This window comes from Ochotona curzoniae, unplaced genomic scaffold (genome assembly GCF_017591425.1).
Source record: "Ochotona curzoniae isolate NIBS_2020 unplaced genomic scaffold, NIBS_Ocur_1.0 contig_3520, whole genome shotgun sequence".
Taxonomy (NCBI): Eukaryota; Metazoa; Chordata; class Mammalia; order Lagomorpha; family Ochotonidae; genus Ochotona; species Ochotona curzoniae.
The window spans coordinates 4,273,537-4,342,993 of record NW_024465894.1 but is presented as its reverse complement, the minus strand read 5'-3'; the positions used below and the strand labels follow the sequence as shown (position 1 = coordinate 4,342,993).

Here is a 69,457-nt window from a genome sequence, read left to right as displayed (position 1 = left end):
TGCTAATCACTTCCAGACTGGCCGGGTCAGGGCCAGGGCCGCCGCCGCCTGGCTCCATAAACAGGCCGTTGCTCCAGATGGCGGCTGGCTCCAGTCAGGCGAGCAGGTTCACCAGGGACTCAGGGTGGGGGGTGGCAGCAGGTGGAAGACCCCCCTCTCTGCATCTACATCACCCTGGGTTGGGGGTGTTGGACCAGAAGGGTCCTGTACATGGCTAGCCCAGTGCTCAGAGGCAAGAAACAGGCTCAGCAAGGACGAGCTTGGTTGAAGTGAGTACTCAGGGAGAGGGGGCCTCTCCTAGTTTAGTGCATGCACACAGGGGGAGGATTTTGCACCTGCTGAGCCCTGTGGATGGATCAGGAAGCAGAGGACCTACACTAGGAACAACTTAAGCCAGGTGTATGCCCCTGGACCACTATTCAAGGTCATGCAGAACTGACCCAGTGTCCGGGGGCCAGGCTGCTTCTGGCTAACTCATCAACCCCACAGAGCTGGTACAGGGGATCTGCCTGTTTCCACGCTGGCCATGGCTGGGCAACGGTGTCCCCCTCAGGGCAGTTGGCTGTGGAGGGTGGGAAGTGGAAAGGAAGAGGTCTGTCCCCTCTTTTCCCAGCAGCCTCCCGAGCCCCGATTTCCCCATTGTAACCCTCATGCCTGCCACACAGAGGCCTTAGTGGCCTTTTGTCAACTGGGGGCTCAGGTTCAGTTTTCTCCCTGGGAGAGACTAGTACCTTCAATATTCATATATCCCCGGGGCGGGGGTTGCTGTGGGAGCCAGGGTTGCAAGGAAGGGCCAGGACTCATAGCCAGGCCTTCCAGCTGCACAGCAGCATAGCGCCAGCCAGAGCTGTGAATGGCAAGCCCCGGACGTGGCAGTGATGGTGGCATGACCCACGAAAGGCGCTCCTGCTCCACGCCGGCTTCTCCCCTACCAGCAGCGCCTGGATTCAGATTTCGGCCCAGTCTTGAGGTCAGTGGCCCGTTCTGCCCTGTGCCTGGGAGGAATGTTCACAGTGGCCTCGGCCCAGGGTCCGAGAAGAAAGGCAGCCTTGTGGGCGAAAGGTGAGCTGTTGGGTGGGCGCGGGTGTGTTTACCCAGTGCCGGGCGTGTGGCTCAGGGTGGCGCCGCTGCCCCGGGCCTGTGCTGGCCTCCAGATGTGCTCCGGCTCCAGTCAGCCGGGCCCCTCCCAGCACAGGGGGCTTTATCAAAAGCGGCTGTGAGGGGCCCTGGAGGCTGCCAGGCTCCAGCCTGCGGAAACCCAATGAGTGAACACGGTGAGGCCAGGCACACTCGGCCTGGTCTCAGGGTCACCTGCCTGGCAGCGAAGTGCTGTGGGTGGGGGTGGTGCCCTGTGGGGAGAGAAGACCCCAAAGGGAGCCACATGGTAGGGAGTGCTGAGTGAGCAGAGAAGGGATGAGTCGGGCTGGGTGGTGCTGGCAGTGGTCCCCGGGAGGGGTGCCAGGACACTATTCTCACAGTGAGTGGGCGTGGGCACCGTGGGTAAGCCGAAAGCCAGGAAGCCAGAATTAGAGGGCCTGGATTTTTGAGTTTGGGATTCAGCTTCCTGCTCATGTGCACCCTGGGAGGCAGCAGGCGGGAGCTAAGGTGCCACCCATGTGGTTGGCCTGTATGGAGTGTCAGGCTCCTGGTTTGGGCCTGGCCCATACCTGGATGTTGTGGCCATTTAAGGAATGAATAGTGGATTGGGAAGATCTCTCTTTACCTTCTTTTTCTTTTTAATTTATTTAATTTTTATTACAAAGTCAGATAAACAGAGAGGAGGGTGACAGAGGAAGATTTTCCATCCGATGATTCACTCCCCAAGTGAACACAACAGCCGGTGTTGCACCGATCCGAAACCAGGAGCCAGGAACCTCCTCCAGGTCTCCCAAGAGGATGCAGGGTCCCAAGGTTTTGGGCCATCCTCAACTGCTTCCTCAGGCTACAAGCAAGGAGCTGGATGGGAAGTGGGGCTGCCAGGACTAGAACCGGTGCCCATATGGGATCCTGGTGCAATCAAAGCGAGGATTTTAGCCGCTAGGCCATCACGCTGGACCCTCTCTCTACCATTCTTGCTAATAAATAAAAATTTAAATAACAGCAATGGCTTTGATACTTCCCAGAGAGAGAGTCCATAGTTAAGGCACACATGCTTTTTTCTGTTTTTTAAAGAATGTTGGACCCAACACGATAGCTCAGTTGGTTAATCCTCCCCTCTTGCAAGTGCTGGCATCCCATATAAGCACAGGTTGGTGTTCTGGCTGCTCCACCTCCCTTCTAGCCCCATGTTTGTGGTCTGGAAAATCAGTAGAGGATTGTCCAAAGCCTTGGGATCCTGCACTCACGTGGGAGACTCAGAACCCCCTAACACCTGGTTTGGGATCAACCCAGCTCCAGCTGTTGTGACCATTTGGGGAGTGACCCAGTGGATGGAAGATCTGTCGCTCCTTCTTGCTGTAAAATCTATCCTCCTTTCCAATAAACATAGATAAGCAAGGGTTTCTTCTGGCCTTGAACATGCCTGTGTCTGACCAGGCTGTCCAGAGAGCAGAGGGGCACAGAAGAGGGGGTGGGGGAAATGATGTGCCCTGCCCCCACTGAGCCCCCTCTGTAGCCACTGGAGCACTTGCTATGTGATGGGGGAAAGAGGGAGGGGAGGGGGAGACGCTGTCTGCTGGCCCCAGAACTGACAGCTTCTCCACAGACGCCCTTAGACGACCCACGTGGGGTTAGCGTCACTGCCACGTCACACATGGGACTATGAGGGCTGAGGGGCTGGGGCCCAGGCAATCTGCCCAGAGCCTATGTTTTACACACATGGGTGCCCTTATACACACACAGACACGCAGTTGCAGCTGCTCCCCCAGACCCAAGGCCCCTGTCTGGCCCCTGTCTGCAAAGCCCCTGAGAGCTGGGTGGCGGCAGCTGCATCTGGCTGACAGTCAGGTTAGCAGCAGGGCCTGTGCACTTGCTGCCCTGCCCAGCCCCTGGCCGCAGCCTGCCAGCTGTGTATCCTGGAGTGTCAGAGCTTGTGTCAGGGCTATGGGGCTCTTGTGCTAGCCTAGCCAGGGCTTCTGTGTCCAGGCAGGGTCAGCAGGGGTGGCCTCAGCACATACAGATTTCCTGGGTGCTGATAGAACGAACCTGAGTTTGAATCCCGGCTCTGGTGGGTCTCCCCCATCCCCGCAACCAGTGCCTTAGCCTACCAGCTTTAGTGTTGTCTGAAATGGGGCAGGCAGCAAAGTGAGGTGCCGGTCCCAGGCTGGGTGGGAGATGAGGATGGGTGGGGTGGGGCACTGGCTGGAGGTCATGCTGTACGGAACTGTGGCCTGCTTTGTGCCTCAGGGCTCTGTGTCTTGGGCAAGTCCTCTGCCTCTTGGGGCCTTAGCTTCAGTGTCCATACTGGATAAGCCTGGGGCTGCCCAGCAAGGGGCCGAATGGGGTCTGGGGTCTGGTTTGGCCTGCTTGGCACATGGCTGCCTCATGAAAACAGGTGCCAAGCCCTAGGGACTGTGCCCACCAGAAGAGTGAGGCTACTTAAGTGCAGTGAAGGTCTCCCAGCCACACCCTCCTAGGATGGCCACTCTGTCTAGCTTCTGCTGTCCCCTCTGCCTAATACCCACCCAGCCCTGGGCATCACCTCCCTGTCACCTCCTCCCCAGCCTTCTCAGGGATAGGAAATGGCAGCTCAGGCTTTGGGAATCTCCTGCCAGGGACCCTCAAGCTCTCACCCCACAACCACTCCAGCAGCAAGGCCCTGGACCCCCAGAGTACAATCCCCTTACATCCTCCAGGGGCTCAAGGCCATGGCCACATTTCAGTGTCCAGGCAGTGCTGTGTCCCATCTCTAGCCACTGCTGTCCCCTCTCCTGGGAACATGTGGGTTGGCCCTGTCCTCTGTACTTTCCCTCCCCCCCACCATTTCCAGCTTTGCCCTGTGGTCTAGTCTTGGCAGGAAGCCAGAGGGGTTTGATGAGAACCTGGGCCACGGTCTGCCCCGTCCTGCCGCAGCTGCTGTCTCACCCTGCGGTCCCTTCACCCCAGCCCACCACCTGCTCTGTCCCTGGAATATGTCCCTGCTTGCAGAAGCTCCTGCTTGCTCTATGTCCTGCTGTACCCGAGGCCAGCCTGCAGTGGCTGCTCACCGAGCAGGGGCAGTGTGGCAGTGTGGCAGTGTGGCTACCGACAACCTTGGGATTCCGACTGAATTACCATGCAAGCAGCAGGGTGTGAGGCGCCTGTACCACAGCAACGTCAGCAGCCAGTGTGTTTTGACTGGAGTCTGTGGAGTGGGTGGCCCAGGGTCCTGGGGGCTTATGTATGGTCAGGGTCCCAGAGTGCATGTTAGGGGGCCAGGACTGGATGGGGAGGCTTCTGCTGTGCCAAGTATTGGGGAGGCAGCAAGGGCTGTGGTCAGAAGTGGCTGGTCCAGGCTTGGGGCAAGAAAAGGATCAGATTTCAAGGAACGCAGGACAGGCGCAGTGAGGGGCAGCCAGAGGTGGCCCTAGCTAAGGCCCAGAATATGCAAGTCACTGGGCCAGGGTTACCCAGGAAGGCTGGACTAGCCCAGGAGTGGTTTCCCTCCTATTGTGAGTGGCAGGAGCTGGTGGATGAAGGCAGAGCCCTTTTAGGGGCAGGGGTCAGTGCAGGAAGCTCCCGGGGGTGGGAGGAGGGTGGGAGCATGTTGCAGCCCTCAGAGCTCAGCTCAGCCAGCAGAGGGCGCTGCTGAGGCTCCCGGTTCGCCCCTTGTCAGCTCCTCCGTTTGGTTCCCAGTGCCTGGTGACCCTGGCGCTGAGACCTCATAGTGATGAGGTGACAAACGTCTTCCCACCTTAGGCTTTGCTCCTGTGCCTTCTCCTTGTGCTGTCTATTCATCAGGTTCGGGGTGGGGGTGGGGCTCCTGCTCGGGAGGTCTCCTGCCGGCCCCACCCCCACCCTGGGCTCCCGGCAGGTGCATTCAGCTGAGCCCCTCCCCTTCCACCCGCAGGCCACCAAGGCCGGCTTTGTTCTCTTGTCATTCTTGGGTCCCTAGCACAGGGCTGGGCACACAGCATGCAATCAAGGTTTTTGTGAAACAATGCAATAGCAGCAGGCTGTACCGGTGAGGGATCGGGTCCTAACACATGCGGAGAACAGTAGCCCCATGAAGCTCTCCATGCAGTTCTGGGGCCGGTGGCTGGGAGGCCTCCATTCAATGCCCTCACAGCCGGGGCCTGTCTCTCAGGGTCAATGCTGGCTTCTCCCTGGAGAAATGGAGCAGTTTGGCCTTCTGAGTCGTTATTCCAGCCCCCGGTTCCCATCAGGCCCTTGAGAAGTTTGGGGTTACCTGCCCGCCTGCCTGTGACCCTACCAGCTGCTTCTTGAGTTTCAGCTGGTGATCCCCAGTGACAGATGGGCTGATGGTGCGGCCGTGGTGTTGGCGGTGGGTCTCCAGTAGGTAAGCTCTCTCTGTGTCCGCCCAGCGGCCACATCTGTCCCCTCCTCCAGCGCAGCCCTAGGACCCACGTGCGAGCTGCCGCATGGCTAGGGCCGGTCTGCGCTGTGCGGGCACCCTCTGCTGGCCTCCAGTGGGCACGCAGGGCCGACCAAGAAGCAGGGAACCAGCAACCATGAGGGTAAGAACGGGGTGGGGGTGAGTCTTCCTGTCAGATAAGGGGACCTAAGGGACACTTGCCCCACAGAGAATTCCAGATGACCCACCGAACAATTCGAGGAAGTGGATGCAGAAGGCACAAAGAGGCTAAAGAACCTCTAGGTTCTAAAAAACCAGGGTCACACAGCCTAGTGGGCAATTTAAAGCTGGCATCCCACAGTAGCTCTGGGAGCCAGCAGGGTGATGAGCTTACCTGAAGATCTGCTTCACCTCCACTCATTCACCTCCCATCCACTCACCCAGTCACCTCCCATCCACTCACCCAGTCACCTCCCATCCACTCACCCAGTCACCTCCCATCCACTCACCCAGTCACCAAGCGCTCGTTGAGCACATACTGCGTATGCCAGGTGCTGAGAGAACATGGCAGGGGGCACACCTGACCAGGCGTCTTAGAGATGAAACTTTGGGGAGGGGACAGACAGCTATGTCAATAAGTCATGCTCAGCTGTGATAACAAAGGAGCCAGGCACGCACTCCTACCTGGCTTGCTGCACCGGAGCCCACCTGCCCTGCAGCTCGCTCGGCCTTGGCCCCTGTCCTCTGTGGCCGCTGGCTTGGCCTTCCAGCTTCTGCTGAGCTCTGAGAGGTGGAAGCCGGGGCCACCTCTGCCCACCTCACCCCATGACTGGTGGCGTGCTGCCTGCTCCTGCCCCAGGCCCAGGGCAAACTTCTCCCTGGCATCAACCCTGTTTGTCCCTCCTCCCTGTCACCCAGAGAGTTTAGTGAGCAGTGACAGCAGGAGCCCCCGCCCCCACCACTTCCTCCAGGACCATGGAGACCCTGTCCTTGTCAGGCCTGCCTGGAGAGAGAGGAATCCATGGCTTCAGGTGACATTCCAGCACGAGCTAGCACTGCAGTCAGGACTGGGTCCCAGGTGTTGTGTGAGCCAGAGGCGGCGCTCACTGTAGCGCTGGAACAGGAGCAGGTGGGCCACGCAATTACGCTGTTGTGGGATCACCATGGCCACACCAGCTCTGAGATGCGGCTTTAGAGCATCTGCTGACAGCCCCTACCCCTTGGCACCAGGCCGGCATTGAGGAGGGGCCGTTGGCCACATCCTGGTATGTACTATTGGCACAGCTACAAGGCCCAGGCTTCACCAGCCCTGCCAGGCATGTCCCCAGCGGGCCACAGGGACAAGGTCTTTTCTGTCTGAGCTACACATCTGCACCTAGAACCCCCCACGCTTCTCCAGCCAGCATCCCGAGGCACACAGGAGCCATGCAGAGCCAGATGGTGGCGAGTGCTACTTTCCTTGCCTCACACATGCATGGCCAGACATGCCCAAGCCAGGCTGGAGCTGGCTTCTCTTCCACAGGAGGCCGCCTCGCACAGAAACATACAGGAGCATCAGGAATCAGGAGCTACTCTGAGCCGGCAGGTGCTACAGTGTGTACTAGGGCAATGTGGGTCAGGGAGGGTCTATGGATGCCCTCCAGGTGGGTGACCTGAGCAGGTTTCCACGAAGAATGTCAATGCTGGGGCAGGTGCCTGGCAGCAACGATGCTCATTACAGAGAGGGACGGTGAGAGGGTGTCCTGCTTGTTCACTCTCAATGGCTGATGCAGTCAGGGTTGGGCCAGGCGGAGGCCAGGAACCAGGAACTCCCATCTGGGATTCAGACACATGGGCCATCCTCTGGGGCTTTCCCAGACACACCAGCAGGGAGCTGAATGGGAAGTGGAGCCGCTGGAGCCCGAGCCAGTGCCAGGGCCATAGCTTCACCTGTGGTGGCACAATGTCAGCCTGTTGGCAACAAGTTCTCTCCAAGATATGCCAAGTGTGGTGATCCACCTCAAGAAAACTGTGGATCCAGTGCCCACAGATCGGGTCTACACGCGTGTGGCCATGCAGGCTCAGCTGGACAGCACTTCCAGGGTCACACCTCCCAGGGGCAAAGGATGAGGGGGCAGCTGATGACCAACTGTCTCTCACAGAGGCACAAGTGGGTCATGACCTGGTACGTGTCTACTCTTTCACAGGAGAAAGGAAGAATCTAAATCCAGTACCTGCATCTTCCTTTGCCAAGCCAGAACACTCTAGAATCCCCTGGGCCTGTGCCCCACTCAGCTGTGATCCACGTGCCTGGATCCCACATACGGGGTCAGTCGTAGCGACAGTGGGGGTGACGCTGCCTCTAGCACCAAGACCTCCCTCCCGCAGGGCCACTCCATCTGTAAGGACAGCGCCGAGCACACACACCCTTCTGGCCAGTCTGCGGGTCTGCTGTCCCCTCCGCAGCTCCAAGCCAGCCACACACAGTTGGTGCCACATTTTCGCTTGCCAACTGCAAAGCCTACAGGCAGCTTCATGCTGCCCCAGTCCTCCTGTAGTTCATTCCTCCATTTAGGGGTGACTTGGATGAGGGAGGGTGGGCATGACAGGTGGCTGGGAGGTTCGCCCTGTTTCAACAGAGCTCACACCATTGTTCATCATGGCTGAGGCAGTAGTATGGTCAAGGTGCCCCTGTCCAAGGGGCTGGGAACTTTCTAGAGCTGGTCAGAGGTCACAGCGCAAGAGCTATCCACTGCTGGCTCACTGGGTGTCTGCCAGGAGGGCTGCTTTGAGCACCCAATGCCTCCCCTCCCTCTTTCCCCACAAGTAACGGGACGGATTTCCCACTGGCTCAGCCGGAGCAGGGCAGAGGTCAGACTGCTATCCCGGAAAGGCAGTGGATGGAACCTCCGCTGAGCACCATGTGCTGGATTGTAGCCTGCACCCTGTACACACTCACCATCAGACACTGGGAAGAGCCGTCACGGGCGGTGGGACCCGGGGTGCTATGTCTCCAGGGCAGTCCCTGCTGGTCTGCTGGGAGCCGACAAATGCCTGCTCTAGGCTCCTGGGAATTCTGGAGCTGCCACCGTCAGGGTGAGCCTCTTTGGCTTGTTCCCTGGAGCACTGGGAAAGACTCTGGAGTCTTCCATCCGGCTCTCTTCCCTGGGCAGAGCAGGTGAAGGTGTGTTCGGCCCTGCCTGCTGTCAGGGATGAAGGGCTTTCAGGGGAACCCCTGGGCCCACACCTCGCCCCCAAGAGCAGGAAGGGCAGTGCTTGCTGGGGATGTGCAATGGCACGTCCAAACCATGGGCGGAGTCAGCCCGACACACGTGCACTTATCCACGCAGGCGTGGGTCTTCCTCGCAGGAGACACTGGTCTCCAGCACGTGGCTTCCAAGGCACTGCTAGCAGACAGCATCCCACGCAGCTGCTTCAACAAAGTTCTTTTTTTTTTTCCCCTTCTAAAGGTTTATTTATTTATTAAAGATTTATTCATTTTTATTACAAAGCCAGATATACAGAGGAAGACCTTCTGTCCAATGATTCACTCCCCAAGTGACCGCAACAGCCGGTACTACACCAATCCAAAGCCAGGAACCAGGAACTTCTTCCGGGTATCCCACACAGGTGCAGGGTCCCAAGGCTTTGGGCTGTCCTGCTTTCCCAGGCCACAAGCAGGAAGCTGGATGGGAAGTGGAGCTGCTGGGACTAGAACCAGCGCCCATATGGGATCCCGGCGCGTTTAAGGTGAGGATTTTAGCCGCTAGGCCACTCCGCCGGGCCCGGGTTTATTTATTTTTATTGGAAAGTCAGATACACACAGTGGAGACAGAAAGATCTTCCATCCACTAGCTCACTCCCCAGGTAGCTGCAATGGCCAGAGCTGAGCAGAACCAAAGCCAGGAACCAGGAGTTTCTTCTGGGTCTCCCACGGCTTTGGGCCATCCTCGACTGCTTTCCCAGGCCACAAGCTGGGAGCTAGATGGGAAGTGCGGCTGCTGATACACATATGGGATCCCAGTACATGCAAGGAGAGAATGTTAGCCATTAGGCTACCATGCTGGGCCCAAGACTATGATTTTAAAAAAGGATTCTTGGGATTGGCATGGTAGCTTAGTGGCTAAAGTCCTTACCTTGCACATGCCAGGATCGCATATGGGCGCTGGTTCTAATCCTGACAAGCCCCCACTTCCCATCCAGCACCCTGCTTGTGGCCTGGGAAAGCAGTTGAGGATGGCCCAAAGCCTTGGGACCCTGCACCCACGTGGGAGACCAGGAGAGGCTCTGTTTGTTGCAGCCACTTGGGGTCAATCAGTGGATGGAAGATCTTCCTATCTCTCTGCATACATGACTTTCCAGAAAAGTTAAAAAAAAAATCTGATGGCTGTTTAAATAAACAAAACCATAACCTTGGGACTGGCATTGTGGTATAATAGACCACTTGCAATGCTTGGCACCTGTCACGGGTGCCAGTTCAAGTCTGGCTGTTCTACTTCCAGCCCAGCTCCTGGGAAAGCAGCAGCAGATGGCCCAAGCGCTTGTCTCTCCATGGGGGAGATTGACAAGAAGCTCCCAGGGCCCTGGGCTGCCGTGGCCTGAGCACTGGACGGCTTACAGACCTCTGTTTTTCCTCCTCTGTAACTTTTTAAATAAAAACACCCCTCCAGGGAAAAAAGGTTAAACCTCTGAATGTTACCGACAAATAGCTGTGTGCGCCCCCTTCTCATGTCCTGTGACACGTCCTTGAGGACTGGCCGGCCCCATGGCATCCCAGTCATGGGTGCTGTCCCTGGACCGCTATGCCAAGAGCAAGAAGAGCAAGGCTTGTGAAATACGAACGCACACTTTATTATATTAAAACCAGGCAATGGTCTGACAAGAAAAAGGCTGCGTATGGAATACTGTTAGGTTAGACGGAAGCCCAGGACAGGACCTCCTTAGAACCCCAACCCCCAGGGAATGGTGGCTGCTTCAAAAGGAAGTTTTTCACTTAAATACTAAATTAAAAGAAAAAAACAAAACAAAAAACCCTGGAGGACACCATAACTTGCTTTTATTTCAGTATCATCCATGCTTCAGCTTCGAGTGGTCCTGGGGGGCGATGGGGAACTCTGCTGGGTGCCAGGGGCCGGGCTGCCCGCATCGGGGCCCTGCCGTATGCGCCGACTTCCACCTCCATGCCCGCGCCAGCCCAGCCCCGCAGCATGGCTCCGAGGTTCTCTCTGTTCCAGTTGTCTGATTCCAAATTTGACCCAAGGGACCGCGGATGCCCCAAGCAACAGCCCTGTCTGCAACGTCTTCCATGTTGAAAAGCAGAAGCAACTGTGCGAGAGGACGATGCAGAGGCTCCTGGTGTGGATGGGTCTCCAGGCAGCCTGTGCCCACGCCGAAGCACCAAGGCCTCCGAGAGCTGGCAGGTCTGGGTTATCACCACCCTCTCAGAATCCGAGCTGGGAGAGCTCCTCCATGGCTGCCGACCCGGGCACAGGGCGGGAGCCCCGGGACTCACTTGCGGGCCTGGTGTCGGGTGGCTGTGGTTCCCCAGCTCCAGGAGGCCTCCCTGCAGAAGTGTCAGGAGTGAGGGGTGATGGAGCACAAAGGGCCTGAGGGAGAGGGGAGCACACACCCCTCCATGGAGTGTGGGAGCAAGGCGTGGGCGAGCCCTGGAGTCCGCCCTGAAGGCCAATTTCAGAGGGGGGGGTGAAGGGTTACAATCTATGCTTCGGCCATTGGTGGGGGAGGGAGGCAGGGGACATGATGGAGAGGGTACCAATTAAGACTCAAGAAAGAAACCAGGGGGAGACGCACCCCCACACCCCTGCACTAGTCCCACGGCTGCCCCCTGAAACCTTCACCTCTCCTCTAGGGAGCCACCTCAAGCTGCAGGGAGGCAGGGGCGGGGCAGGAGGGTGGGGAAGGAGGCAGAGGCCCAGGCCAGGTGAGCAGCAGCAAGGTGACTGTGTGACGTGTCTTTTCACAGTTGAGTTAGCTGTGTCCCACCAGTGAGGGTGGGAATTGATTTAAATAGGCTTTCTTGATCCCGGAAGTTCAACTACGTGGACAGTGGTTACACTTGACAGGATGGTGTTATAGCACAACTTATATATTTCAAATGGACAAAAAATTAGTATCATTTACAGTATCCTTAGATAAATTGCCTTTGAATGGGAGCTTCCTTTCCAGTACTTGGAGGCCTACAAGATGAACCTAGAAAATGGACTACTGCGGAGCAGGCGGCCTGCTGGTGGCCGGCAGCGTCCTGCGGCCTAGTTGCTGTAGCACTGTCCTTCGGGCGGCTGCGGGAGCTTCAGGTTCTCTTTTGCCATCATCAGGCGCCGCAGCTCCTGCAGCACGACTTTGATGCTGTACGAGTTCTGCCACTTGGCCAGCACCGAGATGGCCCGAGGGTCCACCTACAGAGGCAGACAGACACACATCAGGGGGCTGCTCAGAAGCCCAGCTTGTCATACCCTCCCTGGGGCAGGTCTACTCCCCACTTCACCAGAGAGGTGGCAGTGGTGACGCTGACACTGGAGACCCACTCGGGTCTCAGTAATGTGTCCCAGGCTGGCTGCACTGCTCTGCCCGCCTGCTGCGCCCCTCGGCCACTGCGCAGAGCCATGAAGGCAACCTCGGCAATGGCAGCCAGGGCCTGGAGCCCAGGTCACTTAGTGCGGTGCGTCCCACAGCACAGGCTGGTCCTGGGGCAGGAGTTTCAGTGGAATTCAAGTGCAGCTTGACACACTGGGCACACGGCTCCAAAGCCCGTCTCCTGTGTGTGTGAGGGCAGTGACAAGAGCAAACCCACCGCCCTGGGACACAGGTCTCTCACACTCATAGCCTCTGGCGAGTAGCAGGCAGTGTGGGAGGGCACTGCCAGTCCCCGTTGCCATCACTGCCTTCCGCGGTGAGCGAGGCTGCTGCTTCATGGAGGTGCCTGGGGCGAGGTGCAGCTCACTAGGCACCCCAGATGACCCAGCTCCCTGATGGGGCCTGAAGCAGCCCTGCTTGCTGTGGGCATTTGGGGCGTGGACCAGCAGATGGAAGACCTTTCTCTTTTTTAAGCAAGTAAATAAATCTTAAAAAGAAAATGCAGTACAGGTTGAGCATCCCCTATTTGAACTGCAAGTGCTTCAGATTTGAGGTTGCTGGACTTTAGGACACTGGCAGACACCTTATAAATAATATCCTAATACGAAATGTCCAACAACTGAAACATTTTTCTATTTGAAAGGCAGAGATATGCAGGAGAGATCCTCCAGCTGCCAGCTCACTTCTCTAATGCCTACAACAGCTGGGGCTCAGGCAGGGCTGGGCTGGGCTGGGCTGAGGCCTGCCACTTCCCCCAGGGCTCCCCTAGGGCAGCAGCAAAGCGTGTGCCGCCTCCCAGGGTGCACAGTGGCAGGGGGCTGCAGCAGAAGCAGAGGGGGCATCTTGACCTCAGCTGGGAATCCCAAGGAGCAGTTAACCCTCACCACAACCCCCAGCTACCACGCCCACCCACACACCGGAGACCCTTTGACCAAGTGTCATGCTGGCATGCAGAAACATTGAGGCGATGGACTGGGAACTCAACCTGTAAAATAAGTTTACAAAGCTGAGCCATTAAGGAACCCAATAGTTCCTACTGGTGGTTAAGGGCCAGGAGGGAAAGGCATGGTTACAAGGCCTGAGCGTGCTCCTGCTGAAGGTCACAGCCACAGAACCAGTGCAGGTGAGTGTGTCAGAGCACTGGGGACAAGGAGTGGAGAGAGTGCCCCGGCCTGCACACACCAGGTGAGCCAGGGGCAGGCGGCTGGTGGGGCAGGCGGCTGGTGCAGCCAGAATGGCCCTGGTGGTAAACAGGGCCTGTGCCGACCCTGGGCAGGAAGGGTTGGGGAGGCTGGAAAACTTACCACTCCGTTAGAACTATTAATTCCATTCATGTTAATTTTTGTTACAAATCGTACAAAGGGGGGAGCTTCTGGGTATTTGGGTCCACATTCTATTTTAAGGCTGTATATTCGGTTTTCATAAATTGTCTGGAAAGAAAGAGTAGAAATGTGTCAGGCGATTAGGAACAACGAATTTGCACAGGACAGCACCCACAAGCCCGCACTAACACCCACTCACAGGAGCGCAGCCCCTAGCTGGCAGGCAGCTCGACCGACTCTCCCACCAGCTTGCCCGAGGGGCACAGACAGACCTTGAACCTGTAAGCCAGCACCCTGATGTTACACTTAGCGTGAAGGCCAGCAAGAAGACTGTCCAGGCTCGCTCCCTGGCTCGCCCCCTGGCCCTGGTCTCTGGACTCAAAGGATGCTCTGGGCAATGGTGTGTGAGGGGGCCCTGTCACACTCGTGTTCACTCCCACCAGGCCAACGCGTGAGGCGCCCCGCCTGCTCCCTTGAATGTTTTACGGTTGTCTGATCCAAGAGCTCAGTGGCACTTAGTGCGTGAAAAGTCAACCGTGCCTGTTGAAAAGCAAGGAAAAGGACAGCCCTCGTGGCAGCGCCTTCTCCCCCAGGGTCCACCCACCAGGCATCCCTCTCCCTGCAGTGCCCAGCCTCCCAGCTCCTAAGCTGCGCTCCACTGTGAAGTCACACAGTGAACACCTGCGGCTCCACAGAGCACACGGAGTCCCTCCCGAGTTCCCCTGCCTAGGAACACACGCGTGGCGACATCTAGTGGTCACACAGGGGAACAACCATGGCAGACGTGCTTTAAAGCCACCCATCCAGGACAGCACCGCCACTCCGTCACCAGTCACTGCATACCCTCGGGAAACTATCTCATACACAAACTCCCCAACCAGGAAGCAGCCTTGCTTCTCCTTCCCTGTCACAACATGGTCCCCTCCCTTCCCCCTCCAAAGGTGACCCCACAGCTGTCCACTTTCCTGCACCTGTGAAAGCCCAGCTGCAGCCTCGCTCTGACATGCTTGCATGCAGGAAAGCAGCTCCTCCTGCTGGCTCAACTCTTAGGCGGAGCTTGTGACCCCAGGCTTCCGGACTCCGTGGTGCCTCTTCATTCCTCCTCCACGGGTCACTCGGGCTCCTGGGGACCCCGTGCCAATGCTGCTCCAAGCTCTCCCGGGGCCTGTTGGCACTTGGGCTACTGATCCAGGGAAGCCTGCGCAGCACCCACAGCACTGAAGCTGGGTGTCTGCTGAACGCACGAGGGTGGCCCCTGAAGACACCCAACTCCCGCACACACGGCCGAGCAGCAAGCCAGCCAGCCGGGGGCACTGACACGGATTTATAGGTCAGCATCAGCACGCTGCACACTCAGGAAGCGCCTGTTGACAGGATCGACAGCAAATCCCACTCCCGGCTTTGTGATTCTTGCACGGAATTCAGAATTTCTATTTAAAAATCTACTTTAGGTGCCACGGGCTTGTGCTAATAACCAAAAATCACAAAAATCTCATAAAAATTATTTTTAAAAAAAGATTTGAAAAATAGAGTGATTTGGGTGGGGGAGATCTTCTACCTGCTGGTTCTCCCCCAACTCCAAAAAAAAACATGACAGCCAGGGTTGGGCTAGGTCGAAGCCACGAGCAAGGAAACGGACTTGGGGTAGCAGGGACCCAAGGACGTGGGCCATCGTGGCCTTCCTAGGCATATTAGCGGAAGCTGGGTAGGAGGCAGAGCAGCTGGGCCTTGAACCAGTGCTGATAGGGGATGCTGGTACTGTAGTGGTAGCTGAACCCACTGTGGCATGTTTAAGATCAGCCTTCCCAAGTAATTTTTTCTCTTAAAAATTTTTTTTTTAATTGGAAAGTTAGATATACAGAGAGGAAAATCTTCTGTCCGTTGATCCATCCTCAAGTGGCCCCAACAGCGGGAGGTGCGCTGCTCCGAAGCCAGAAGCCAGGAGTCTCTTCTGGGTCTCCCACACAGGTATAGGGTCCCAAAGCTTTGGGCCGTCCTCGACTGCTTTCCCAGGCCACAAGCAGGGAGCTGGCTGGGAAGTGGAGCAGCCAGGACATGAACTGGCAGCGTCCATACTGAATCCTGGCGTGTGCAAGGCAAGGACTTTGGCCGCTAGGATACTGCACTGGGTCCATCCCCTCAAGTTTTTGATAACACATTTTAAAGGCTCTAATACATATTCTGTGCCTTTATCAAAATGATAAAATTCTGCATACTGATAACAGTGCATCAAAACAAATAAGAAGGTGAGCAGTCTAGAACAGGCCCAATGAAGTCACCTGAACACACACAGGGATTACTACACGGAGTAAGTCTCAACGTTACTCTGTTCACCATGAAGATAAATTTTAATATCACTGATTTCTTAGCAAAAGAAACTACCCAAGTGTGAAGCACTGAGGTCGCACTGACATCTTCCTGGGATGTGGCCACAGCGTACCTGGAGGTCATTCGGAAGCCCAGGCAGGCGGTCCTTTCCAAGGGGGCAGGTGTGCGTCTGAGCACAAAGCACTGTCTGCCACAGCAAAAGCAACCACAAGTGACATATGCACCTGCAAGGGGCTTGAAGGAAACGTGGCACCCTCCTGCAGCGGGCACCTGGCAGCCGTTCAACTGCATGGCAGCCTGGGACGAAGACAGGAGTTGCAGAAGGCTCCCCCAGCTCCCGGGCCACGTCTGTGCTCACAGGTCTAGGCCCTGGCAGTCACACTGCTCCTGGGCCTAGAGATGCACCGATGTGTAGGAGAGAATCAAAACACGGTGCCAGAGAGACATTCGGCAAAGCAGCTGGCAGGGCAGACTGGTAAGTTCACCAATAGCATAAAAGCTGTTGAGAAGCTCAGCCACGAGCATCCCTGTCCTGAGGCCCACGGGGCCACCTGGGCTGGCACCAGGACAGGAAACAGCCAGAAAACCTCAACAGGCTAAGTGCAGTCCAGACTCCAGCTCACAGTCAACACGGCCTCCCCCTCCGGGCGCCCCAGGCCTTGTGTGTAGACAATATTCATGAACCACCAAATAACATGGCACGTGCCCCTTCTGCCTTGCTCTCAGCACTGCCCCGGCCAAGCCCTTCATTCTGGCGGCAAGAATCTGGGCTCCTGAGTTTTCACAATTTCCCCCACAGGAGCCAGTAGCAGCCAAGGGCATGGCAGGGCACTCGCTCAGACCCGCCCGGCGTCCTCCCCTGGCCAAGCTGCAGGGTGCGCTCCTGTGCTCTGCATTCCAGGTGAGACCCGCAGTGACTTTCTTTGCTTTTCAAGCAGAGCACCTATTTGATCAACTTTTTAGACCACACCACTGGGGCTAAAACACCCAGTATGGGCATCTATCCAAAGGAAAGGCAAGCAGGGCTTGGTCCAAGAGCATCCACACCGACACACTCACTGAGGCGTTATTCACAAGAGCCGGACTGGGAAACAACCCACGTGTCCACCAGTGGGTGAACGGAGGAAGAAAGCAAGCTGGACACACACAGGGGACTCTAACTCCCTCTGGGACAACATGACTATCAGACCAAGTGGAAACAGACCAGACACAGAAGGCAAACACACCGGGAGCTCCAAGTGCAACCCATGAAGACAGAGACTGCTGGGGGTAGGGGTGAAGTGGGGAGACTGGGAGACCAAAGCACACAGCTTCAGTTCTATGATCATGGGGCCAGAGCTGGGGTACAGTGGGTGAACCACCACCTTCGATCCTGGAGGGCCACTCCTGTTTCTGATCCAGCTTCCTGCACCTGAGCCTGGAAAGGCAACGAAGTTGGCCCAAGTACTTGGCTCCTTGCCACTGAAGACCTCGACAAAGTTCTTGGTTCTTGGCTTTGCTCTGGCCTGACTATGGCTCTTGTTATTTCAGGAGTGGACCAGCAGATGAAAGATCTGTCAGCCTGCCTTTCAAGTAATTAAAATATTTTAAAAAGAAAAAAATTGGGGACCAGCACGGTAGCCTAGTGGCTAAAGTCTTCGCCTTGCACGTGCCAGGATCCCATATGGATGTCGGTTTGTATCCCAGTGGCCCCACTTCCCATCCAGCTCTGGTGGTCTGGGAAGGCAGTTGAGGACAGCCCAAAATCCTTGGGACCATGCCCCGCGTGAGAGACCTGGAAGAGATACAGCTCTGGCTGTTGTAGCCACTTAGGGAGCGAATTAACAAATGGAAGATCTTCCTCTCTCTCTCCTTCTCTCTGTATATCTGACTTTTCAATTAAAATGAATAAATCTTTAAAAAAAGAGAAAAAAATGATAGTTTTGGGATCTAACATGTAGTGACTACTCTAACACTAGTACTGGACTGTTTACTTGGAATTTTGTAAATAATTAAGATAATTCTTTTTATTTAAAAGGCATATTTACAGAGAGAGAATCTTCCATCTGCTAGTTCGCTCCCCAAATGGCCACAACAGCCAGAACTGGGCCAGCTAGAACTGGGAAGTCAGGAGCTTCCGCCAGGTCTTCCACACAGGTGCAGGGCCCCAAAGACTTGATCCATCCTCTGCTGCTTTCCCAAGTCACAAGCAGGAAACTGGATCAGAAGTGGAGCAGTCAGGACATGAACCCATGCCACAGGGTCTGGGATAAGCAGGCGCACACATTCCTGAACACCAGAGGCATGACAATGTGTCAAAGATGAAGTCTGCCCCTGGGGGGGGATTAAGTACTGTGTGGACAGCTGCCACAGCTGGAGCAGGATGACCCGCATCAGCAGCGAGGCCGGGAGGTTGGTAAACACCTGTAACACACAAGGTGGTTCCAGCAGAGGAAAGCCCAGGCCAGCCTGCCAGTCAGAGGAGCTGCGACAGCTGGCTTTGCAATCCGACACCCTCCAGTGCTTGTGTAGCGAGGGGGCGTGGTCCACGCTGGGGCCTGTGGACAGCACTAAGGGCTAGAATCACATGAGGAACACGTGGCCAGGAAGCTTTGCTTTTCCACATACACACGCGCCCCTTGCGGAGGGAAGAGGGACAGAGGACTCAGAGGTTCCAGATTCCAGGGGAGACACAGGGAAACTGCTCCCCCTGCCACGCTGGCCTCAAGGTCTCCTCGATGCACGCACAGAGGCACCTGCCGTGTCGTCCTCATCCTCTTCCTTTTTTTTTATATTAATTTTTTAAAAATTGGAAACACAGATACACAGAGAGGAAGACAGAGCGAAAGATCTTCTGCCTGTTGATTCACTCCCCAAGCAGCCGCAATGGCCGTAGCACAGCTAATCAGGAGCCAGGAGCCAGGAGCTTCTTCCCGGTTCCCACATGGGTGCAGGGTCCCAAAGCTTTGGGCCGTGCTCGACTGCTTTTCCAGGCCACAAACAGGAAGCTGGCTGGCAAATGAGGCTGCTGTGACTAGAACCGTTGCCCACATGGGATCCTGGCACATGTAAGGGGAGGACTTTAGCCACTAGGCTACCGTGCCAGGCCCTTCCCTCTCTTTTTGCACCCTGAGTGGCAGCTTTCTTTGTCTACTGCTTTGTAACTTAGTTTCTTACTTCTGTATTAGTGGGATCATTGCAAAACACGGAAGTCAGCACCACACTCTTCAACCACTGAACATCACATGACACGGTCTATTAAAGAATGCTACCCTGGACAATGCTGCAGGATGCAATTTTTTTAAAAAAACATTTTAAAGAAACATATGATCCAGCTATTCCGCTCCTAGGAATATACCCAAAGGAAATGAAAACTGCATATGAGCAGGGCATCTGTAATCCAATATTTACAGCAGCACAATCTACAACAGCAACGACATGGAAACAACCCAGATGCCCATCCAAAGAGGAGCGATTAGAGAAACTGTGGTACATCTACTCTGCGGAATATTACTCAGTCATTAAAAAGAATGAAATTACACCATTTGCAACTAGATGGTCCCAACTAGAGAGCATTATGCTCAGTGAAATAAGTCAATCTCCAGAAGACGAATGCCACATGTTCTAACATAAGGAAACGATGACACAAACTGAAACGTGCAGTGATGGAGTAATGGCGACTGCCACCTCCGGACTGAACGTGTTGGACATAACCAGACACTGGGATGCTGGACTGACACTGTACCAGCAATGCTGGGGCACACTCAAAGAGCAGACTGAGTTAACATCATTTGGAGAGGGGGGGAATCGGAGGGGGGAAATCCCAGACTGTACACAACTGTACCATAAAATTAAAAAAAAAAATCATTTTATTGATTCAAGAGGCAGCATTACAGAGGGAAGAGAGGAAGGAACAGGGAGAAAAGTAATCTTCCATGTGCTGCTTCACTTGGGGGCCGGGCCAGGCAGAGTGCACCTGGGCCTGCACTGTTTTCCTAGGAGACTGTGGGGAACGGGGTGAGCAGCAGGACTCACAGCACTAATGTGGATCTGCTGTGCCACAGCAGCACCCGAGGGAGGAATTCTTCAAGAACAAGAGAGAGCAAAGTACTGCCTTTTAAAATCTGATGCCAAGGGCCCAGCGTGGTGGCACAAGTGGTTAAGGTCCTCGCCTTGCATGCCCGGGATCCCATATGGGCGCCGGTTCTAATCCTGGCAGCCCCACTTCCCTTCCAGCTCCCTGCCTGTGGCCCGGGAAAGCAGTCGAGGACGGCCCAAAGCTTTGGGACCCTGTACCCGCGTGGGAGACCCGGAAGAGGCTCCTGGCTTCGGATCGACATAGCATTGGCCGTTGCGCTCACTTGGGGAGTGAATCATCGGACGGAAGATCTTCCTCTCTGTATATCCGCCTTTCCAATAAAAACATAATAAAAATAAATCTTTAAAAAAAAATCTGATGCCAAGACTTTTTTCTTTTTTAGTGAAACAGTAATAAAGATACAATAGGGAGATGAGCTCTATTTAGATCCTTTTTATGACTATATTCCTACTAATTCCATTTCAGTTCTATAGCATTGATTTTTTAAAGATTTCTTTCTTTTTATCAGAAAGTCAGATATACACAGAGAAGGAGACAGAAGAAGATCTTTCATCTGCTGGTTTACTCCCCAAGTGGCCGCAACGGCTGAGCTGAGTTGATTCGAAGTCAGGAGTCTCTTCTGGGTCTCCCATGCGGGTGCAGGGTCCCACGGCTTTTGGCTGTCCCTGACCATTTTCCTAGGCCACAAGCAGGGAGCTGGATGGGAAGTGGAGCAGCCAGGACATGAACTAGCATCCATGTAGAACCCTGTCACATGCAAGGCAAGGATTTTAGTCACTAGACTATTGCGCTGGGCCCAAAGGTTTATTTTCATCTACTTGAAAGGCATATCGAGAGAGAGAGAGAGAGAGAGACGTATGTCTACCTTACATTTGTAAGTTCAATTCTCTAATGCCTGCCACAGCCAGGGTTGGGCCCGAGGGAGGACAGGAGCCTAGAATTCCATTTGGGTGTCCCATGTGACACTTCTGCTGTTTTCCCAGATGCATTAGGAATTTGGGACGAGACTGGAAACAGAGTATCCAGGACTTGAACTTGTATTATGATATGGATGCAGTTATCACCAGCAATTATTTAACCTCCTATGACACACCACCCTAGCATACATCTGAGATGCAAACCACAAACAGGTTGTGACACAGCCCCCGGAGCAGGCGCAGATGCTCCTCAACCTACCAGGCGGTTCTATCCCGACAAGCTCAGGAGTGGAGAGCCTCGAGTCACAGAATGTGCGGTGCCCTAACCCAGAGGGTACCACACTTGGTCCAGCCACCCTTCAGAAAGGCCTACAGCTGGGCAATCTCATGTAAAACAGTCTCTTCCATGAAGAGGTTAGGAAGGTCTTGGGTAACTTTAGTAAATGCTGTGCTCAAAGTAAAAGCAGAAGGGCTGTAATGGTTCAAAAACCACCAATTCCGACCACCATAACGCTCGAATCGAGTAAGCCTCCTTCACGTCTCTGTACCCTTGGGGAGTGGAGAGTCAGAACTGTGGGGGCAGAGACAGTAACAAGTGCTGGTGACGGTGGGGAGGGGGGGGTGACCTCACGGCCTGCTGCTGGGACTGTAAAACAGTGCAGCCGCTCTAGGAAGGTCTGCCACTTACCCCAGGATCCTGCAATTTCACCCTCAAGCAAACAAGCCTACACAAAAACTCCACACAACCTGGCAGCATCATTCCTAATGGCCAAAAACGCAGAAACAACTCAAATGTTTATCAACTAACGATGGGCACACAGAATATGGTTATGTCCATACATCGCATTAGCACGCAGTCACAAAACTGAACGAAACACCAACAGATACTACTATTACTACGATGACTCTTCTAAGTACAGAAGTACGTACTCCTTCACCCCATTCGTATGCAATGTCTAGAAGAAGCAAATTCACAGCACCGGGGGTAGACCAGCAACTGCCAAGGGCAGGAAGTGGAAGGTGGGCAGAAGGTGGGGAGTGGCTGCCAACAGGGATGGGAGTTTTTTGTTAGTTCGAAGCCTGAACGTCACCGTGTGCACTGTGCGGAGTTGTGAGGTCACCCCTGGATCTCCAGCTGCGGGGCTCATGTGAGAGGTCACAAGGACGCGGTGCACTGTGTCCCCAGGGAAACCCCGACAATGGTATTGGCTCACCAAGACCTCAAACTGGCTGTACAGGTGAGAGCAGTGGGCTGCACCCCAGTTCCTCTTCTCTGTCCTTGGACGAGCTATTAGGACTTCTGATAAGCAATTCTGAGAAGTCAGGTGTGGTCTGTTACCTGCCAGCCACATGTGGTGAACATGACCTGCGGCATACCTGCCAGCTGTGCATGTTGGATGTGATCTATGACATGACCGGAAGAGCCAGAGACACAAATGCGCCTTCTAGCCAATTAGAGTGCCACTGCTGGGTGGGTGGGAGGACTGCTGGGAGACGGCCTCTGGCTTCCTGCTTTCTTAGCCTATATAAGTTTGTGTTTGCTTTACAATAAACGGACATGCTCAATCAAACTGTCTCAGTGGTCCTTTTTTTTTTAAAGATTTATTTTTATTGGAAAGATATACAGAGAGGAGGAGACAGAGGGAAAGATCTTCGTCTGCTGATTTACTCCCCAAGTGGTCACAAAGGCTGGAGCTGAGCTGATCGGAAGTCAGGAGCTTCCTCTAGGTCTCCCTCGTGGGTGCAGGGTCCCAAGGCTTCGGGCTGTCCTTGACTGCCTTTCCAGGCCACAAGCAGGGAGCTGGATGGGAAGCAGGGCTGCCGGGATTAGAAGTTGCACCCAAATGGGACCCCAGCGCGTGCAAGGAGAGGACTTTAGCCGCTAGGCTGTTACTCCAGGCCCCTCGGTGGTACTTGTAGCTGCTGAGGAACACTGCCCGCCTTACCCTGCTTATTGCAGGGCCTGCTGGCCAGAAAAGCCCCGAGACAAAATAAGCATAAGGGAAGTGCCCGACACACTGCAGCTACTCATTAAAACAGCCCATTTTGAAGGCAGAGAAGCTCAAAGTCAGGGTGACATAAATTGTTTTAACTGGAATCGAGTGATCATGGCCTGTATTTTTTTGTTAAGTGTATAATTCAGTGGTATTCAGTACCATCCACAATGTCACGTACTAGCTCATTCTGAATTTGTCAGACATTGTAAGTCAGCTGAGCCACAAAGCTGTCCCTCGCCGAGTAAAGGTGGCGGAAGGAAGACTGAGTTTCTCACCCTTAGGAGCCCACACTCCCATTCGGCGTTCGGGGTCACATCCCAACTGCTTCCCACTAAGGGGCCAGGGCGGCAGCAGCTAATGGCTGCAGGACCTGATTCCCTGCCACCCACCTGGGTGGCCAGGATGGAGGTCCTTGTTCCCAGCCTTAGCCAGGCTCCTGTAGGCACTTAGGGAGGGAAAAGCTGGATGGAAGACATCTCTTTCACTCTGCCTTTCAAATCAATGAAAATAAAAAGGGCCCTGTGTGATAGCCTAGTGGCTAAAATCCTTGCCTTGCATGCACTGGGATCCCATATGGGCTCTGGTTTGTGTCCCAGCTGCTCCACTTCTCATCCAGCTCCCTGCTGTGGCCTGGGAAGGCAGTGGACGACAGCCCAAAGCCTTGGGACCCTGTACCAACGAGGGAGACCTGGAAGAAGCTCCTGGCTCCGTATTGGCTTAGTTCTGGCCATTGTGGCCACTAGGGGAGTCAATCAGAGGATGGAAGCGTTTTCTGTAAGTCAGACTTCCCAATACAAATAAAGTAAAAGTAAAGAAAGAAAGAGAAAGAAAAATAAACCAAAACAACTTTTAGGAAGAAACCCAAGAAAGCAGCCAGGGGTACAGAGCGCCCTTTCAGAGCGCAGGGGGACAATCTGCACAGGGAGGCACAACTCCCAGCCTGGCCTCCTGCTGTCTAACAGATCCAACAAATTAACCCAGGGTGTCACAGCAAAAATGATAAAGAAACCACAAGTAGACTGAACCACACTGAATTGCAAGGTCTAAAAATGACCCCTGTGGCAACGTCTCCCAGCAAAGCTGCTCACTTTGGTGGCTTTGGCTGCTGGCCAGGCTGACACCAGAGCGTCGTGACCTGTGCTGAGCACTGCCCTCCGCCTGCTCAGTGGGCTGTGCCCCGGCTGTCTCTCTCCCAACAGCGCAAAGCCTCGCCTCCACGGCAGGAACGAGCAGTGCCATGCTCAGGCACAGGCTGACCTGGGCCAGTGGTGATGAGGGCAGTCACAGCCCCTCCAGCTGATGGCAAGCGGGCACCCCCCAGCATGGGGGTCTCCTTCCTGACCCCACAGCCAGTCACTGCTGCATGCCTGCAGAACTCTGGAACGGAACCAAACACACACTCAAATGTATTGAGGGGACACTGCTGGGACGGGTCAGAGCACAGGTCGGGGTGTGCCACAGACCTGCTCCGGGACTATCAGCCGTGTGGCCCTGGACAGGTGACAGCATTCCCGAGTCTGCATCCCCATATGCTGATCTGGATGCAGGCATACCCGCTACCTGGTCCTGGAAGGTTGACCACGTACCCTCAAAACAAGGAGGGCTGACATCGAAAAGACCAGGGACTGTCAGCAAATCACCACGCTTGCGGTCACGTCCCATCCCCACCATGTGGCTCTTTTGTGCAAAGGCCTCTGGGTGGGCTCAGCAGCGCCTGGAACAGACCAGGGCTGTTAAGGGCCAGTGAGCTAGGACACAGGCGCACAGCCTACCTGGGGAAGTGACCCACCACTGCCAGGGCTTTCTCAGCTTGGAAACAGGCCGCAGGCACGCCAGTCAGCCTGGTACCTGGAACCTGGTACCCAACAAGCTCCGAAGTTGGTTCTAATCTACATTTGAGGGTCTACATGGCCACATAAATTCACGCAGGTTTTTGCTTACCATTCAGAGGGATTAAACTGCACCAGAGGAGGTTCAAATATCTAAACTGAAACTGGTCAAAAAAGAATAGCCACATGAGAAAATATACCATTGGTGAGGTTTTTTTTTTTCCATGATAAGGCTAGTTTTGTTTTAAAAAGGAGGCACAGTGAATTTAAGACATTGACATTTATAGCCGCAGCTCGACGCTTACTCTTGGAGGCCCAATTATCATCCCTGTCCATCTTGTAAGTGTCATGTCTTCGTCATCTTCTAGACCCCAGCTAACTGTGCCATCTCCTACTCCTTTCTGGCCTTCTTCGAGTTCTTCCAACAGTCGGAAATTGCGAGGGACTTTTACTCCTAAAATAAATGGAAAGAAATTCAAGATACTAGCAACTGCAGGGGAACTTGTAAGCCTAGCCACTCATCAGCTCTCCCTGAGAATAAAGCCACCAACATGCAAAACCTTGCTGACAGCACTTACACTGCAAACTTGCCACTTAGACGTAGCACCAACCAATACAACCGAAGGGAAGGGTACACAGCCCTGTGGCATAGGAAGTGACCAGGGTTGGATGGCAGGACTTTTCGTCACTCCACCCTGTTCCCGGACAAATACGCACCTACACGTTGGTCCACTGGGGTCCTCCGGCGTGAGAGAAAGCCCCCAGCACCGAGTGCTCACCAGCACACAGGCTGTTTCCCTTGCTCTTAGCGCCCTTTCTGGGCTCAGGCGTGCTCACCAAGCACACCGCCTGGAGAGGCCGAGCCCCATGGCGAGGCAACACACAGAAATGGCACCCAGTTAATCAGCTGGCAACTGAAGGTGCCAACAACAAAATTTTCAATTATTTAAGCCATAGTCTTTCCCTCCTAATTTATGAAAAAGCTAAATCAAAGACAACAGCTGTTTCTCTGAATTTTTTTTACAAAAATCCCCAAGCCTGGCCAGCAGCTCAGGGAAGCAGCACACAAACGTGGCTCACAGGGTCAGAACGCAGTAACCCGAGTTCAAACTGAAAACTGGGTCACTTCTTGACATATTCCAGAATACAGCTTCAAAATGCTGAGCCCGCATGTGGAGCAGGGAGGCTGGCTTCCTGAGCCTGGACACAGGGCACCTGTGGCCACCAGGCCTGCCTGTGTGCCTCTGTCCTCCCCAACTCGTGCTGTGACCATTGGAAAAACTTGGGATTCAGACAAGCTTTAATCTCCAACTGTTCCAAAGCTGAGACACAGTAAGTCCAAAGCAGGGCTTACTGTGTGACTGTGAAGACAGGCCCCTCGGTGGGGCGGGAACCTGGGGCTGAGAAGGGAGTCAATATTCCCTGAGGTTTAGGACATGGCTGTGATCAGATCAACTTAGGCATTTTTCCAGGCACTGGGAAACAAGCAGAGAGCAAGACAAACAACTCCTGCCCCCATGGTGCTGGTGTTCCAGTGGGAGACTGCTAGTCATGCCCCGCTCCCTCCACACACACTACCCACAGTACCAGGGCTGCAGCTCGAGGCAGTGATGAGGGTATGTGTGAGAGTGAGTAGGTGTCGTGACTAAAGACCTGCAGATGAGCAGCACAACTGGGGACACATGGATGGAGGCCTGTGGAGGCAGAGGCAAGAGTGAGTGTGAAGGTCCTGAGGGAAGGTGCCTAGAAGGTCAGAGCACAGGGGCTGGAGTCACGGAATAGCAAGGAAAGCTGCTGCCGGGATGCCAGCATTCCATGTGGGCGCCAGATTGGGGCCCAGCTGCTTCACTTTGGATCCAGCTCCTTGTTAATATGCCTGGGAGGATGTGTGAGGATGCCACACAGGACTGAGCCCCTGTACCCATGTGGGAAACCCAGAGGGCTCCTGGCTTCTGGCCTCAGCCTGGCCCAGCTCTGACTGTTGCAGCCATCTGAGGAATGAACCTCCAGATGGAAGATGTATCACTCGCTCTCTCTCTCTGTCTTTGAAATAAATAAATCTTTTAGAGAGAGAGAGAAAGAACAGCAGAGATGGTAATTTAGAAAAATAAGAGCCACAGTGGCACGAGAAGCTGCAGGAGTTTCTAACAGGACTGGATTTGTCCTGAACAGAAACAGCAGGACGCCGCCACAGTCCTGGCCAGGACAGAGTGACAGGAGTGCAGGTGGGGACAGGCAGCACAGGTCTGCACTGTGGAGGTGGGAGCAGCAAAGGTGCAGCAGATGCCTGCAGGTCCTGTCTGCCCCTGAGGACCTGACCCATCATTTGACGGTCACGAAACTTATGGCAGGAACACTGGCCCACCTTCCCATTTACAGGTGGAACATAAGGATCCTTTTAAAGGAGAGGTAAGAACAGGTGACTGTGGGACAGAATGAAACAGCGGCACATATGGCGGTATTTCAAAGTAGGCAGACTTGGAAGGCTCAGGCGGGAAGCACTATTTTCCAACTGCGCAGCAACCAACTGGATGGATTATCTGACACCTCTGGATTAAGTCTCCTCTAGCAGACGTAGAACTGAAGGAGGCAGGGGACATTACAGGCAAGCAGCAGCCTGTAGCAGAAGTCATGACCGCTTCTGTTCACAAAATGCTACATCTATATTTTTAAGCATCTTAATTAATCTGACTACAGAAAATCACTATGCATCACTGTTGTAATTTCTAACAGGTAATTCATACGCCTCCACAGACAAAAATAAAGGCTGCGAGAGCGCAGGTGAACACTGCCAGGAAAGTTGGGGGGCATGTGTAACTGAGGTCCCTGCTCACAGATGGTACCACTGTTCAACTCTGTCCCCTACGCACACACAAGGAAGGGCCACATTAAAGACACAGGGCAACCACTCGCAAGCCAAGAGAATACAACCCAGCAGGAAGCACACCTGGTGACGCCAGTCTCCAGCACGGTGAGCATCCCGCCATTGTCGCTGAGGTCTCCTAGCCCGTGGTACGTTGCTGTGGTGGCCCTAGCAAACTAACAAAGGGATGATATCGGAAGAAGCTCCAGGGCACCGACACTGTGGCATAGTGGGTTAAGGTGCTGCCTGTGACGCTGACACACGGTACTGGAGTGCCTGGATGCTCAGATTCTCAACCAGCCTCCACCTAAGGCGCCTGGGAAAGCAGTGGAAAATGGCCCGAGTGCTTGAGCCCCAGGCCCCACACAGGAGACCTGGATGGAGTTCTAAGGTTTTGGCTTTCCTGACCCCGTCCAAGCCACTGTAGACATCTGGAGAGTGAATTAGCTGGTGGGAGATCTTTCTCTGTCATTCGGCCTTTCAAGTAAATAAATAAATAAATAAATAAATAAATAAATCTTTAAGAAGCACTTTAAGAAAGGACACAGCCCACGACACCGGGGGCGGGGGGACATCTCCGGACAGGAGGATTCTGGGTACTTCCTCCAAGCCTCTGTGCTTCCCAGTTTCCTTTACCATCACCCCATGTTACCTGCAAAGCAAAACCTGGGAAGTATAGCGACTTGTACACTAGGCAAGATGCTACTCAAAGCCTCGCACTCTCTATTCTGTCTGGAAGACTGTTTCCTGACACTTTGTTGGAAAGTCAGAGTTACAGAGAGAAAAGGAGCAAGAGGTCTTCCATCCACTGATTCATTCACCAAATGGCTGTAACGGCCACAGCTGAGCTGATCCACAGCCAGGAACAAGCAGCTTCTTTTGGGTCTCCCCATGTGGGTGCTGGGGCCCAAGAATTTGGGCCAGCCTCCAATGCTTTCCCAGATTATATACAGGAGCTGGGTCGGAATTGCAGCGGTTGGGACACCAGTGTTGCAGGCGGAGGCTTAGCTTGCTATGCCATGGTGTCAGCACTGCTCTCCTCAGAAATTCAGAGGCCAGCACTGTGGCCTAGCGGGTAAAGCTGCTGCCTGCAATAGGCCATCCTATATGGGCACTGATCATGTCCTGGCTATTCCACTCTCAATCCAGCAGTTTGCCAGGGGCCTGGGCGCCTGCCACGCATGTGAGAGACCCAGATGAAGCTCCTGACTCCTCGTTTCACAGCCTGCCCGGTGATGGTTTATCAGCCAACTGGGAAGTAAGCAGGTAGATGCAACATGGAAGATTTCGCTCTCCCTCTCTGAAAATAAACTCACAGATCTTTTTAAAAAGTCAAATGAACAACAGCAAAGCAGCTTTCAATGCCACAGCTATCAAGCTGCTCTTTTCAGCAAGATTAAAAACAAAGTTACTTTATTTTATTATTCATTTTTATTTTATAATTGGAAAGACAGATTTACAGAGAGAAGGAAAGATAGAGAGAGATCTTGCTAGTTCATTCCCCCAAGTGGCTGCAATGCCTGGGGCTTAGCTTACCCGAAGCCAGAAGCCAGGAGCCTCCTCCACATCTCCCAAATGGGTGCAGGGTCCCAAAGCTTTGGGCTGTCCTTTACTGTTTTCCCAGGCCACAAGCAGGGAGCTGCATGGGAAGTGTAGTAACCGGGACAAGAACTGGAGCCCATATGGGATCCAGGCACTTGCAAGGTGAGGATTTAGCCACTGAGCCTTAGCGCTGGCCCATCTTCAAAGGCAGGTCTAAGTATCAGCTGTTTTGTCTCCCACAAACATGAGCTGGAATATACTTTAGGGACTATCCTAACACCTTACAGCAAAGGATGACGAACACAGACCTGCAATCCAGCTCTGGCCCTGCAATTTCCCAGCCACCTAGCTGTGTCCCTACATGTCACCTGAAGCCCCAGGAAGGCAGGGAGGGATCCCAACGCTCCTGCCCCTAAAGGTGAGGAGGGAGAGTAACTGAGGCAAGACCTGGAAGGCACACTGGAAACCAGCTGACACCCTTTGAGCTAGCTACAATCGGCTACACTTCAATGCCCACTTGACCTTCTGTCCAGTGCCAGCTACCATCTTTTTCCCTTATCAGCAAACAAAACAAAAATCAAAACCCTTGGGGTCAGCACCGTGCGCAGTGTGTGACACTGCCACCTTCGACACTGGCATGCCATTGGAGTGCAGGTTTCGAGTCCTGGCTGCTCTACTTCAGATTCAATTCCCTGTTAACACACCTGGGAAAGCAGTGGAAGATGACCCAAATACTTGGGTCCCAAACACTGTCAACGTGGGGAAGACCCACGGACTCCTGGCTTTGGCCTGGCATAGCTTTGGCCATCATGGTCACTTGGGGTATGAAAGAGTAGATGGAAGCTTTCTCCAACTTTGCCTTTTTTTTTTTAATTGTTATTGGAAAGTCAGATATACAAAGAGGAAGACCTTCTGTCTGTTGATTCTATTCCCCAAGTGGCCACAATGGCTGGAGCTGAGCCAATCTGGAGCCAGGAGCCTGGAGCCTCCTTCCACATTTCCCATGAAGGTTCAGGGTACCAACACTTTGGGCTGTCCTTAACTGCATTCCCAGGCCTCAAACAGAGAATGGGATGGGAAGTGGGGTTGTTGGGATTAGAACCAGCGCCCATATGGGATACCACCAAGTGCAAGGCAAAGATTTTAGCCGCTAGGCTACCATGCCAGGCCCAACTTTGCCTTTCAAACAAAAAAACCAAAACCTTATAAGGCTATCTAGACTGCTACTACAACTTTTTAGTACTTATTCCAGACTTCTTCCAATTACTCACTGGTATCACTAACTAAGCCACTCTAAATTCATGGTATAACAGTACAGTCAGCTTCACACCCCACCTCAAGTTCCTGCATCTCCAGACAGCTCCCTCCTTCAGGGCCTGCTTCCCCCTCCTTACCAGCCATCCAGCCCCATCTCCTGGACCACCAGGCTCAGTAGCTACGTCCAGGTGTCCTCAGCCTGCTTAAGCCCTCGGTGACTCCAGCCAGACCAAGGCTCCGAGTTCTATTTCCAACAGACTGCCTCCTTGACATCTTACGCTCCCCGCTTTGAGTATATGGAAAACAATACTGTCCTAGCCAGACCAAGGCTCACCAAATTTCAACTCCGGGTTATTTCTGAGAATACGACAGGGAAAAGCTGGCAGCATCATTTACAGGGAGCTTAATACTATCAACATTACAAAAGGGATTTAGTACAGATGTTGAAGCCCAAGATCACATATGGAGTTTTAAATATAACGACCTTAAGAACTCTGGATGAGAGCCAGCAGTCCCCAGAAGCTCGCAGCCCTGTCCCCGACCTGCAGGGAAGGCCAGCACGGCACTTCTGTCCGGTCCCTTCCTTCTTCCTGACTGCCTAACTCGCTCCCTGAGCGGCCCTAGGCGGGGCTGTGGCTCCCCCATCTGGCATGCCGTCTGGCACACAATGGTACTCATTACAAATTTCCTAGTTGAGGAAATTGCAGACTCTCTTCCTCCCTTTCCTTTTGAAAACTCAATTATTAAAAAAAAAAAAAGACAGTGATAACATAATTGAGACACCTATGGTGTTTTGAGATAAGCAAAACTTGATAACTAGGGCCCGGCTCAGTGGCCTAGCGGCTAAAGTCCTCGCCTTGAAGGTGTCAGGATCCCATATGGGCTCTGATTCTAATCCTGGCAGCTCCACTTCCCATCCAGCTCCCTGCTTGTGGCCTGGGAAAGTAGTTAAGGACAGCCCAACTTTGGGACCCTGCACCTGTGTGGGATACCCAGAAGAAGTTCCTGGATCCTGGCTTTGAATCGGCCATTGCGCTCGCTTGGGGAGTGAATCATTGGACGGAAGATCTTCCTCTCTGTCTCTCCTCCTCTCTGTATATCTGACTTTCTAATAAATAAATAGATCTTTAAAAAAAAACTTGATAACTAGCCTTATCATTTAATGATTGAAAATTCTGGGAACTACCCCCTTTTTAAATGCTTATTTTTATTTGAAAGGCAGAGCTATCTTGAATTACAGACAGGGAGATCTTCTATTTGCTGGTTCACTCCCCACATTGCCGCAACAGCTAGAGCTAGGCTGGTCTGACTGGGCGCTTCCTTCCATCCTCCTGTGTGCAGGGCCCATTCTCTGCTGCTTTCCTAAGCACATTGACTGGGAGCTGGACTGGAAGTGGAGCAGCCCATGTGGGATACTACTGCTGCAGAGGGAGGCTCTGCACGCCACAATGCCAGCCCCCAAAATAACCCTTACTATTTTTTTTAACAAGGGAAACTGATTTCTCATCCAACCCACACAGCAAGAAGATTCTTCACTACAAAATATTCTTTTATAAAATATGTATAAAAGAACAGTGCAAACCATTTAGAAACTGCATACTTTATGTTAATACAATCAACACTTTCTACCATGCAAAATACATGTAAATGGCCCAACCATACTCCAGTTCTCAGCTTCCAGAAGCTACCGCAGGACGTGACACTCCAAGCAGCTGCAGACCTCAGAGGCCCCGCGGGCTAGCGCAGGGATTGGCCCAAGGGAAGACGTCACTTAGTCTGCCCTAAACGCAGCGTGTGGGTTCACGGCCACAGTGCGCTAACTTCAACAAAGCACTTCAATAAACACTGGAGGGCAGAGACATGCCCGACAAGAAAGCCACAGGGGAACAAACGGTCTAAGTCACTTTAATATGAATCAACCTGAATTTCAAGATAGCCAATATTTCCTTGCGGATCTGACATGCAACAGCCCGCTACAGAAACAGCATTGAGTGGTATTACTGCAGGCTGCAGGCACTAGCCAGACAGCGTGACTGTCCAGAGCTAACAGCAAGTGTAAACGCACAGGCTGTGAATGATGGAAGTGCTGCAGTAACTTGGGCACAGTGCTGAAGCATCACAGTCATTACAGAAGCTTTAGAAGAACACACTGGTTCGTTACTTCAGAACTCTTCTTTGCAGAGGACTTTCCCTGGACCAGTATCAGAAGCCAGCCAGCTACCCGCTTGGCTAAATTATAATCTGTAAGTCAGCAGCTGAAGGATATTACAAAGGAAATATCACAACCAGACTGTGATGAATTTGATGAATTTTACATCACAGTAAAATATTTCATGCAATAATTTTTGAAAAAAATAGCAATGTACTAAAATACATGTGATGCAAACAGGATTTTAAAAGTCCTTTAAATACCACATGGGTGTTTGACGCAATAGCCTAGCGGCTAAAGTCCTTGCCTTGAACATTTCAGGATCCCATATGGGCACCGGTTCTAATCCCGGCAGCTCCACTTCCCATCCAGTTCCCTGTTTGCGGCCTGGAAAAGCAGTCAGGGACAGCCCAAAGCCTTGGGACGCTGTACCGTATGGGAGACCCAGAAGAGGCCCTAGGCTCCTAGCTTTAGTTGGCTTGGCTCCGGCAGTTGCGGTCACTTGGGGAGTGAATCATCGGATGAATGAGCTTTCTCTTTGTCTCTCCTCCTCTCCATACATCTGACTTTGCAATAAAAATAAATAAATCTTTAAATAAATAAATGGAACTAAGAATCTGGTACTGCCACATTAAATAAGGAGGCCTGCAAGAGAAACCTGGAGTAAATACCCCCAAAAGCCTTTGAGGAAGTCCAGGGCAGACAGCTGACTCGTGCGGTTGCAGCTTGCTCAGCTCCCTCGCAGGGACTGCTTCTTCTCCGGTGAGGCAATGGCTGAGGACTCTGACAGCACCAAGGTGAGAACCCTCACTTTAAGGGGGGGCACAAGGAGTGGGGGAAGGCGGAGCAAACCATTACATGTCATAGTCATACAATGTGATGACAAACAGCCAGTGGTCCAGCGCGTGTACCTTGCTGTAGGCTTGGCGTCAACTGGCTTTTCTCACAGAAGTAGAGACAGAGGAAGCTGGGCAGGGACAGGACAGAGCTGTTGCACGAGGACGCACCCCCATCAGCATCACCTCGACATGACAAGAGGTCACACAGCCACTGCTGCTCTGCCTCTGGCGAACCTGCCTGTTTGCCTACAACAAGGTGGGATTTGGGCTGACTTGTCCTAACACTGAACAAATGCCACTGGGCCTACCATGACTTCAGGAACTGTGCTGCGTGCTACAGACCCGAGCCGCGAGCTGGTGAAAAGGCAGAGACAATCAGGAAAGCCAAACACTACAGAGAGAACCAAAGAACATAGCTGTCTCCGATAGGGACGAAGAGGACTCCATGGACAGAGTATTCTGCAAGGGTCTTTCTGGGCACTGTGGCCTGCATGCACACGCTCTCACAGCAGACCAGGGCCCAATTAAAACATTCATGTATTTAAAAGACACAGTGACAGCGAGAGCGTGAGAGACAGCACCATCTTCCAACTACTGGTTTCTTCCCCAGACGTTGCTGGGCCAGGCTGAAGCCAGGAGCCACAACTCCATCTGGGTCTCCCCCAGGGGTGGCACGAAGCCAAGCACTTGCACCACCACCCCGTTGGTTGCCATCAGGTGGTATCAGCAGAAAGCCGAGTTGGAAGCAGGGTAGTCTAGGGATTGGTGCTACCACAGGGGATGCAGACGTCACAGCAGCAACAGCATAACTCACTGAGCTACCACACCCAGCCCAAGACTGACTTTTCTTCAGGTACCTACTGCTACCTGAAGAATAAGATTTACTGGGCCCGGCGTGATAGTGTAATGGTTAAGGTCCTCATCTTGAACATGCCAGGATTCCATATGGGTGCCGGTTCTAAACCCGGCAGCTCCACTTCCCCATCCAGCTCCCTGCTTGTGGCCTAGGAAAGCAGTCGAGGACGGTCCAAAGCCTTGGGGCCCTGCACCCACGTGGGAAACCCGGAGTCGTCTATGGGCTCCTGGCTTCAGATCGGCGTAGCTCTGGCTGTTGAGGCTGCTTGGGGAGTAAATCATCAGATGGAAGATCTTCCTCTCTGTCTTTCCTTCTCTCTGTACATCTGACTTTATAATAAAAATAACATAAATCTTTAAAAACAAAACAACAATCATTGCAGAGTAGCAATCCAGCAGGTAAAAGAAGAGGAAGAGACAGAGATGAAGAGGAAGGTTAACGGGAAGCAGGCGATGACGGTTAGGGGTCCTCGGGACAAAGTCTTCAGAGAATAAGAGCTTGCATGGCCCTGTCTCGCCAGCTTCCCCTTGTTACTGTCACAGGGCAGAGCCACCTCCCCAGCTGGCACAGTGAACAGCTCTCCTGACCACAGGGCCCAAGTCATACAGAAGGCACTGAACCGCAGGTGGTGGCCTACAGGGCTCACAATGGGGTGGGAAGCAAGGCCAGCTAAGGGACCAGAGGGTCTCCTCCACCATCTCTGTCCACTGCCCGCGGGATGACATTTTCACAGGCTGGCTGTGGGGATGAGGTCACCCTGACCCTGTAGCCCTTGGTTTTTGGGCAGTGGTCCGGGACCTTGAGAGAGGAAGGAGTGGGCAGCCCAGGCAAGGCGGTGTGACAGGGAAGAGGCCTTTCATAGTCCCGCTGTCCAAGACCTATGCGGACTCGCACCTGGTAGAACCACGTGGCAAGCAGGAAGGTGTCACAGCCAAGTGCCCAAAACAGCAACCAAAAAGCGCTAAGTTCAGCCCCTCCGGGAACTCAACGGCTTCACAGCTGTTCCCTGGCAACTCAGGGTGCAGATGATCCAAGCGGTCAGCTCTACATCTGACCACCTGAGCCAGCACACCTGTCTTCATGGTACCCACTTGAGAGCTTCTTGTTCCATGCCTCTCACTGCACCTAGAGGCCCGGGTGTCATTCTCTTCATCAACACTCCCAGTCATGCAGTCATTCATTCATTCAAGTTTTCACCAAGTGCCTCCTCTATGCCAGACGATTGTTCTATGGGTTCCCTTCACACTTGATAAAACCCAAGGCAATTTCTTCAACTCATCTCTCTGGGAAGCTCCTGACTGTGCTGACATGCCAAGCCCCGCTCCACCCCGGAAGCCTGTGTGTCCACTGCACTCCGCTCTACCCGGGACCACACTGTAGGGGTCAGCTCGCCTCTCATCACCCGTCTTCGTGCAAAACGCATCTTGTCCAAGAAGCTTCCCTGGCTACTTGTCTACGTGCCTGACCACATCACACAGCAGTACCTACTGCTACCTGAAACACCTTCCTTATTCACTCTGCCTTGCTCCTCAGGAACAGGGGTTATGTCCATCTCACATGCTACTCACAACAGGAACCAGCAGCCCATGGTAAACAGCAGTTGAACACAGGCACAAGAGTTTTGGCGAACTCATGTCTGCATGTCTCACAGCCTGTACCAGGTTACCTAGCCCTGCCAAGTGCCCTTGACCTCCACTGGACAGCAGTGGTTCACATTTTATCCAACTGCCAGTTTTTAGGAAGCACTCCTCAATGGGTGGGGCCTCAAGACATGGGACTTAAGTAGTTGTTGAACCGGGTTGCAGGTAGACAACCTGGTGAAGCTGTGACAGCCCTGCCGTGCCAGCTGCCCAGGCACAGTGACCTGGTAGGAGTACGACCCTAGTGAGTCGAGTCTGACTCAGCCTCTCTCCTGGGAGCGCCTGTTGCTGTACCCTGGTCAATAAGTTGAGTGGGTGCTGTCAACTGCAACAACATCTAGTGACAGGATGCCTGGCTTCCTGTGTGCTGCAGGAAGACCTCCCTGCTGGGGTGTGAAGGGCAGCTGGTGGGGGGTGCACCAGTTCCCCTGCATCCACTCCTTTCACTCCCACCCTACCAGAAAAGGGGGACACCCCTCCCCCATCCCGCTCCTTTGGAGGGCGAACCTCTGCCAGCTGTTAGAATAGCCCCAGGATTCCAGACCCAGGCTGGAGGGGACACTGTGGTTCAGGTGCTTCCTCCTCTACTCACCCGCTCCCACCTCACCTGGCAGAGGCCCTCCTCAGAAGGGGACCACCTGCACTCGCTAACCCTACACTCGCAGATTCCAACATGCCTTCCCATCTCGGCCCCTTTGGGGGATTTTGGGCTGCTGATGCCCACCTCAACAACCAGAGAAGACCTTCTATCTTGGCAACCCCCGCCCCAGCCTACTGCAGAATGCTAAACTCTTCAGGGTGTGTAGCAGGGAGCCCAATCCCTTATTAAGCGCCACTTTCCACCAACTAGGGACTGGAAAAGCACCCGCTATATGCACCCCCTTTCCCTCCATACACCCAACAGTCCTTGTTCCCTCCGTTCCTCTCCCACTCCTACCCTAGGGGGAGCTAACGCATTGAACCCCTGAGTCTGGCCTTTTATTCAAAGGAGTGGGAGAAACTGCAGATGAGATAAAGGTAATGCTGCTTCTCTCACTCAAGTTATCTTAAAGGGAACATCTGGAAAACTGACCCTCTGTGCTTCCACCCCTCAGCTGACCACCCCCGGCAGGCACCCCAGGGCTCCCCTTCACCTGCTACTCTGGGCACGTCCCTCCTGAAACCTAACTTGGGTGTGTGTGTGTGTGTGTTGGGGGGAGTGTTGGGGGCTCCATCTGCCTCAATGGGGCTGGCAGTGCCACGGTCCACCATCGGGTCGCCCCAATCAGACCCGTCTGGCATCTCCTGCCCCACCCCCATCCCTCCTCACAACACTGATCGTGGAAAGAGCCCACGATCCTCCCCCAAACAGCCACCCCTTTAAAACAAACCAAGATTTCCTCAGCTAACCCACTGTCCCAACACCACGAGGGACCCCATTTCCTTCTCCCAACTCCCCCGAGGGCAACTCCTGGGCATCAGCGCCAAGTACGCGTCCCAGAGCTCCCCTCACTCAGACCGCCGGCATCCAGACCGGGACTTCGATCTACCTTGGGGCGCCTCCTCACCCTCGACCGGACCCCTCTTCTTTCCCACAAGAGCCACCAGCCAGTTCGGCCCTTCTCTCAAGCGCCCAGGACTCGATCACCCCGGGCCCCCAGCAAGCGCCGCGGTGGGGCCCTCACGCAGCCCGTGCAGCCTCGGGGCCCCGCCGCGCCGCCCACAGACCGCTCCGGCCCCCGCCCGTGCTTCCGGCCACCGCCTGCTCCTCCTCCCCCGTCAGGCCAAGCTGGTCGCCGCCACCAAGCCCAATGCACGAAGGCGGCTCAGCGACTTTAGCCCCGCTGCAAGGGCCTCTACGGCTTCCCGCTTCCCGGCCCAGGCCCGCATCCCGCGGCCATCCGGCCTGACCCAACACCCCTGCTCACCCGAGCCCGTGGTAGCTGCCATCTTGCGTCGCTAGAGCTCGAAGGCCGGCCCGTTCTTCACCCCGACTTCAGTTCCCGGGCTCTGCTGCGCAGGCGCGCGCGCACGCGCAGGCACGGACGCTGACGCCTGATCGGCGCACCCGCAGGCGGCGAGGGGTTTCCTCCTTTTTTAGAAGGAGGAAATATTCGCGTGCGGAAGGGCCCGGCAACCTGCAAGCTTTCCCGAGCCAGGCTGCAAGGGAGGTACTAGGGTGATTAGATTGGGGAGAGAGCGATGATGAAAGAAAAAAAGGGGAAAAGAAAGCTTGGGGACAAAAAGCGGCCGTTTTGCTTCGGGCATTTCTCCATCTGGTTGGATCTCTTTCTTTCTCCTGTGTCAGGATGGAGGTGAAAACTGAAGCCGCGAGGGATCAAGATCCAGTGGTTTCTCTAGACTCAGCGGGTTGGTGTTGCAGCTGAATGAGTTTGGGCATCGGGGTGGCAAGGAGAGCCTTCAGTCACTCTCCTTCCCGGTCCCTGCCCGCCTCTGCCCCTGCCCTTCTCTCATCCATCCATTCACTCATCCCAAGATGCATTTCCAAACCACCCACTGTGTCCTAGGTGCTGGGATGAATATGTATCCCTGAAGAAGCCCGTCCCTGTTAATAGCTGCGACAGAGGCCCAGAATACAAGAGGAAGTGGGGAATGCATACACAACCAAATCGGATTTATTGGAAAGAGGGTGACCAGCTGCCATCAGCAGAGGCCAGAGTTAGACTGGGCATTTGAAATGTGGGAGCTGGTCCTTGCTGGGAGACTCCTGATTCCAAGGTCATGTGGCTGTATTTGTGTCCTTGCGCCCTCCTTTACAGTCAGGGAAAATTAGGAAGCAGGGAAAGCTACGCAAGGTGATGGATTCTAAGTGGGAAGCAGAGAGGATATAAGACCAGCCAGGCAAGCAGCAGCAGTTTGGCTGCAGAGGGTCATACTCTGGCAGAGACCTGAGTGATGTGGACATGGACGGCCCGGGACACTCTTGGACAGCAAGCAGTACCTGCTTGAGCCCGAATGGCTTCAGGAAGACGTGGGACCTGAGGCTGAGGGAGGAGGGGAAGACATGAGGCACGGAGCTGATGGAAGAGACCAGGGCTCAGTAGAGGAACAAGCAACCTAGGAGCCCTGGGCAGCACATGCCACTCCCTGCTTTTCCTGGCACCTGTGCCTATCACGCATCTGCCTGCTCTGTCTGCTAGGCCTATGTGGGGAAGGCTGCCCGTGCTCCCCACCCAGAGGGCCCCAGGAGCCTTAGTCTTTTCCCCAGTCGTGGTCGCCAACATGGTAGCCTGGGCCTGTTCAAGATAGCCTCCCTGCTGTAGCTGTCAGTGGCTGCCCCTTCCCTCTGGGTAAAATGCAGACTTGCCTGCATATTGAGCCGGTGTGTGGTCATCAGCTGAGGAAGACACTCAGCAGATTAGAGAGACATCTAGTAAAAGCCGGGTAGGACCCGGGACTCCAGGATAAAGCCTGATGGGGAGCTGCCCCACCCACAAGGCCTTGTGCCTGGGCCTGAGAGGAAGGTGGGGGCAGGGAGGCATCTCTGGCATCCCATGGAAGGATGCTGTGGCTCTCAGCCCTACACCTGCACACTGGATTCACATCCCGACACCTCACTTGCCCTAACCTCTAGACCACTGGCACCAATAAGCTATAGCAGCTCCTGCCTCCTTCCCTCCCTTCTTATTCTTGGCAGGGAGGCAGGCACAGAACTCCTATCTTCTGGTTCACTCTTAAGATGCTTGCAATAGCCAGGGCTAGGCCAGGCCAAAGCCAGGAGCCTGGCACGCGATCCAGGTCTCCCTGGTGGATGGCAGAGACCACCACCTGTACTGTCAGGGTGCATGTTATAAGGAGCAGAGCCCAGGGTCCTGCAGTGTGGAATGTGGGCATCCCAAAGCCCCAGCAGCCAATACCCGCCCCAACCAGGCCCCTTCTCAGGGCTTGACTCCACCCTCGGTTTTCAGATTCAGCAGCCAGGGCAGATTCAGCTGTCACGGGGACGTCGCACAATGCAGATGTGCTGAGGGGAGCCCAGGAGATACCTGCCATGGGCTGTGTGTCCCTAGAAGGCATCCGTAAGAAAGTGGATGTGTCATTCTCTCCAGCCACTAGCCCTCCTTCATCCCTCATGTTGCTGGGGGATTTCCAGGAACCTGGTCCTAGCAACCTCCTAGGGTTGCTGTGCAGGGAAGGAAACTACGCAAGCAGATGTTTACCACACATTCCATTTGGCTTTTACTCTTCAGCCAGATGCAACAGCTCCCAGGAATGTCCCCATGTTAGAAAACAGACTATGCTGACAGGTGCAAGAGTGGGGCTTACAAGGCTCCTCTGCGAGTTGTGATGCGCTTAAGTGTTTATGCACACAGATTCCTTGGTTCCTGCAGGGAATCACTTGCCAGCAAGCAAAATTGATATTAATTCCTTGACAAGTTGCATCACAGTTGGATGAGGTGTGTGGGAGGGGAAGCAACCCAGGGAATGCTGGTTATTGTAGTTCAGTGGTGTCCCATAGCCTCCTGGGAGTTGTAGTACACCCTTCAAGTTGGCACCAGAGCAAGATTCCCGCAGTGGTGCTTTGTCCCCATTGGGTGCTTCAGGATAAGAGTGTTATTGGATCTGATTGTTGAAAAAAAAAAATAATTCTCAGAATCACAGAATTTAGCACTAAGTGTGAGTATTAGCAGTATTAACATGAATACTGTATTAGCTGCTGTTACGATTGAGTTGTCCATGGTGCTTGCAAAGCAGCCATCTCCATCTGTATTTGTCAGTTATGAAAGTGAGGCCTTGAGGGTGAGGTAGCTTTTCCGGGGCCACAGGCCAGCTGTTTGGGAATCTAATTCTTTTAATTCTGGATCACCTTCTGATTCCCGTGAAGGGAAGGTTAAGTTGGGAATTTAAAGGTGCGCAGATTTGTATTTTCATCAAATGCAGGCTTGTTCTCTTGAAGAGACTGGGCGAGGAGTCTGAAGGAGGCAGCTGTGGGATTGGAGGCAGAGTAAGAACAGGTGTGTTAAATGCTAATTCAGTTCCCATAGCCCCATAAGAGACTGCAATATGAATCTGTGATGGTTGGAGCTGTGGCAGTTATTAGGAGACTATGAAACACAAGTTTGAGGCCAAAAAATAACAAACTCAAGATGCTGGTTCCAGGTGGGTATTATGGCACTATGGGCTTAACCAGCTGCTTTGATGCCCACATGCCCTGTCAGAGGCCTAGGGTTGGTTCCTGCCTTTGCTTCCCACTCTGCATTTGCCCATGTGCCTGTGGGGCAGCAGATATTGGACCAAGTGCTTGGATCCCTGCCACCCATGTGGGAGACCCAATATGGGCTTCTAGGCTTTTGGCTTTGGCCTGGCACAGCCCTGGCTGTGTGGCCGTTTTGGAAGTGAAACAGCAGATGGAAGGTCTCTGATATTCTGACTGGAAAATATTCAAAACAGCAAAATCCTGCCCTCCCCAAGGTGGGAAAACCCCAGGGTGTTTGGAAACCTGCTGGACGTGCGGAGCAGGAGTGGCTGAGTGGTTTGCGGAAGTGGAGTCAGATGCAGATAATGCAGAAGTGAGGCTGGCCACGTGGTGACATAGGGTCCTGGAGGTCAGTTGACACGGGAACAGTGGGAGGGGCCTGGAGCCAATAGGGTGGTGTAGCACGTATGTGGAGTCACATCTGCCTGAAGTGTGTCAAGCTCTATAGCATTAGAACAGGCCATGTGGGAGGTGGGGTGCTGGACTGTGTACCCCCAGGGGCTGGGAGCACCTGCCAGGGACTGTCAACTCATTTATCAGGGGCCCTGGGGGTTCTTTTCTTTGACAGCTTTTGTTTTTGCGATGTCTGACTTTGGTATCAATATTTGTGGCCAGGAAAAAGGAATGAAAACCTGGGGCCTGTGGCTTGAGGTCAGGGGAATGACAAAAAGGATATGTTTCCTTATATTTTTAAGGATTTATTTTTATTGCAACTGCAGAGAGAGGAGAGACACACAGAGATATCGTTTATCCACTGGTTCACTCTCCAAATGACTATAATGGCCATAGCTGAGCCAATCCGAAGCCAGTAGCTTCCCAGGCACTTGCGCCACCCTCCACTGCTTTCCCAAGCCATAAGCAGGGAATTGGATCAGATGTGGAGGAGTCCGGACTGGAACTGGCATCCATATGGGATATAGGTGCCGCAAGCAGAGGCCTAGCCTCCTATACCAGGGCAGTGCCCCTGCGTTTCTTTAACTTATGAGGAGCCCACAACTTCTTAAGAGCAGCAGCTCCACAGAGAGCTAGTGTTCTTGGTGAACTTCCTGTTTTGCAGGATCGCTGTGTTTTGTGCCTTCCACAGGTAGGAGCTTGGAGGGAAGCAGCTGTCATCCTCTGCAGAGCTGGGACATGAACTCCAAGGTCTTAAAAAAAATTTTTTTTTTTTTAATTTATAAGTCAGCACTAGAGAGAGAGTTCTTCCATCCACTGTTTTGCTCCCCAGACAGCCACAATGGCCAGGACAAGGCCAGGCTGAAATCAGCAGCTTCTTCTGGGCCCCTATGTGGGTAACTGTGACCCAAGAACTTGGGCCATTTTCTGTTGCGTTCCCAGCTGCATTAGCAAGCAACTGAGTTGGAGTGGATCAGCTGGGACTCAAAGCCATGTCTCCATAGGTTGGTGTGCATAGAGGACACAGGTATCAGGTGACAGCTCTACACACTACACCACAACACTGGCCCGGAATGCCAAGCTCTCAACCATCAGTGTGTGTGAGACTGTTCCCTTTAGCTGGTTTACCCTCCGATGCCTGCAATGGCTGACACTGGGCCAGGAGCTCAGGAATGTGGGTTGTAGGAACCCAATTACTTGAGCCAGCAGCACTGCCACCCAGGGTCTGCACTGGCAGGAAGCCAGAGTTGGGAGTCGGGAATTGAACCCAGGCCCTTTGAGGTGGGACACTCTGGTCTTAACCCTAGGCTGACCGCCTGCTGCACATGCCTCACACCCACAGTGATCTCACACAGCCACTGGGCTCCATGTTTCTCAGTCGCAGGTTTTTACAGACAGCTTTGAAACCTGGGTCTTGGACTCGGTGACACCTTAGATTCAACAAAACACAGGAGGAGAAATGCAAATTAAAACCGCCTATCAGATTGGCAAAGCGGGGAACATTTGATAACACACTGTGTTGGCAGGAGTTTGGGGAAAGGGTAACTCTCAAGTTGTGACAGTTTAGAGGAACAGCCTCATTGGAAGACAATCTGGGACGAGCTGTTAACATTTCACCCACACCCTCTGACCCCAGGAACTGAGGAGTGAAGACCCGTCTCTTGCTTTTTAACCCTTCGTAACACTAGAGACTGCAGATTACCTCAGCCTCCCCAGAAAATGATGGAGCCATGCTGAGGCTGTAGGCGCTGCAGCTGTGAAAGGATTAAGTCAGAGCTCGATGATGATGTCATTAACAGAATGTGCCAAAAGAAAACAGGAAAGAAGCAGAGGCATAAACCTCACTTCCTGTGTGAATAAAGGGAGGAAGCAGGGGGCTTTGCAAGCCTACCATCCTTTATCTGAGCACTAAGGCTCTGATCCTGGCTCTCGGCTTTCCATCCAGCACGCTGCTAATGTGCCTGGGGAAGCAGCAGCAGAGGATGGCCCAAGTGCTTGGACTCCTGGCAGCCGTGTGGGAGACCTGGTAGAAGCTCCTCCTGCCTTTGGCCTAGTCCTAGCTGCTGTGGGCGTTTGGGGAGTGAATTAGCAGATGGAAGACCTCTTCTGTCTAGCTCTCGCTCCCTCTGTAACTCGCCCGTCAAATACCTAAGGCAGGGAGACAGCCAAACCTCCACATTGTGCAAAGGATTTCTAAGAGTCCCCACAGAAGGGAATGAAGGGCTTGGGAGAATATGGGTAGGGGGTACCTTTACTCTCCAGTCCAGAGTCCCATGGCCTTTTTTCTGTAAAAGGCCAGAAAGTTAACATTTTAGATTTTGCAGGCTGTTCAGTATCTACACTGGATTCTGCGGCAGCCAGGGTCAATACGTAAATGATAAGCATGGCCGTGTGCCAATTAGGCTTAATTGCCCACACTCAAGTTTGAATTTCCTGTGTTGTGAAATACTGTCTTCTGTCTCCCTTTCCAGTCATTTAAAACATTGTTGGTGGGCAATAGGAAAGCAGCTGGACAGGGTATGGCTCTTTAGCTGTGTCCAACACGTTTATACTGGTTCTTATTCTTTACTCTGTATGTAACATGAAAAGTTCCTGGAGTGGGGTGGGGGGGCTAGCATTGTGACTCAGTGGTTTAAGCTGCTGCTTGTGATGCCAGAATCTTATATTGGAGTACCTGCTACCTGCTAATGTACTCAGAAGAGCAGAGGTGATGGTGCCCCAAGTGCTCAGGCCCCTGCCACCCGTGTAGGAGATCTAGCTGAAGTTCCTGTTCTTGGCTTTGGCCTGGCCCAGTCCCACAGGCTGGGGCCATCTAGCGAGTGAACTGGTGGATGGAAGATCGCTCTCTGCTTGGCTCTCTGTGTTGTTCTGTGTTTTCAAATAAATCAATACTGCTAAAGAAAATAAAATTAACTGGAAATTGTTCAATTTATAGAAAAGTTATCAAGAAGGGAGTTATGGTTGGTGCTGACACCGCCTCTAAAAGGAAGCGAGAAGGGAAAGGACGCGACCTGCCCACATCCAGCTGGAAACCTGATTGCCCTGCATGCCACCTCTGTGTCCACCAGCAGGTAGCAGCACAAGCCTATCTGAAAGCCAGGCCAGTCCTGCACCTGCTGGGAGGAGGCTGGCAGCGCTTGGCCCACAGACCCGTTTTGCCCATGTTGTGCTTTTTTGTTTTGTTTTAAGATTTATTTTTCTTGGAAAGACAGATCTAGAGAGGAGATATAAAGATCTTCCATCCGCTGGTTCCCTCCCAAAGTGGATGCAATGGCTGGAGCTGAGCTGAGCTGAAGACAGAATCCAGGAGCTTCTTCCAAGTTTCCCACTTGGATGCAGGGTCCTAAGGCTTTGGGCCGTCCTCAATTGCTTTCCCAGGCCACAAGCAGGGAGCTGGATGGCAAGCAGAGCAGAAGGGCCAAGAACTAGCACCCATATAGGATCCCTGTGTGTGCAAGGAGAGGACTTTAGCCACTAGGCTACTGTGCCAGGCCCCACACTGTGTTTCTAAACATCAGTTAGCTGGGATGGATGGCATGGTACAGGGTGAAGCTGCTGCCTGCAGTGCTGTCACCCTCTGCTCGAATCCTGGCAGGAATCTCCAAGGCTCTGCTTAAGCAGTTCCCCACCGATGCTTCTGGGAAAGCAGATGGATGATGGCTGCCATAGCGGGAGATTGGGATGGAGTTCCTGGCTCCTGGCTTTAGCTCGATTCAGCTGTGGCTGTTGCCCCCACTCGGGGGCAGTGAACCAGTGGAGGGAAGAATCTGTTTTTCCTTCTTTATGTCTTTCTCCATCTTTCAAGTAAAGAAATCTTTAAAAACCTGGATTTCAGACTTTTATTTTTAAAAAAGATTTGGAAATTTGAAAGTCATAGCCATACACAGACAGAATCTTTCTTTTTAACTTTTTTTAAAAAAGATTTATTTATTTATTAAAAAAATCAGATATACAGAGAGGAGGACAGAGAGGAAAATCTTCCGTCCGATGATTCACTCCCCAAGTGAGCGCAATGGCCAATGCTATGCCGAGCCGAAGTCAGGAGCCAGGAACTTCTTCTGGGTATCCCACACGGGTGCAGGGTCTCAAGGCTTTTTGGGCCATGCTCGACTGCTTTCCCAGGCCACAAGCAGGGAGCTGGATGGGAAGTGGAGCTGCCGGGACCAGAACCAGCGCCCATATGGGATCCCGGCGCGTTGAAGGCAAGGACTTTTAGTCGCTAGGCCACCACTCCACTGGGCCCCTGATATGAATTTTTGTGTTGGCTTCCTCTCACGTTAACGCCCTTTCCTTTTTCACCGTCGAGTCTTAGGGCTGGTATTGTGACAGTGGGTTAAGGTGCTGCTTGCAGTGCTGGCCCGTTTAAGTTTCACTTGCTCTGCTAATGTGGCAGGGAAGGCAGCAAAAGATGGCCTGCGTCACTCAGGCTGCTGGTGCTCATGTGGGGGACCTAGATGGAGGATGCTGTGGCTGGCCTTACCCTGCTGCTGCTGCAAACATCTGGAGAGTGAGCCAGTGGGTGGATAGATCTCTCTCGGTTGCTTTGCCTTCCAAGCAAAGTAAAAAACACATGAAAAGGCGGCGCTCTCCTTCCCCGCGGTGCCTGAGCTCTGTGTGCCCATTCCAACCTTCACTTGGTATCTTCCCCTTTTCCCTTTCCTGGTCCAGCCCCTCTGGCTGCCTCCCATGTCTAAACCTCAAGCTGGGTCCCACCAAGGGGACTTCGCACCTGCTGTCCATCCGGAGGCCTCTTCCCCCGGCTTGGTCCTCCTCCTCCTTAGGGTCCTTCCAGCCTACCGACTGCCGCACAGCCCCACCCTGTTCTAGTGTCAGTCCATCCCCTTTGCTTCTTTTCACACACCAGTAGCTGCCCATCTACTTGTGCAGTTCATTTATGTGTGTTCTCTCTCCAGGAGATGGCTCCGCCAGGGCCCCAGGGCTGTCCTGTGCTGTTCCTGCTCCTCTGGGGTCTGGGCCAGAGCCTGGCACACACTGGGCACCGCTGGACACTGGCTGAAGGTCAGGGCTGGCCATCCTTCCACTGTCGTCAAAATCCCACCAGAGAGGCTGCTCCTCACCAAATAGAGTATCCGTACGCCAACACGGGCTCAGGCCAGGGACCGGGGAGAGCTGGGAATGGGCTGAGGTCTCCCCAGCCAGGTGCCCTAACGCCCCGCCTCTTTACCCCAAGCCAATCAAGAAAACACCAGGACACAGCCGAGGTTAAGGAGACACCTGCTGCTTTGTTATAAATATATTATGTACATCCAAAACATGACAGTAAAATATTACTCCGTGTTACAGAAAAGATATTAAGGCTTTCTATTATTTACATTAAACAAGCAAGCACCTTTAAAAAAAAACAAAAAAAAACAAAAAATTTCCCCCAAACTCGCCACTCTTCCTAACACACCTGGTGAGAGAACGCCACCGTCCCCTGGCCATAGGACCGAGATTCGTTGTGGCAGCTGTGCCCTGTGGACACATCATCTTCGAAAACTTGGTTCTGGCTGGAGTCCCAGAAGTCAGGTGGCAGAGGGCAATGGGGGAGGGGAAGAGGGGCTCTCAGACAGGAGACTGTGGCTTCTCCCCACAGGGTCCTCTCTCTGCAGCCTGCCCAGAGTCCTGTCTGTCCCTATGTGGCCAAGCTGTGCTCAGGATGGTGGCTGTCCATCCCCCTACCTCACCCCACCCCGCTTAGGCCTCTGGGGACACACGGGTGTGCTTCGGGGTTCCCTGTACCCCTTGAAGCAGACAGAGTGGAGGATTGGGGTGATCCCAGTGTCAGCCACACTTGCAGGTTGCCTGGCGGACATAGGGCTCCTCCCTTTCTGGCAGAGCCGGGCTTGGCCAACAGTGCAGCTCAAGTGGCTGGGTAGGGGCCAAGGAAAGGAAACGAGAAAGGAAACGAAAATCAGTGGCTCAAGTATTCTGTGTCATGAGGGAGGGGCTGGGAGTGCCCGGGCCAGCCCAGGAGGTGTCTCTCCACCTGGGGGGAGAGGGCAGGGGGCCGGTGGAGGAGGCTGGAGTTTGGCAGATGGCTTCGGTTCAGGGGCTGGGGGAGGTTGGCAGCCGGATGGCAGCTCAGAGAAGTTACTTGATCTTCTGGGCCCATTTCATGTCGTCTGCCCGTGGCTTCTCGCCCGTCAGCGCCTGGATGAGGTCTTCCAGGCGTCGCCAGAAGCGTATCTTCTCTAGGGGGTAGTTGAGCCAGCCTGCGGTGGGGAACAGCACAGGGGGCTGACTCGGTGGGCAGTGGTTCCAGAGGCATCAGGGAAGGACCTGAGCGGGAGGGCATCTTGGAGAGCAACTGACTGAGGCACCTGGGACATGGGGACTCCCGCTAATGGGCTCAGCCCCCCCGCCACGCCTCAGTCACCTGCTTCAGGCCTCTCATCCTCATGGAAGCAGAGCTCAAACATCTCCGCCGGGAAGCCATTCCTGACTGCCCCACTTAGGCAACACCCCAGGTTTGTCACATGCCACCTGCTTCTCCGTCCTTCTATCCTGGGGGATGACCCCAACCCGAGTTTCTAATCCTCTCTTCCTGTTCTGAGTTGGCTTTTCCCACCTGACATGCAGGGGGGGGGGCTCTGCCAACCCTCAGGGCCTGACACAGCACCTGGCACACAACTGCTGCTTAATGTACATCACTCATAACTTCCTTTCATCCTGCCGCAAGCAGACCCTGCGTTCAGCTACATTTCTATGAGAAGGCTGCGGTCTGTAGGCAGCCACGCCAGGATTTGAACTCGGGCCGGCCTGAGAGCCTAAGTGATGCACTAACCCTTCTACCTTGTCCTCCCGGGGGGATGGAGAGGGCTTACTTTAATAATCTGTAAAACCCAGCTTTGGTTTTGCCTCTGGGAAGACTTAAAAACTCAAAACACACAGTACCTGTTGCTTCCTGAGCCCTACTGAGTGCCAAACTCTTTGCACCTGCCACCTTGCCAGGCTGAGCAGGGCCTCATGGCAAGAATGGCCATGGCCATCTCATTCAATGAGTAAGAAAGATGAGACCAGGTGGCCTGGGTTTCATAAGGGAGCAGCTATGGCTGACAGCATCTTGGCGAACCCCAAAAGCAGCCCTTGCACTCACGGTCTATCCTTGGCACCTCCAGCTGGGACCTCTACCTTCCCACCCTCTGAGGACGCTGACATCGCTGGCTAGGAGGCTGCACCTGTGGTGATGCAGAAGTAGGTCTCGTGTGGTGAGACGTGGTGGATACGATGGTGTTTCCGTGGCAGGATGATGTGCCAGTCCTGCAGGAGGGTGACCCAGCGTGGCAGCCCAAGGTGCGTGTGCGACCACTTGTGGATCTGGTTGGTAAAGGTTCCGAAGATGATGAGGCAGAAGACGAAGCACTCCCAGGGGTACAGCTGCTCCAGGGCCTCTGCGGGGCAGTGGAGGGGGTGCCCGGGGGCCCCCAAGGCTGTTACACAGGGTGGGGACCCCCCCACCCAGCCCTGCATAGCTGCTGGGACAGGATAGCACTCAGGCTACCATCTGCTCCCCCCAGCCTTGGTCTTCCCTTTCTTTGAGTGGGCAAATCATGCAGGAGGTCTACACAGAAAACATGGGCTCTGGGGGCTGCCAGTGTTGGCTTCCATCTTTGCTCTGACATTCCTTGGCATCTTAACTTCTTCCTCAGGAAATTGGGAGTCAAGGCTTTTTGCCCAGGTACCCCAAAACTGAGGATCATGACAAGTTGCTGTGCAGGCAATCTATCAAGAGTCTCTCCAGGACAGAGCTGGGAAGGGCTGCACAAAGCTGCAGCAGGGTGCCACGGGTACCCGTGCTTGATCCTGTGGCAGCCCTGGGGACAGTCATGGATCCAAGCCGGGGGGAAGGGAGAAGCTTTAATCACTGGCTGAGCCCCAGAGAGAGGTAAGACCTTCCTTGGCAGCCCCCAACAGACAGCAGCCAGGACATGAGTCAGCCCAGTGAAGGGGGATAGGCTGGGTGCCTCTGCCCCTGCCACTCTACCAATGCTGATGACCTCCATCATAGGGAGGCCGCTCTATGGGAAAGCAACAGGTCACGCTGCTAGGACAAGACCTGGTCCCAGCTGACCTTCCCCTGAAGTGCGAGTGAGCTAGGGCTTAGCATAAAGTGACTGCTGGGGCTGCAGAAGGACAAGTCCCTTTCCAGACATACAAGGGCAAGGCTCACAGCTTTGTTCACAGCCTGCCTTGCTTCCCACTGGGCCAAGGTGGCAAGACCAGAGGCACTCAGGGAGCTGGGCAGAATGTAGCAGGGATTAATAGGGACTGAGAAATAGAAAACACATGTTCTGTCCAAAAGGGTGGTTGACACTGAAGCCTGGCATTTCTCTCTCTCTCTCTTTTACACACACACACACACACACACCCCATCTCTGTCCTCAGTGGCCCCTTCCAGGCTGCCACCAGCAGGTGCCTCACCGAAGCTCTGGGTGCGGAACTTGTAGGCCATGTTTAGTAGGGGCAGCAGCGTCACCAGGCAGTTGTCCCCATTGGTCTCGATGAAGTCATGTCGTGTGATGGCTGTTGGGTCGATGTGGTGCTCCCGGAATGGCCGGATGAAAGCCTGGTAGGGGAGTGGGGCAGGGTGTGGAGCGGTTGAGAAACAGGCAGGGGAACCACGTTGGGCCAGGGGGGTGAGCCAGGAGACTGTGGCTGTCACTAGGGAAAGGACCGCTACAGTCTGTCCCGGGAGCTGAGAGCAGAGGTGTCCACCTTGGCCACCTCCGCCGGAGGGAAGCAGAGAGGGAGATGGAGACAGCTAGAGCCTGTGGCCCCTTGGACTGGTCACACTTAAATCTGGCCCTGCCCTAGAAATTTCCAGTTACCTCCTTGTCTGGTCAGTTTGGGTTAGTTTCTCTGCATCCAAGGAATTTGGATACAAAATAAAATCCAACTAAAATCAACAGCGAGAACCAGGGGCGAGGGAGGGTGGCTGAGGAAGGAAGGACAGGCTTGGGAGTACATGAGTTCCCATGTCCCAGACAGGACAGCCAAGGCTTGGAAGCAAAAGCACAGAGCCAGGCTCACCAGCCAGAAATACATACCTTCCCTACAATGGGCAGCTCCACAGAGCCCCACGTGTCGGCACCCCAGTGCACCATACCGGACAGGAAGTCAGCGATGAGCGCTCCTGCGACTGTGGACAAGGAGAGGATGAGCCAGATGGGCAGGTTGGTGGCAAGAGTGAGGCACACTTCTGCCTGGGTCCCCCCCAACCTCTGTTCATTAATTGCTTGTTGACTGCTGGTTCACTCATTTGTTAGGGCAAAGGTGTCCCTTCTGTATTTGGGACACTTTTATTCCCATGAAAGGAACCTCTGGCCTGATGCTATTAGCCCCAGTGTGGCCCATGGGAAAGGCCAGATGTCATGTTCTTGGAGAGTTTGGAGAATAAATTGAGCATGCTCAGATGAGGACAGCCCTTCGTATCAGTCAGGAGCTGGCTGTCCCAGGTAGCCCATATGGTGATGCCCACTTTGTTCCAGCACTGCCTGTGGCCTAAGAAACATATCTGTGGGTCTGGAGTCAGAAGAACTTAGTGCCTACAGAGAGACACACCTTCCCCTTCCTCCAGTTTTTTAAAAGTTGAGACACAGGGCTAGGCATGGTAACCTAGTGGCTAAGATCCTCACGTTACATGTGCTGGGATCTCATATGGGAACTGGTTCTAGTCCCGGGAGCCCCGCTTCCTATTCAACTCCTTGTTTGTGGCCTGGGAAGGAAGTAGACGATCGCCCAAAGCCTTGGGACCCTGCACCCACGTGGGAGACCAGGAGGAAGCTCTAGGCTCCTGGCTTCAGATCAGCTCAGCACCAATCATTGCGGCTACTTGGGGAGTGAATCAGCAGGCCAAAGATCTTTGTCTCTCCTTCTCTCTACATATTTGACTTTCCAATAAAAATAAAATAAATCTTTACAAAAAAAGTTGAGATTCAGAGAAACACACACACACCTGCCTCCTCAAATGCCTGTGAATGACGGTTATGGTGCTAGATGTAAGCCAGGGATTCCCTGCACATCTCCCATGCGGATAGCAGCAGCCCACCTGCCTGGCCAACACAGCTGCTTCCCAGAGTCCGCATCAGTAGGAAGCTCGAGTTGGAGTGGGAGTGGAGCCCAGGCACTGCAGGATGGGGTACCTGCAGCTTAGCCACTAGGCCAAAGCAGTTCACCATCAGGTACAAGTTTGTGGCATGTTTACTTCCACTTTAGAGATGTGGAAACACGTTTGGAGAGCAGAAGGAACTGTGGCAAGGTCAAATGCCAGGGCACTGGCAAGCCAGCTCTTCACCAAGCCTGACATGGTACTCTGGGGACATAGGTGGAAACTGAGTCAGGTGGCCAGTATCCTGCCTAAGGTAACATGCAGTGCCATCTTCCCTTCCCCCTGTACTTGTCACAGCACAGTACCTCCCCTTGCACACCCTTCCTTGCCTCTGTGCCTTTGCACCTGCCGTTTCCACTGCCTGGAACATTCTTTCCCAAGATGCATCAGTTCACTCCCTCAGGTCTACTCAGACATCCTCCCTGGACATCCCATTCAGCATCTTCCAGCATGCCCTGTCTCCCACTGACCTGGCATCACCTGTGACATCCTTTCTCCTTGTTCACTGGTCCCCCTGGCACTGTGGAGTGCCAGCCCCTTGAGGGCTGGAGCCTATGGCTCCATCTCAGGTCCTGAAGTGAGGCAGTAGCTCAACAAAGCATGGAGTGCAATGCCCTCGAGGGCTGCTGCTATGCAGTCACAGAATCAGACAACACCCCGTGCTGAGGACCTACTGTGTACTAAGCCTTGGCGCCCAATAGGCACTGGGAGATGGCACTCATTGCTGGACCATGTGTCTCAGGCCAGTCTCCCTGCTGACCCACGAATGAGGTACCCAGGGCCTCTAAGCTCCCTGGTGACAGGGACTAGGGCCTGGGAGACAAAAATGGGCTGCTTTTCTGCAGACCCTGAAAAATGAAGCTGGGACCCAGGGGACGGCAGTGTGGCATTACCAGACTCCCTCTTCTGCAGCCCGGGGCGAGGAGAACCTGAGACCTTGGTGTAGGCACCACAGGGAATGCTGAGCACGGGAGGATTGGGGGCTGGGAAGAAGTTGGGATCCAGCAAATTCCTGGTAATCAGGGTGGGCGTGTGGCATGCAGAGGCTGGAGGAGCTGGGCTGGGGCTGGCCAGAGCTGGTATGTCCAGGCCCCAGCCAGGGTGAGGTAGGCAGGGTTTAGAAGACAAAGAAGGACTCTGAGTCCACTGCTCCTCCCCGACCCCTCCTTCAGTGCTCCGGGCAGTCACAGAACTTGCCCGTGGCAGCCTGGGACGCGAAGAGGCAGGTGGCTCTACCTCCCACACTAGCAGCTGTTCCCGCCTCTCAATTCCATCCATCACCACTGCCACCTGTGTATTTGGGTTTTACTGTGGATAAATCCCTAGAGACAGGTACAAAGGCAGACAATCAACCCACTTCTGCAACCCAGACCTGGCTGTTCCTATGAGCTTGGTAAACACACAGGAGACAGTTTTCTAGTTTAGACAGAGCAGGTCCTAGAGCCCTAAAGACTGCAGGGAATACAGGAGAGAAATACAGCAGAGAAATGCCAGCTCTGTCAGTTTAGTGTCCCGATTTTTATGCAGCCATGACTCATCAAGATGGCCTGCCTTTCTGAACGGCTCGATCCCGAGGGCAGGATGCCTGGGGCTGAGGGGGCTGGCACAGCCCATGGGTTGGTCGTGTGGGTGGAAGTGGAGGCACCAGAGTGGACAGGGATTCTAGAGAGGGGATCTGAGGGTTCATCTCTCCCCAAAACGATGGGTGATTTTTTTTTTTTTTAATTTTCCTGAAGTAGACAGAATCGGAGCTCCCATCTGTGGGCTCACTCCCACTGGAATAGCTGGGACTGGGTGGGGGCTGGGAACTCAAGCACAGTCTCCCAGGAGTCCAGGTCGCTGACTCATCATCTGCTGCCTCCAAGGTTGCTGGAGGTGGGACATGAACTCTGGATCTGGGGTACTGGAGGGGGGCATCTTAGATGGGTTATCTACCAATAGACCAACACTTGCCCCTTAGAGGTGAATCAGACCTCCATGTCTATATATATATGTTTGAAAGCCAGAGTGATAGGGAGGGAGAGAGGGAGAGAGAGAGAGAGAAACAGATGCTTCATTTGTGATTTACTCCTTAAATATCATAATGGCCAGGGCTGAGCCAGGCTGAGGCCAGGAGGCTGGGACTCCATCTGGGTTTACCACAGGACTGGCAGGAGCATACTTGAGCCATCCATCCTTCCTGCCTTCCTAGGCGCACTGGCAGGGAGCTGGATGGGAAGCGCAGCAGCCTGGACTTGAATAGGTGCTCCAATATGAGATGTCAGTCTTGTAAGTAGTGGCTTAGGCAGTGGGCCACCACTCTGACCCCTGGGAAGTTAAGTCTTGACTCCAAACTTTACAAGAACTTACAAGATACTGATTAGCAGTGGCAGGAATCATAAGATGTTCCCTAAATTAAAAAAAAATATTTATTGACTTTAAATAAATTTCCTCTGGTAAAAAAAAACAAAACCAGAAGAACCTACACACTGACACTGTTCATAAACAATCCAAAAACCAAGGGCTGGCATTACGGTACACCAAATTAAGCTGTTTGTGAAGCTAGCATTCCATAATGGAATATTGGTTCTACTACTGGCCTGACTTCCTCAGATGATGGTCCAAGTACTAGGGACCCTGCTGGGAGATTCTGATGGGAGTTGCAGGCTCCGAGCTTCCACCTGGCCCAACCCCGGCTATTGTGTGCGTTTGGGAAGTGAGCAGGCAGATGGAGGACTGCTATCATTCTTTTAAATAAATAAATCTTGAAAAAGAAACAGATTCTATACCCCTGTACAGGCTTAGCAGACTTCCTTCTAAGTCTGTGCGGGGGGTGTTGGCCAACACAGAAAGTGTGTCCACAAAGTGGGCAGCAGCCTTCCCGCAGGCTCAGACCCTAGCGTGCTGATCTGTGACAGCAGATATTTCCAGCCCCCAATCAGGTTCTCGGGGCTTCTCGACTCTTGTCCCTCCTCTCCCTTGCCTCCCTGGAACTGTTTCAAGCAAACCCAGAACTGCTTCTACAATGGTATGGCGTGATCTTGCCTGTTCTAGAACTTTACATAAATGGGCTCCTAAGGGATGTGCTATTATGGGTCGGTCTTCCCTCTGCAGTGCAAGGCTTCCATGGTCCCACAGGGAGGGGTGGCCCACTGTGGCTCACCGTGTTGCCTGCTGAGTCGCATCCCCCCATGTGCATGCAGTTGGACGTATGTCTAGGCTAGGCAGTCTGAGTGCAGGTGCAGTATGGGGCCCAGTGCAGGCCTGCATGTAACTGTCCGATATCCGTCCTCATGTCCTCTGGGTGAAGCTGTCAGGGGCTCTGCTATACCTGACAGTAATTGAGTGCTCGTAGGCCCTAGGCCTGTACCAGCCTCTTAAGTGCTTTATCTCCTTAATCCCTAAGCTTTACCAAGGCCAGGCCTAGGTGCTTCCACATCTTTATCTTCATAATCATCCTGAACATTTAATCCCCACAGGTGAGGATGAAAAAAAACAGCCCTGGGAAGGCAGCACTGGTGACAATGGCTAATACTCACGAGCGTGCCTTGCCAGGGATGTTAAAGTATGTCCTTGCAGGTAGTCAACTCCCCATTCTTCTATTTTTTAATATTTTAAAAGGATTTATTTATTTTATTGGAAAGGCAGATTTACAGAGAGAAGGAGAGACAGAAAGATCCTCCATCCTCTGGTTCACTTCAAGTAGCCACAATGGTCGGAGCTAAGCTGATCAGAAACCAGGAGCCAGAAACCTCACCTGGGTCTCCCACGTGGGTTCAGGGTTCCAAGTCCCTGGACCATCCTCCACTGCTCTCCCAGGCCACAATCAGGGAGCTGGGTGGTATGCAGAGTAGCCAGGACATGAACTGGTGCCCATGTGGGATCCTGGGACTTGCAGGGGGGAGGATAAGCCAATTGAGCTAACAGGTGACACCCGTACTCCCCCAACTCCCCGTTCTTTATATGTGAGCTTTCTGTAGGAGCCTTCCTTCCAGAGAAAGCATAATATGTCTGGGGGAAGGAAAGAACCATTCAGTGGAGATGCTTGCCGGATACTACTCTGGCCAAATCCCAAAACAGCAGCAGCCTACACAATATGTGCTCAGAACTCTGAACTATCAAGGTTACCAAAACAGGAGCCTGAGAATCTGCCATTGGTGACGGGAACCTAAAAGGACATGGCCATAAAATGTAATGTGTCCCTGCACTGGGCAGCATTGTGGCCTGACAGGTTAAGCCAGTACCTGCAGTGCAGGCATCTGAGGATAGATTCATGCACCTGGGGAAGCAGCAGAAGATGGTCCAAGTACTTGGACCCCTCCAGCCATGAGAAAGAGCCAGATGAAGTACAGGACTCCTGGCTTTGGCCTGGCCCAGCCCTGGACACTGTGCTCATTTGGGAAGTGAGCCAGCAGATACACAATCTCCCTGTCCCTGTCTCTGTAACTTAGCCTTTCAAATATATCAGTGAATCTTAACAAAACACATACTGCATCTTGGAAGAGATCCCGGAACAGAGGACACTTTGGGTAAAACCGGAGAAAATCCAGGAAGCAGGGGAATTTGAGTTCCTAAGGATGTACTTGTGCTGGTTCACACTGTTACACACAGAGGATGCGCCACGTGAACTACGGAGGAAATCGGGGGCAGGATGCCCATGTGAACTCTGTTCCAGCGCTGTTTTTTTTTTCCTGCAAATCTGAAACTGTTCTAAAAATAAAGTCTACGCGCAAAAAAACACTGCAGCCTCTCCCTTCATGTCCACAGGGGCAGGTGGGCACAGGGCCCAAGCTTCCAGAAAGCTCCGAGGGGAAGGACACCTCAAGGTCACGGAGTACAGGAGTAGGGCTGGGGTCCTCCCTGGGGATGAGCTTGTTGTCATGGAGCAGGACAGCCCAGTAGCCCTCTGTGCACTGCGCACACGGCTCTTGGGAGCAGCTCGAGTACCGCCCCCCTCCAGCCTCAGTACCCGTGCTTCCCAGCCCATGGGGCGGGGTGGACAGGTGCTTCAGACAGGAAGCCACAGTGGATGTGGAGGGAGGAGTCCCCTTCACTGGCCACGCTGAGCATGGGCAGTAGACTAACTGCCCAGGCTCTGGCCTGGGGGCAGGGCAGCAGAAAGAGCCACACAGAAGCCCTTTGTCTCAGCTTCAGTGGCAGCGGCGCGTAGCCGATGTAGCCTAGAGGCGGCTTCGGTCTGCTCATCTCTTAGTCCTGTGGACACTTGCACAGGGGACCAGTCTCTCTGGGCTCCCTAGACTCACTGGTGACTTGAGATAGTTCCTGGGACCCTAGGGGGTTGTGTGTGTGTGTGTGTGGGCACGGGTGATTCTTGGTCCTTCCCTTCCTCCAGAGCAGCTGAGACCCCAAGGCGGACACTGGGGAGGGGAGCCCAGGGCTTTGCTCATAGCTCTTGGGTCCAGACTCGGTCTACTGCCTTTCGGCTAAGTCCTGGCTTGCAGCTGGCCATGACTGAGGTTGGCTGTGATGCGTCAGAAAGCCATGCCCTCTGCCCAGAAGGTCCCCACCCCCTCCTGACTCAGCAGCTGGCAGCTCTGGATACCAACCATCATCCATTCATTTGCCCACTGCGTCATGACACCATCGTGCTTACAGTGGCTACTGCTGAGCTTAATATGACCAATCCTGTGTCCCGCAGGCCTCTGTCCTACAGGTATGCTGGGCTGTTCTTCCTGGGACATCCAGTCTCCTGGGAGCCCCTCCCCAGCCCCCCTTCCTACTCCCTGGAAGCACCAGCCCAATCTTGCCTGCTGGCTTTCTGGCTAGACCCCAGCCACGCTACTGCAGGCACTTGGCTGGGGGTTCGGGGGCTGCTGCCAGTGCCTGGGCTTTGAATGCCAGTCCTGCACCTGGCAGCCTCTGGGGTAGCTCCCTGGTTCTGCTGCCCACCAGGCCCACGTCATGGTGCCCTCAACTCCTTCTTCCCTCACTTCCACAGTCAGCCTGGCAATCTCACATCCTGGCAGCTCTACTGGCACAACTCCCCTCCTGTGCCCGACTACTGCTTGAGGCTGCCATCTTCCCTCGCCTGTGCTGTGGCAGTTACCACCTCATCCCTGGCCTTCCCCACCTACAGCCACCTAGCCTCCCAGTAACACGAAACAATGTCTGCTCTGCAGCAAACTCCCCCAAGGCTTCTTGGGGCTGTGTGAAATCAAAATGGAGTCCAGACCACAGCCCCAAGGCCCTGCACCATCTGGACCCCACGGCTTATTTTCTTTCTGGCCATTCGCTCCAGCTAGTTGGTGACCGTCCCACTCCCTGACACCCAGGTCTGCAGCAGCCCTGAGGTCATTGCACTGGCAGTCTGTTCCTCCCCGCCAAGATGTCTGCAAGGCCCTCTCCTTCACCTCTTCCGTCTCCATGCCGATGTCACGGTTCTTGCCTTATCTACATGTGGCTCCCAACACTGGGTCGTGCGCCTGGGCTTATGAACTGGCTTCTGCCCTCCCTGGTTTCCCAGGCCTGCCCAGGGCACCAGAAGTTCTCAGGAGATAGTGACAGGTAGGGGCAGGCTCAGCAGGCTGGCACGGTGCCCTCACCTCCTGCATGTTCATACACAAATCAGGGCGGTGATTTGGATTGATTGGGGCCTATGCAAACACAACTATCAGGGGACTGTGTCTCTTATCAGCCCGGAGGCAGAGGTGTGATGGGGAAGCGGGCGCTGCACATGGAGACTCCAAGATGGCAAACTCCCTGGCCAGGGAGTGGGATGCCCGGGCCACAGGCAGGGAATTGAGGTGGGCACCTAGGGGACTGGCGTGGACGCCCCTAGGCTCTGGGCACTGCAGACACTGCATCACTACCCCTGGAGGAGATGCTGTCTGACGGAGAAAGAAAACTGATTGAGAGGACGCTTGGAAGCCTTGCCAGTGCAGACCTATAGCCAGCTGCAGGAATGTTCTGGGAGCAGATGATATGGAAACGCACAGGCCAGAAACTCCTTAATCCTCAGGTTCAGAAAACAGATCAAAGAGAGGTGCTTCTTGCAGGCAGGGGAACTCCCATGTCCTCAAGTCCAGATAACAGATCAAGGAAAGGTTCTTGCTAGTGGAACAAATTGTGTACTAGTAAACCCCCTCTTGCTGTTAATATGTAACTCAATTACTGCCTCAAACCCTCCTTCCTCTTACCTATATGACTCTCAGTCTTTAAGTCTGATGCTGTTAATAAACCTTGGCTACTGGCCATCAGTCAGTAGTTCATGTGTGTGATCATCAGCTCTGTGTCCATTGCTGCTGGTCAGCGGACAGTCCAAGGCTTGGATGGGTCAGGATTTGTGATCCAAGTCTCGGCCATTGCCCAGGTAAGGGCCCATAGGCAGGCAGGTGCCAGGGCCTCCCGGGGGAATGCAACCCTGGCCTCCTTACCAGGCCATTGCACAAAGCATGACGCCTATGGCAGGGTCTGGGACCTGGGAGATGCATGCTGTTAAAGTGGTCAGTGTGGCCAAGCACAAGCTGTGGTGGGTAACCAGGGTCACTCAACTCCCTTCCAATGTCCTCTGAGCCTTTTCATCTTTTCAGTACTTAAGCATGCCCTCATTTTGTTTGCATCATAGCTGTGGGAGGCAGGGCACATGCCCAAGGCCGCAGAGCCAGGAGGTGGTGCAGCGAGGAGATAAGGGTGTATGTGTGTGTGTGTGTACATGAACACATGTAAGTCCCTGCCCTCCCTGGGGGAGAGGGGAGGTGCCTAGACTTCCCAGAACTGGAAGGGTTAACTACATTCCCTTCCAGCTGGTCCAGCCCAGATGGCTCCATTAGGAGCCTGTGCACTATTGGCTTAGGTGAACAGAATGCTTTTAATGAGCTTGTAGGAGCTGAACCCTTAGGGAGGGCCGGGCAGGACCAAGAGAATAGCCGACTCTCAGCCTGAGAGCCGAGCACTGCAACAGTCCAAGGACCGGAAGGAGACAGAGAAGGAAGAAGCAGACAGCCAGAAGGAAACTGAGGCACTCTGGGGTCTGGAAGTAGCGCAGTGCCCTCAACAGCAGGGCTGCTGGGGGAGGCGTGGCTTAGGCCTGTCCCTCCTTGACTGGCACCGTGGTTTCCCTTCTGGAGAGTGGTGACAGCCTTTGCACCCAGCTGCCAAGGTGTGGGCAGGCGAGGATTGACAGGTGGGAACCCCTGCAGGTACTCATCAAGTTCAGCTCATGCCTTCACTGATTAGGCAGTCAAGTACCTGCTGGGTGCTAGGCCTGGTTCTCAGGGCTTGGACTTAGCAGGGAATGAAACGGATGAACCTTTCTGCCCTCGAGGAACTGGCATTTGAGTGTGGGGGAGGGCTGGTGACAGGGAATAAAAACCTGTGCGGCAAGGCTGGGGCAGGAAGGAGGAGTCTGCTCTTTTGGGAGGACACAATTAGGGATGGCCTCTTTGAGGTGACCTCTGAGGGAGTGAGTGGCCATGTTGGCATCTGCAGGAAAAGTTCTAGGAGCAGGCAACTCACTGCCAAGGCCACTATCAGATGGGAATTGCGTGAGTGGGCACAAGAGGAGGAGATGTGAGGGAACAGAAACTGCAGGGCTGCCCTGGGCTTCTCCCATGGGGAGGATGTGCTCTGACCGAGGTTCCTGCAGGACACCTATGGTCACTGCGAAAACTGGATGGTGGCAGGCAGAGGTGGAGACAGGGAGGCCCCCAGGGACCATCCCAGGAAGGACATGGGGCTAACCGGGGCAGGTGGGAACAGTGGTTAGATTCTAGGTGCAGACTGGAAAGCAGAGTCAAGACCATTTGCTAGGGGTGTGCATGTGGAGCATCAGAGAGGCAGTGACGGTGTCACATGGGGGGTGGGCTTAGGTGACAGTACGCATCATGTGCCACTGAGACTGGGAGGTGGTGCTGCCAATATGTACCTGACCCCCCCCCATGCGCGCATGTACACGCCATCAACACCAGAAAGCCAGGCGAGGGGCGGCACAATGGGCACTCACCGACACCCAGGATGACGAGGGGTGTGTGCTCCCAGCGGGCCAGCAGCAGCAGGTACAGCAGGTTGTGGGCAATGAGGCTGAAGCACAGGACTACGCAGCACCACTCCTGGAAGCGCTTGCCTGTGGGAGCCAGGGAGGTGCGAGGTGAGTATGGGCAGGCACGGGCAGCATCCCCCTTCCCCAGGGACCCTGCAACCAACCACAGGCTGAGCCTGCAGACTCCCCAGTGCACAGACAATGACACTGAGGCCAGGGGAAGGGCCTGCCCACAGTACACATTCAGGGCCGGATATGTTATGCCAGGCACAGGGTCCTCTTGAGAGCAGGCCCAGTGCGGTCAATTCTCCCCACACTGCTGGCTCTGGGAATGCCAATCCACTGGCAGACAGGACCAGAAGTAGGGACTCCTGGGCCTCTCTGGGCTCTCTGCAGATAGCAGAAGGCACCTGCATAAGCAAGTATCTGGCTTAGAATCTTGGGGACACCTCCTCTACCTTTCTTCAATCAGGAGGCTCAGACCCTGCCTGAGCCGCATCGTTCAGAACTCCAGGCAACGAGTTGGAAATTCCTGGAGAAACAGGGACCTGGGAACAGTGAGCATCTTCTTCTTTTTTTTTTTAAGATTTATTTATTTTTGTTGAAAAGGCAGATTTACAGAGAGAAGCAAGTGGCCACAACAGTCAAAGCTGAGCCAATGAGAAGCTAGGACCCAGGAACTTCTTCCGGGTCTCCCATGTGGGATTCCAAGGCTGTGGGCCGTCCTCGACCACTCTCCCAGGCCGCAAGCAGGGAGCTGGATGGGAAGTGGAGCAGCTGAGACATGAACCAGTGCCCATATTCAATCCCAGTGCTTGCAAGGAGAGGATAAGCCAATTGAGCCCTCATGCCAGGCCCTGCAAAGAGCTTCTGAGGCAGGGTGAGCGAATCTTTTTTTTTTGCCAAAGGCAATTCGGAAATTCATGATGTCATTTTGCAGGTCATACAAAATGATCACCTTAAAAATGAGCTGCCTCCAGATGTACTGGATTTTGAATCCCACCTGGGGTTGCCTTGGCAGGTCAGATCAAAACAATTTACTGGCCCCTACATCGCCTGTTTCTGCACTGGGACCTAAGTTCGAGCAATCTTTATTTGAGCTAAAAGCTTTGGGAATAACCTAAGTGTCCATTGCTTTGGAGTCAACCAAATTAACTCAGTCTACAGCCCCTCTGCAGCCAGGAGAAGGACTGGATAGCTGGTTCCATCTGGACATGTCAAGACACTGTGGCAGCTGCCCAACAGCAGCCATCTACATCAACAAACAAAACCCTCCTCACCCACTCCCGTGTGGATGCACTACCTATGAAAGTCAGTTACACATTCGATACAAATAGGAGGATAACAAGAAGAGCAGGTGAGGACACAGAATGCATGTGACAGAAGGTGTGACAGGGCTGCTTGGGAATTGCCAGATTGCCAGGCAGCTGGGCCTGAGGTGTGAACAATCCCTGAGGGCCTGGTCAGTGCTGAACAGTCCCATTTGCCAAGCCTGTTTAGGGACAGCTATTCAGATGATAAAACTGAGCGTTAGGATGGTCAACAAACAGCCCAAGGCCACCAGCTGGGCAGCTTCAAGCCAGCATCCTGTAACCCAGATGTATGGCTCTCCCAATGTCATCCTGTTTGGGATCCATCCCAACGTCATGCTGGGTCAGAAGCCCAAACCCACTTTCAACCTGAGGTCACCTGCGGCTACCCGGCCTCCTCTGCACCTGGTTGACCTGACGCTGCTCCCCCCACTCACCCTCCGGAAGCCAGTCAAGACAGCACCTCCAACCTGTGCTCCCCAACATGGGCTGGGCCTGGGGCGCAGACTGTGTGATGCTTGCCCTGCCCCAACTTGAACGGAAACCCAGGGGGCCTAGAACCGGGTCTGGCTCCCCATCAGGGCCTCAGCATCCAGCTGATGCTCTATAAATGCTCAAGAAATAAGGAATGCTCTCACCAGAATCCTCGACGGAAGGCACAAGGCCACATTTCTGGGAGTCCCTTCCTCCCCCACACACCTTGGGAAAGAAGCAAGAGGCTCCCCGTTTGCTGGGGAAACTGAGGCTCAGGCAGGAAGAAGACCTGGACCAGGCTGCACAGTAGCACACTGCTGCTTCTAACCTCCCCTGAACCAGAAGAAACTCCTGTGCAAAGAGCAAGGTTTAGGGGGAAGGGACACCCAGAGGCCTTGGGAGAGGACATTGAGGCCCAGAAAGGGCAGGGAGCTCCCAGCAGGACACACAGCACAGAGGCTGGCTAGAGCTCCACCTCAAATCTGCTCTTCTGCCAGAGTGATGGCCATGAGGCACTTGGTCCTCCTGCCTCGGCTGCCCCTTCTCCCACCAGGACCCTCTCCCTCTGGTTCCTGTGTGGCCAGAGGAGGGGTCTAGAAGCTGGGAGCTCCAGGCGTGGGGGCAGGAGCAGCAGGTAGGAGCGCAGGGGGAGGTAGCTGGAAGAATGTGAGGGGGAGGCCTCCCTTTCAACCGCGCACCTGTCCCCAGCCTGCGTGGAGAGTGAGGGCAGAGCCCAGAGCAGCAGGATCAGATAAGATAATACACCTCCCCACTGTTGCTACCCACCGCCCACGCCACCAGTGTTGGGCTCCCAGGGAATGGGTGGGGTGGGGGTGGCCCACAGGGCAGGCTGCACTCTGAGAGTACGCTCTGCTCTCAGCTATTGCAAAAGGACCCGGATTTTAAAATCCCATCGAGTTCCTAGCATCCTGCTTCCCTGAGAACACAGGGCTCTGGGCAGCCCAGACTAGAGCAGCAGGGGCTGTCCCGACTGCTGGGCAAGGGCTCTGGGTCCCCTGTGGGCCTGTCCTCTTCCTGGGACCTCCTGTTGGCACCTTGGCTGGAAGATGGCCCTGGTCTGGCCCTGGCAGGCTCCTAACATCTCAGAACTCAGGTCCCAATCTGCTTGAGCAGGGTATCGTAGAATCCCACTGCTCAGATGAGGAGATCAACGCACATGCTGGGCCAGTGACCTGCAGAGCCCTGTTCCCACGCTGAATACCCACGCCTGGCCAGCTGACTTCCATGGTGAAGGCCATTATGTGGAACCTAGAACACCTCCCACCTGTGTTCCAGTTCCGGCCCTGCCGTGGCTGCCTCCTACGTGACTCTGGACAGGTCACTTGGCACTCATGAGTTGTCTCTGGAGTAGGGGTGGCAGACGGGCCAGGCACTGTTGGCAGGTCCAACGGATTCAGCCCCTGCTTGTGTCACGGACCTGGCCCAACCCCAAACAGCACAGCTTTGGGACGTGTGCATTTGTCACCTATGCAGGTGGGTTATATGTGTGTGCAATTTGCATGTATCACACACGTGACATCTATACACGTTATATCCTGTTATATGTGTGGATATTACTTGTGTTTGCACATGTACATGGTGTTGTATGTGCATGCGTAGGGATATATTAAGTGTGTATGTGGGATGTTTTGTGCATACACATGTGTGCGTGCTAAGCAGGTTTAGTATTACATGTGTGTATGAGTGTGGCATTGGACCCGTGTGTGTTCCATGCATATGTATGAGTGGTGTTACTTGTGTATGTATGTTATATACACAACCTTTACACATATCATATTTTATGTGTACTTGTGTATGTGTGGATACTATGCATTTGTGTGTGTGTGTGTGGCATTATGTGTGGATGAGTGGCCTGTGTGCAGAAGTATAAATGTGTATCCATATGTATCTGACAGTCTCCCAGCACTCCCACCTCAGGGCCCTGCACGCTCTGCTTCCCTGCTCTGACCTAATGCTTCTGTCAAAGTCCTCATGTCCCCTTTCCCCCTTCAGGTCTCTGTTCCAAGGTCACCCGCCTTCCTTGCCCCAGGCTGCAATGCCCCCTCCCCTTCCCTGTTTTGATCCGCCTCACTGCACCAATTACTGTCAGGCTCCTGAGCCGCTTCCTATCTCCCCACTCAAATGCCAGCTCTGCTTCTCCTGGCTTGGGGGGTAGCACTTGGGTCAGGGACTGGAATGTAGGCTATGGGAGCCTCAGGTGCATTAAGCTGGGTCCCACAGTTTGTAGGCCAGGCCCAGAGGGGTCAGAGAACTTGTTTGTCCAAGACCAAGGGCAAGGAGATGGAGGTCAACAGCAAGGCCCAAGGGGTGGCATTGGGAGAAACCTGTTTGGCCAGTCCTCCCCACCCTTCCCCCAGGCCAGGGGAGATGGGGCCTTGATGGTGGCTTAAGCACTGCCAAGCTGTCTGTCTCTGCAACCTCAGACCCCAAAGGCCAGGGGCACTTGGGGACAAGGGCGTGGGCAGAGTGTGGTCTCTTGAGGAGGTCCAGCATGCCCTAGGAGGATGTAGGCCAGCTGAGAGCAGGTAGGGTTGCCTTCAGTGGGCAGATCTGCCCAAGCAAGGGGGCAGCCCTTGGGCAGGCACTGTGGAGCAGCAAGTGAAGCCACCACTTGGGCCTCTGGCATCCAAAGGACAGGCCACACCATTCCGAATGCCAGTTGAGAGGTGGATCCCTAACTTCTGGTCTAGCCTCCTCAGCAGCCCCAGTGCTCAATGCACCTAGCATGCGGCACATGATTCAAGTGCTTGAGTCATGCTACCCACGTGGGAGACCTGGAGCTCCAGCCTTCAGCCTGGCTCAGCCCTGGCTACTGTGGGCATTCAGGGAGTGAACCAGAAGACAGAGCTGCTTGTCACCCTACCTTTCAAAACAATAAATCTTGTGAAATAAAAGGCTGGGGCGGGGGTGTGGGGAGTGTGCCTTGGATGCCTCTGTTCCCAGGAGGGGAGGGTGATGACTGGCACGTGAGGCAGCTTGCTCTGATCTCACAACTAATGGGATCACAACAGACAGCAAGCACCTCCTGTGTGCTGGGCACTGCACCGAAGTGGATCACGTTGGTCTCTTTGCCTAACTACACTAAGGGGGAATAGGAAGTTGGTTCTGTGTTCACCCTGGAGGTGAGGAAGCCAAGCCGGGCCTGGATCACACAGCTAAGCAGCCACATTGGATGTCTACCCCAGGAGGGCATGGGCTGAGTGGGGAGGGGCAGCCAGCCACTGAGCAGGGAGGGGCCAGAGCAGGCTGAGCCACTTGCAGCCCCCCTATGTCTAGTCTGGCCAGTTTGGATCCAGCAAGAAAATGCCAGAAAAGGGGTCTGCCAGGGACAGCATCACTCTCTGGCCAGCCAGGGCAAGAAGCCAAGGCGGCAGTGGCCCCAGGCCCATGCCAAGAGAGGGGGCTGTGCAAGGGTGACTGCCCAGCAGGAGGAAAGATGTCAGAAGGGTTGACAAACAAAGCTGCTGGATGCACTGGCGACACTCAGACCACCCAGACAGGGGGCCTCTAGGAGCTCTGGGCCACCTGACTCAAGGCATTTCCTTAAACACTGGGGACCCCGAAGTTTCCCGAGGGGACAGGCTGGGAGATTCCTGGGGTTCCCTAGGAGTCAGAGAAGCTGTGAGGTTTGCTGCTTCCTGCAGCACAAATGTTGGGCCAGGGGCTTAGGAGCCAGACAGAACTTTGCTGGGCAGAGTTGGAGCCGATGCCTCCCACCTGGGATCTGGTCTGGGGGAAGGTGGGGGGCTGCACTCCCCAGGTCCTGTGAAAGGCAGTCACTACACCTGTGTGTGTGTGGTGCAGGGTGGGGGGCGGGGGAAAAGGGAGGATGGAGGCCGCGAGGGAGGGATGTCCGTGAGGCTTGGATTGGTGAAGGGTGATGCGCCCCACTGGTGCTTCGGGGAAAAGGGAGGAGACCCGGATCCCTATCCCGGCTGGAGATAACTGGGATGGGGCTTGGGGGGAAGGGCAGCTAGAGAGCTAGGGTGTGGACACCTAAGCCTGGGGTACTAGGGGGTTAAGATTCGGCTTTAAAAAACCCAGGGACAAAGCCTGTAGCTTGAGGGGCTGCCTCGGGCTTGGGCTGGGTCCGAGGGTGGGGGTTTTTTAGTGCCGCTCACTGCAGCCAGAGGCGCCCCGGGGCCCGAATTCCAGAGCTGCGACTGCCACCGGGAGTAGTTCCCTAGCCCTGGGGAGCTGACTCCGTAGTTCCTTCACTGGGAGTGTCTTTGCAGCAGAGAAAGTCGCGGTGCCCGGGGCTGCCTGGAGCTTGGAAGGGCCGCCGGGAAAGGGGCTCCAGACCCCAGCGCGCGAGGTGCAAGTTAGAACCCGGCTTGGACTTCCGCTTCTGGGCCCGGAGTTCCGACCTGAGGGGCTGGGGTTCCGATCAAGGGAACTCAAGTCGTTGTCCACAGCCTGAGCTTCCTGCCTACAAGGCCCGGAGGGAGCCCCGGAGGTCTTACCTGGAGAGTAGAGCGCGGCCAGCTCGCGGGCCCCGGCGTGCTGCGCACCCCAGCGCCTGCAGTACGTCGCTTCGTCCTCGTCCAGCTCCGGCTGCTGGCCCGGCGCGTCCTGGGCGTCCGCCATGGCCACTCGCCGGGCCCGTCCGGTGCGCTCTGCTTGCGGCGGTGGCGGCTTTGGCGGCAGGGCCGCTGAACCGCGGCGAGATCACGCCGCCCAATGACCGGCCAGCGCCGGGCGCGGCGGCGGCGCGGGCGGGGACCTCGCCCGGTCGCGCGTCACAGCCAATCGGGGCTCCCGGCGGAGCGGTGCTGGCCAATCGGTGACCGCCGAGCCGCAGCCAACCGCGGTGCCGGGGGCTGGGCCGCAGCTGGGCGCAGCTGGGCGCGGAAGCGTGGGGAGGCGGCGCAGTCTCGCCTGTCTTTCCCGGTCTGGCTGGTGACTCCGGCCTCGGGTTAGATTCCGAACCCTTGAAAACTCGGGGTACAGCGCTGCCCAACTCGGCCTTGGTGTTCGGCCCCGTCCAGTAGTCCCCCAAAGCCCATAGTCGGGTGTTTCTTCTGCTTGCACTATTAAGTGCCCACTGTGTGCAGGTAATGCGCCAGGAGGGTGTCTGTTGGGCTGCAGCCAGGGATAGGCACTTGGGCACTTTATGCAGTGTTCCCTAGCGGGGCCGCTTGGCCCACCCTACTGTGTGTTGGGCTGTGGGGAGCCAGGGGTACCCTCGTGACGCTGCAGGATGCGTGGACCCCTCCACCCCCGTGCTGGGTGCTAGAGGAGCCGCATGCTCTATGCGCTTAGTAACCAACCCCCTCCGCTCCCGAGAGAGGCCTTGGTGGCCGCCTGCTCCAGGTGCCCCCTCCTGCAGTCACTGTGACATCACCCTGTTGTGCCTTCACACTTGTCGCCCACAGTGAGTCTGTAGCTCCCGGAGAGAGGGGTGGGGTGGGAGACAGGCTCTTGGCTTAATCAGCTGTGGAATCCTCCCCCAGCCTGGGCCTAGGACAGCCTCGGGCGCACAGTGCAAGCTCCAGGTACTCTTCATGGGCCTCTGTACCCCAACGTGTAAATAATAGTGTGGAATCCAGCCGTCTACAAGATACAAGAGAGCAGCTCACCTCAGTTCAATCCAACAGGGGTCACCCTAGCAGTGCCTGGGGACCGGGGAGGGCAGGTGCAGCTCCCCTCCGGAATTTCAGAAGTTCGAAAGTTCCTTCTGGAAAGATGAGGCTCTGGCCTCATTTTCTGAGGATATGATCCCTGAAGGCCCCTGTCCCCAGCCAGGTCCAGGAAGAAAAATCTCCACCTTCTAACTGCAGCCCAGGATGAGGTGCTGGGGAAGCTGGCTAGCCTTGTTTACTTCTTCATGGCACAGGAGCAGGAGGCAGCTGGCCTTGGTGAGCGCTGGCTCTCAGATCTGTGGCCCCAGGTAGTCTGTGTGTGTGTGTGTGTGGAGGGGGGCACTGCCATTGTCCGAATATAGCACCCCCACCCCAGTGGCCCTTGGTGGGTGAATAGACCGGCCATCCCTTCACTCATTTACTGCCTGCTTGTTTATGAAGCTTGCTGGGCCCAGGCACAGACCAACAAGGAGCATGACAGATTCCCTGCTGTGCCAGGGTAGGTGGGGGAAAGCTGAGACGCAGAAGAGCTGCTGTAGATAGAGACCTAAAGCATGGGGAGAGGTGGTTGTGCATGTCTGGGCAGGGATGACTTCCTCCCAGCCTGGAGGGTGGCGATCATATTAGGTCCAAAAGATCTCCTAAGCACGGACAGACAGGTTCCACATGCAACAATGCAAAAGCAAAGAAACTTTATTGCTAGCTCGAGCTAGGGTCCACGTCTCATCCATCGCAGTGGAGTCTTGACAAGGACCCCGCTTGTCTCTAACGAACTGTTTTTATTCCCTCCTAGTCACGTACAACACGCCTCCAGTAAGCAGTCCTTATCTTGGTTCTGGTGTAGGCTTCATTCCACTTGCGGACGTGCGGGTGCCCTTAATTGGCCCATCTCCAAGGTCGTTCCCCCTGTCCACTCCATCACTCTGAGGTGAATCAAACTTTGAAGTGAAGTGAGACTTAGGGCTGCTCCCCAACCTTTGGCCCATCATGGCGTCAGTCCTGTTCTTTATGCAGCAAAGCCATGCAATGATTACAGAAGCCAAATATAGCGGTTATGCTAACAGTTTGAAATTCCCTCATCACTACTGTTATTAAGAGTAAATCCTTGCCACCCAGCCTTGCACCCCCAACTTCACAGCAGTGGTGTCAGGTGCAGAGGTCCTGAGGCAGGGATGCATTCCTCCTGTCCAGGAACTCCCAGCAGGGAGGCCTGTGAGATGAGTGGTGGCCAGTGGAAGGGAGAAGGAATTGAGGTCAGAAAGGAACGGAGAGGGGGCCAGTGGGGCAGGGCTTTGAGGACAAGCAGGGCTGGAGTTTACCCTAAATGCCTGGGAAGTCCCTTCTTTAGAGGATGCCAAGTGGGCGAGTGATGGGATCTGACTCATATTTAAAATAATAATAATAAAAAGATTTCATTTTTAGTTGGTAAAGGATTCTCACACGTTTGAAAATGAAGCTCTTGGTGGGAGTTTCTGCTCCCTGCGTCAGCCCCGGGCACGCCCTCTCTGCCCACCCAAGTAACCCCTGGCAGGCGCCACTGTGTACTTTCAGGGTTCATGTGCAGGTGCAACATGTCCTGTGCTTTTTATACAAGTTACACAAACTGTTCTGCTCCTATCTGGATTTTTAAATAAATAATTTTTATTTATTTAAAAGAATTACAGAGAAAGGGAGGGAGGGAAGCAGAGAGAGAGAGAGAGAGAGATCTTCCATCTGCTGGTTCACTGCCCAGATGCTTACAACAGCCAGG

General features: G+C 54.3%; 2 protein-coding genes across 5 annotated transcripts; both read right to left on the bottom strand.

The window, feature by feature from the left end:
- Window positions 1-10,263: 10,263 nt before the first annotated feature.
- On the bottom strand, window positions 10,264-37,635 carry UBE2V1 (ubiquitin conjugating enzyme E2 V1). 3 transcript variants are annotated; one of them, XM_040981325.1, is made up of 4 exons: window positions 37,550-37,635; window positions 24,802-24,950; window positions 13,330-13,455; window positions 10,264-11,847 (listed from the first exon to the last, which is right to left on the bottom strand). In XM_040981325.1, exons 1-4 carry the CDS (start codon window positions 37,569-37,571, stop codon window positions 11,701-11,703), a joined length of 444 nt encoding a protein of 147 aa, XP_040837259.1. In that variant the 5' UTR covers window positions 37,572-37,635; the 3' UTR covers window positions 10,264-11,700. The 3 variants fall into 3 exon arrangements, with proteins under 3 accessions (XP_040837259.1, XP_040837258.1, XP_040837260.1); XM_040981324.1 differs by lacking the exon at window positions 37,550-37,635 and adding an exon at window positions 27,444-27,725; XM_040981326.1 differs by lacking the exons at window positions 24,802-24,950; window positions 37,550-37,635 and adding an exon at window positions 24,609-24,763.
- An 8,739-nt stretch (window positions 37,636-46,374) lies between these two features.
- On the bottom strand, window positions 46,375-66,818 carry LOC121157267 (plasmanylethanolamine desaturase). Of its 2 annotated transcripts, none has more exons than XM_040981323.1 (6): window positions 66,589-66,818; window positions 60,285-60,404; window positions 50,292-50,374; window positions 49,657-49,801; window positions 48,414-48,626; window positions 46,375-47,447 (listed from the first exon to the last, which is right to left on the bottom strand). In XM_040981323.1, exons 1-6 carry the CDS (start codon window positions 66,710-66,712, stop codon window positions 47,326-47,328), a joined length of 807 nt encoding a protein of 268 aa, XP_040837257.1. In that variant the 5' UTR covers window positions 66,713-66,818; the 3' UTR covers window positions 46,375-47,325. The 2 variants fall into 2 exon arrangements, with proteins under 2 accessions (XP_040837257.1, XP_040837256.1); XM_040981322.1 differs by having other exon boundaries at window positions 46,377-47,447; window positions 50,283-50,374; window positions 66,589-66,791.
- Between the last annotated feature and the right edge of the window lie 2,639 nt (window positions 66,819-69,457).

Bases quoted from the DNA above. Each gene is read 5' to 3' on its own strand.
- LOC121157267 (XM_040981322.1), bottom strand. From the start codon at position 66,712: ATGGCGGACGCCCAGGACGCGCCGGGCCAGCAGCCGGAGCTGGACGAG. The intron at 60,405-66,588 runs GTAAGACCTCCG...TGGCTCCCACAG, and splicing joins GGCCGCGCTCTACTCTCCAG to GCAAGCGCTTCCAGGAGTGG. The intron at 48,627-49,656 runs GTGAGGCACCTG...ACTGCCCCGCAG, and splicing joins GTTCCGCACCCAGAGCTTCG to AGGCCCTGGAGCAGCTGTAC.
- UBE2V1 (XM_040981324.1), bottom strand. From the start codon at position 27,483: ATGGCGGGATGCTCACCGTGCTGGAGACTGGCGTCACCAG. The intron at 24,951-27,443 runs GTGTGCTTCCTG...CATTTATTTTAG, and splicing joins CTGGAGACTGGCGTCACCAG to GAGTAAAAGTCCCTCGCAAT. The intron at 13,456-24,801 runs GTAAGCGTCGAG...CTTTCTTTCCAG, and splicing joins TGATAATTGGGCCTCCAAGA to ACAATTTATGAAAACCGAAT.